This window comes from Xyrauchen texanus, chromosome 15 (genome assembly GCF_025860055.1).
Source record: "Xyrauchen texanus isolate HMW12.3.18 chromosome 15, RBS_HiC_50CHRs, whole genome shotgun sequence".
Taxonomy (NCBI): domain Eukaryota; kingdom Metazoa; phylum Chordata; class Actinopteri; order Cypriniformes; family Catostomidae; genus Xyrauchen; species Xyrauchen texanus.
The window spans coordinates 8615359-8687447 of NC_068290.1; the positions used below are offsets into that span (position 1 = coordinate 8615359).

A 72089-nucleotide genomic window follows, 5' to 3' on the forward strand; every position below is an offset into this window, starting at 1 on the left:
TTCAAATGGAAAATACATACACAAGAGCTGAATGTCAACTAGTAAAATAACATGATAAAATAGAACTGAAAACTTTGCACTTGGAGAGCTGTTACATTAATCATTCGGCAGATGCTTCAATCTAAAGCGATTTACAGTTCATTCAAGATATACATTTATCAGTATTTGTTTGACCTATGACCTTGGCATTTCTAGCACCATGCTGACCAGCTGAGCTACAAGAAATAATACCTAGGAACTGTTCTGCACTCTAATAGTAATTCAATGCTTGGAGGTACACTATAGTGTGTGTGAAAATGTGCTGCTGGCAAATATTATTCTTGCAATGGATAAAACATTTTAGAGAACAAGTACAAGTACCGATACTTCCTTTTCGGTACTCACCGATTCCAATACCTGTTTTGTTTTTACCAAATTAAGAGCTTTTATACAGAACCTCACAGCAAAAACTACAAAATACAACACTGGAGTTATATTTTGTCAAATAAAGTGCTGCACAAACAGAGCATAGCAGATGGGAGATATTGCTTATATATAACATCATCATTATTGATTTATTATTAGTAGTATAACAGTATTACATTTACATTTATGCATTTGGCAGATACTTTTATTCAAAGCGACTTACAGTGCACTTATTACAGGGACAATTGCCCCCAAGCAACCTTGAGTTAAGTGCTTTGCTCAAGGACACAATGGTGGTGGCTGTGGGGATTGAACCGGCAACCTTCTGCTTACCAGTTTACTGCTTTAGACCACTACGCCACCACTGCCTACATAATTATATGCAATAGTGATATATTTCTGTTATCCTTTTTTCCATTTAAATGGAGCTTTTATTTTGGTGGAAGCTTTTATTTTGGAGTGTTTCTGTGTGTTTTTGATGGTAGCTTCTCAGTCTGGAAAAGCAGATTGCTACCTGACCCAGAGTGATTATTAAACCGATTATTAAATAGCGATGTGCTAGCTGTCATCTGCTACAAACAGAGTGCACAATGGTGATGGTGTTTTAGAGCTCCTTGGTATGAGCAGCCGGCTTCACATTTACATTCACACATTCTTAAAAAATATCTATTCACTATGAAGTGCACAGCACTTGCAAACTATATATTTATCTCATTAAATCACAGCCTTTGCAGGTCATTAAGACACTCCCTCTGCAACTCTATTTGACACCCCATTTCAGCAGTGGTAATATGACACAAAGTATACTGATTTTAATTTACATTGTTTAAATATTTAAAAACAATTGCTTGATTTACCCTGTTAAATTAAGGTTGAAATGTGTCACAACAGTACCTATTACCACAGACGTCTGCTCTGTGACACCACTGCCAACTCAACAGAGGTAGTTCATACAGTTGAAAAGCTGCTGAGATCAAAAACAGGTAATCAGAGGTCATTATAGCTTGTCACTCTGGTGACCTCTCTATAGCATCATGCTGACCCATGTGCACGTCCCTTGCTGATCATCCCTGTCCCATCAAAGTGTGGCCTTCTCTGGACTCCTGCAGAGTTCGGCCCAGTGGTGTCCAATTATGGTGTCTCCTGTCTTTTCTCAACCTTAATATGTGGACCATGGAACAGAAAAAACAAACAGGTTTATAGTGACAGTGGCCAGTTTTATTTGCAGATTAAATGAATGAAACATAGCTGTTTTATGATATATTTCCTCAAACAGTGTGTGTTCTAAAGGCATATAACAATATAACAATAGCTACCAAATTATGATGTGTTCATGTTGTTTATACAGACACATAGAAACACAGAAATTACCATGGTACTACATACACACACACTCACTCACTCACTCACTTAGCACTTTATTAGGAACACTATGGTCCAAAGAAGAGAATACATAATATTTAAAGTACCTTGGAGTACCATACTAATTCCATGGTATATGACCATGTTACCATGTACAAAAAACTATAGTGGAGTGGCACAGTGGCTAAAAGCAGGGCTGGTAACCTGCAGGTTGCTGACATGACCCTGAGCAAAGCATTTTACTGCAGGTTGTTCCCTGTGTGCTGGAAGTCACCCAGATAAAAGCATTTGCTTAATGACTACTTATGAATATGGTAATAATTTATTTAAATGGAATTAGCTGATACAATAATGGTACTGCCACTGTCCTATTTTCTAAAGGAAAGTAGAACAAAGGAACATCTTTCTGTTAAGGTTACACAAATACCTAATGAAATGTTAATGATATCTCAAGTATAAGCACACACATTTATTTAAATATCACAATGAGAGGTTGAACATGTATAAAGGAGTGAATTTTAAATGGTTTTCTAGTGTTAGTTGGCGAGATAGTGGTTGCCTTGCAATTAAACATTCAACCTGCTAATGCAATGGCTGCGAGTTCTATTCCAAGGATGGATGATACATCAACTGAAGGGTTTCTGAGGTCAAAATCCAGTTCTGTCACCATTGTGCCCTTTAGCAAGTTTCCTGCATGGGCAGAGCTTACCTTTTATTGCAAGTGAGATGGTTAGGATAGGTGCAAGCTCCAGATATAGTACAACCTGACTGGTTGAAAATGGCACAATTGTTTATTTAGCTAAAGCTGTGTTTTACCAAATAATATATATTAAAAAATCTTGAACAATAATGGCACCTATTGAAACTTCTGCAGTAGTTCCAACCCCCTTTGCAATGATGAGTCTTTACATTTTGCTATTAAACTGTAAAAGTTCAGCTCAATCTACAGCATTTGTGGCATTTCATCTGCTCCCTCTTTATCTTTATAAAAAGCTAAAATCAAGGTTACAGTGAGCCACTTACAATGGAAGTGAATGGGGCCAATATTTAAAGGGGTTATAAGATAAAAATGTGAATCTTATCATTTCAAAAAGCAATGACATTAATTCTTCAGTTAAAACTAACTGAACAAACTAACTGAACAATTAGTCTACTAATGTAAAACACTTATGCTGGGTATCCTACTGTACAGTTGCATCACAAAAGTCATTCGTATAATTATTCTGAATTGATTCACAACTGCATTGTAACAACAATTGCATGAGATTTTAAGCAGCATTCCATGTTAAACGCTTTGATGAAATGCGCGTTATAATGCATTTGTTCGCTGCACACATTTGGAAAGAGAAAGGGGGACGGGGCATGTGTGAATCACGCGTTCGCTCAGGCTTCTGTGTTTCGTCTACCAATGCATCTGTCATCAGGCGCTTTGTTTCAGCATCCCCATCAGCACACCTTCATCTGATGCAGGCTGCTGCTGCTCGCGTTTAAAAGTCTTCCCGTCGCTTGGAGAGGGTGAACGGGCTGGACTGGATGGAATAACCAACACGGGTTGCACGACGTCATAGGACGTGATTATACACTGAAACGTGTTAAAGACCTTCAAGTCGTCGTCATATTGTCCGTTTATATGCTCAGAGACGCTAAATATCGGCGCGCGACAAGCAAACATCGGCGCGCGCTTCTCTTCAAATGAGCTCAGATTGGACAACCACTGGAGCCCGTTTAAAACCAGGCAAGGAACTAACTTTAAATAAGTGAGTTGCAACCTAAATATTTTATTTTTGCTATATTTTGTGTGTATATTTCAAGATTACCACAACTTACTGACGCGCTTTGGCACACTACGGTTCTCAATCTAATTAGGCTGATTATTGATGTAATGTTGAAGAAAGTTTAAATGGGAAAACATTGTGCACAACATAAAACAAACGTAAAAATAAAAAAACTTTCATGGCTTTAAAAAAAATAAAAATCATTGCTCTATTCTAGAATTAGAGTTACACTCTGGTAGTTATCCTACATATTTAATAAATATTATATTATTATATATTTATATAATTTTACCAGTTCTAGGCTATATTACGCATTCTATATATTACACTATATCTCGCGCTGTGCCTTTCCTTACTAGGATGCAGGGCAGATGTTTATCAATTTCTCTGCATGTTGTTTATTGTTGTTTTGAAAAATACTAATGCTTTTGCTATCCGAATGACATGCATGCCTTAATAATTGACATGCATGAATGATTAATTCAAACACAAACCTGAGCATGGATTTCATGGGAGTACAAGCTGGTCGTTTTTGTCGCTCGCGCTTCATGAAAGCTATTGAATAAATCATCATTCTAGAAATGACATTGAGCGGTGAGTGAGCTGCGGGCACTGTGTGCTCAACATGCCCTGTTATTCACATACATGTTTTTAAAAAGGTGAAGTCTCGACAGACCTACAAATAAATGCAGTATTGTTCCAGCAAGTGTTTGAATGGAGAATAAGTATGAGCTTTATTGCAAGGAATATTTCTTGGTGATAGAAGCTTCCAGTGCACAAAAAATACAACAACAAGACAGAGACAATAACCAAGAAATCAATACAAATAAATAGAGAATAGAAAAGATAAGTATAGGCCTATATATATATATATATATATATACACAATAACACAAAATTATTATATATATATACGTACTGTATGTACAAGTGCATGTTTGAAGACAATGTCTGAATGGTGAACAACTTGTAGACAATATCAACACCTAAATCTCTGTCTAGGCTACTGGGTGTATTGGGATGCTTAGGTGTGCATTCTGTTATTATAATTTGATAATTTATTTAAGACATAATTCTACTTTAAAATGTCTTGATACTAGGCCTAACTTTTAAAAAATGTGGTTGCTGTAAATAGGCATATTAGCAATAACTTGACAAAAATATTATGTTTGTTGATAAGACAAGTGCGGTTGTGCTCCTAAAAAGACAATTTTGAACCGATTTCTCAGAACTAATTAATTATTCCATCAAAAAGAGCTTTATTTAAAGGAATAGTTCGCCCAAAATGAAAATGTCATTAAGTAGTCATCATTTACTTCACCCTCGTGTCATTCCAAACCTGTATGGCGTTGTTTCTTCTGTGGAATGCCAAAGGACAACCCGAAGCCATCCGCATTTGCAAATAAAAATCAGAATAAGAATTCAAATAAAGCATAGTTAAGTTATGACATCTTGTGTCGGTAAGGACACAATGTTAATGGTACATGTTAATAATGTAACCTTAACAATAGGCTACTGTAGAGAACAACAGTAACAGACAAAAACAGAAGGTATTACATGTGTCAAAGAGAGTGTAGGTATTGCAGTAAAGGCTGGGTCAAACTGAATTTCATGTTTCAAAAATATTATGGCCTAAAGTTGATGTGGCATGAACATTAATACTACAACACTAACACAAACCCATAACACTAACAGCATCTCACCACAACATTACATTTGTGTACCAAGCCCAACTATTTCTCATTTCAGACTGAGGATGTAATCTCATTGCGACTTTGAGGCTTTTGGTACATGTTCAGTAACTAATTAAAACGAGAACAGAGTTCCTTCCAAACTGAGTCAGTAAGCATCATGTGCCTTGATGTCACTGGTTTTGGTTCTGGCACAAGCCCAACCACACTCTCACGTGTGTACCAGATCGCATCATCCTTCATTGGCCAATAAAACCTATTGGCCCCAACCCTGTGCATTGTTTTGACCAAAGCACAACCCTTAGTATCAACATCTTGGATGATGCCTGGATAAGGGTCATTGTCATACAGAACGACACACCATTTACCAATCAGCACCTCGTTGACATCAGAAATTGTTTCCTGGAAAATCAGTGACTTGCTGCTCTCTTTTTAGCTCTGACATAATGACATTATGGAACAGTAAACCCCTTTTAATTTGGCGTTGGTACGTGAGACTCTTGTGGCGAGCATTGGTTTGGGGTGAGTCTGTTGGGCTCAGTTACTTTGAAAGCCTGAAACAATACTTCCTGTATATTTCGACTGAGGCTAGTGCCTTCTTCAGCTTGTACTTTGCATCTGTGAGTTCTTTGTACATCTTTGATTGCCTCTTTTTTACGCCCCCTCTCATGAGCAGCTGTCACATTAGGTGAGACAGCAGCAGGTCCTCGAGGAGCAACAAGTAAGTCATAACAAGCTTCATTCACAGGTAAGGCTTCTGGGTATGTGTGTGTGTTGTGTGGCAACAAACTGATTTGAGGCCTGCAGTATTTTGTGTTTTGCCCTCTGGTTTCTTGTATTTATCCTCTACTGTCTTCTTTTCTCTCTTTTCGTCAGTTAAGAGACACTCTTTATCTGCACATTTTCCTTTCTTTTTTGTAACACTCTTCATATCTGTCTGGGTCTTTTCTCATTTCCTCAATGTGTCAATGTGTGTAATGACACTGTTTATATTTATCAAGCATCATATGACAAATTTGAACATAAATCTAAAATTTCACTGATGGGACTTAAAAATTCCCGTAGTTGCAGAAACACCCATTCAGTGCCACTTTTGCTTCACTTTCACTCCGAGTGTTCTTGGCTAAGCTCGAGGCTTGTCTCTGAGTCTAAAGTCCAACACTTTATCAGGTGAGCTACCGCAGAAGTTAATCACATTGGAATAAGTGTTTAATTGTAAGTGGGTCTGTAATGCAAGCAATAAAATATATTGTTTTTTCAAATGATTTGATAGAGTAAAAGTGTTTTGATATCATAACATAGCAATGTGTGATTAATAGAGCAGAAAATAGGTGTTTATAAAGTTATAAACAGCCATAGTTATCGTTATTTGTATGACAGTCAATAAAACGCTTTGTTGTTTTAAAGCCTGTAGTGTCTATTTCAACGGGAAACTGCGGCAAGCCATAGAAAGCGGCACGTAAATCTTGGTTTGCAAAAATATTGCACTCCGAAAACCCTTCATGTTTTACCAGCACCTCACCTTCTCCTGTTAACAGAAATATATTTCCTTTTTGCACTCTCATTCTTTTATGTTATCTTAGTAGAGATTCGCTCCTGCGCCCTTTTGATTTTGTTCAGCCAATATATTTCAACCGGTACCAAACTAAAAGGAAGATGAATTTGGGGTACATGACATGCAAACACCAAACAATTAAAAAAAATATATATTTTGGATGTTGTCCTCTTTAAGTGTTGTGATGCACGGCACTACAAAAAGTATGCTACTTAGGAGACAATCACAAGTCAAGTACTGAGGCTTTATTAGGTGAATATGTCTTTAAATGCATATTTACATTAAGATAGGTTACATAACTTAACCCAAATTCCAGTATAGTTTTCTCTCAGGAAACAGTATAAGATATTATCCGTGAAAGCTATGATACTTTGGCCCTTCCCCACATTGCCATTATGAACTTTTACATTCACAGAGGAGATTGGCTTTAGCAATGCAGCTTGGGTTCCCTATCGAGAGGTCTCTCCTATTGCGTAAGTAGCTTACGCTATGGGAAAACTCAGTTTCTCGAGAAATATTAAAGTCTTTATGTAAAACGCATTGCAGCTGCACAGCAGACAGCAATGAGCGAGGCAGCTCGGTCATTGGCTGTGCTGCAGCAACTTGCTCGAACCAATGACGGGGCGACTCTGAATGCGCGACCAATGGGCTTAGGGCTATATATTAGGCGTCCCGTCATGAGAGTTCTTTAGATTTAATCTCCTTCAGCAAAGACCTTCTCTTCGCTGGATCCTCCGGATTGTTGGAGTCTTTCGCCCGCCGTCGAAAAGCCTACAGCAGGACCGCTAAGAGGACGCCTGCGCCTTCAGCCGCCTTCGAAGCCTTCTGCTATGCCATCCGGCGCGCATCGCTATATCCTTTTACTTCAAGCGCTCGCCTCTGCGACGCTTTTTGATTGAGTAAAAGAGTAATTTTTCAAGGCGTTGTTGCAAATGCCTTCAGCCTGCGCCTCGTGCAGAGGCCCTCTTCCTGACGGGGATCGTCACATCATTTGCACTCGCTGCCTGGGACCTGACCACGCAGAAGCTGCTCTCACTCGAGGCGGATGCCCCGAATGTGACTCCCTGGGCCTCACCGAGCTGTGCGCTCGCTTTGCCGCCTTCGCCGCGAACGAGCCTGCTACCACCGTGCTGCCGTCCCCTCTGTTCGAGCCGCGCAAGAAAAAGCGCCGCTCACGGAGGCCGCCAGAGCAGAGCTTCACCACTACCCGAGAACTCCCCGCCGCCAGTCCATTTCAACGCAGGCGGACCAGCACCCCTCCAACAGAGCGGTGGGTCTCGTCTTGTTCGGCGCGTCAGGGGACGATGGTGAAAAGGATGACAGCCTTTCCATTGACGCTGCATCCGACGACTGGCCGGGTTCGGCCTTCGCCAGAACACGCGGACTTCAGTGACGTCACGCCGGGCCAGTCCCCGCGTGCTTCACCACTACCCGAGAACTCCCCGCCGCCAGTCCATTTCAACGCAGGCGGACCAGCACCCCTCCTACAGAGCGGTGGGTCTCGTCTCGTTCGGCGCGTCAGGGGACGACGGTGAAAAGGATGACAGCCTTTCCATTGACGCTGCATCCGACAACTGGCCGGGCTCGACCTTCGACCCCGCGCCGTCGACATTAGCGGACACGAGCACGGGCACCAGCATGGACTCAGAGATCGTCCGCATCCTGTCTAAAACGGTAAGAGAGTTCACTGAATGCTTCACTGAAGCTCGGAAGGATTCGCAGGCTATGCGTCACTTCCTGCCCAAGCGCTCCAGCTCGTCACAGAGCCGCCAGAGACCGCCTCAGCAGCAGCAGCGAGCCAGGGCGGCGCCTCCCGTCTCCAAAAAGTGTAAAACATTACCCAGTCCCCTTATAGGCAGCTGGAAATGTCTGTACAGCAGTCAATGGGTCAGTCACAGAACTCGCTCACCTGCAATCAAACGCCGTTTTAACGGCAACACACAGAAATCACATTTTCTGCCTGTGTCACTAAGGGGTCACGTGTCCACACTAAAGTGCGCATTCCCACATATCAATACTGTCCAAACAGTGCCAAATACTTCCCCAGCTCGAGCTGGACGCCCCATAAATGTAGATCGTGTGCCTATTGTCATATATGCACCACTACACACAAGCACTGTTCCCACAGTTATACACACTTCCCCTGCTGTGATGCATGCACCCCTACACACAAACACTGTATGCATGGCCAAAAACCCCGCCGCGAGTGGGAGGCTTTATGAAAGTGGCGCGCGTGCCTACTACAGTATATGCACCCCCACCCATAAGCACTGCCCATACAGTTCCAGACAGTTCTCTAGCTCATGCCACGAGCATCACAGATGTGACACGCGAGCCAAGAAACTCCCCGCTAAGAGCGGGAAGCTTTATGAAAGTGGCGCGCGTGCCTATTACAATGTATGCACCCCCACCCGTAAACACTGTCTATATAGTTTTCAAACATTTCTCCAGCTCATGCTGCGAGCATTACGGAGATAGCGCGCGTGCCTGTGATTTCACACGCACCCCTGCACTCGGCACTCAACACAGCTGCTCAGCGCGCGCCCACGCCTCTGAGAGCTGTAAGCTCAGTGTTAGCACATTTTCTGCCTGTGTCACTAAGGGGGTCACGTGTCCACACTAAAGTGCGCATTCCCACATATCAATACTGTCCAAACAGTGCCGAATACTTCCCCAGCTCAGCTGGACGCTCCATAAATGTAGATCGTGTTCCTATTGTCATGTATGCACCACTACACACAAGCACTGTTCCCACAGTTATAAACACTTCCCCAGTAAAAGCGGGAAATACTATAAAAGTAGCGCGCGTGCCTGCTGCCATGTATGCACCCCTACACACAAACACTGTATGCATAGCCAAAATACCCCCGCCGCGAGCGGAAGACTTTATGAAAGTGGCGCGTGCCTACTACAGTATATGCACCCCCACCCTTAAGCTGCCCATACAGTTTCAAACAGTTCTCTGTCTCATGCTGCAAACATCACAGAGGTGATGCGCGAGCCAAGAGACTCCCGCTAAGAGCGGGAAGCTTTATGAATGTGGCGGCGTGCCTATTACGATGTATGCACCCCCACCTGAAAACTCTGTCCATACAGTTTCAAGCATTTCTCCGACTCATGCTGCAAGCATTTCGGAGATAGCGCGCGTGCCTGTACTCTCACACGCACCCCTGCACTCGGCACTCAACACGGCTGCTCAGCGCGCACCTGCGCCTCTGAGAGCTGTAAACTCAGTGTTAGCACAAGGCAATTTGCCGGTGGGGCCCATACGTCACTGCGACACGCCCCCAGCCAGCATTCAGCCCATATCTGTGCCAGCAAAAGCCTGGGAAAAAATCCCCGACATGCCGAAATGGGTTTTGAACATAATAAAACACGGTTACTCACTTCAATTCGCTAGCAGACCACCCCGTTTTTTAGTGAAAGATTTGTCACATGTTCTACGCACAGAGGTGCTCAAACTGATAGAGAAGGGCGCTATAGAAACTGTTCCTCCCTCTATGAGTGAGGCGGGTTTTTACAGCCGCTTTTTTCTCGTCCCGAAAAAGGACGGTGGCCTCCGCCTCATCCTAGATCTCAGACATCTGAACAAAGCTTTAATGATTCGCTCGTTCAGAATGTTAACAACCAAACATATCCTCGCGCAAGTTCGCCCCGGGGATTGGTTTCTATCAGTGGATTTGAAAGACACTTACTTTCACATTCCGATAGCGCCTCATCACAGGCCTTTTCTGAGATTCACTTTGGAGGGACAGTCATACCAGTACACAGTACTACCATTCGGCCTATCATTGGCCCCCTGTACATTCACGAAATGTATGGACGCGGCACTTTCCCCCCTGAGACAGCGGGGAGTGCGAATACTGAATTACCTCGATGATTGGCTAATCATAGCACAATCAGAGGGTCAGTTAACGACGCACAGATCTTGGATTATCAGCCATCTAGAATGCCTGGGTCTGAGAATCAATTTTGCAAAGAGCGTGCTATCCCCCAGCCAGAATATCTCTTTTCTGGGAATAGTGCTAGACTCAGTGCAGATGACAGCGCACCTCTCATCAGAGCGCTCGCTCTATTCGACGCCTTGCAACATCATTCAGAACGGGCGCACGCGCTCCCGTCAAACGATTTCAAAGAATGCTCAGTCTCATGGCCTCGGCATCAGCTGTACTCCAGCTAGGATTGTTGCACATGCGTCCTCTCCAGCGCTGGCTCAAGAGCCGTGTCCCCACTCACGCGTGGCGCTCGGGCCACTTTTTGATCAGAGCGAATCACGGCTGTATAAAAGCCCTGACGCCCTGGAAAGCCGTCAACTGGTATCAAACCGGCGTGAGTCTGGGCGTGAATACGCGGAGAAAAATTATCACGACAGATGCCTCCAAAATAGGATGGGGGGCCCTTTACGAGGGCAGGCCTGTCTCCGGCTTTTGGTCAAACCCGGAAAAGCGCCTACATATAAACTGTCTGGAAATGAAAGCGGTCGCCTTGGCTCTCAGAGCCCTGCTTCCGTACCTGAAAAACGAACACGTCCTGGTCCGAACAGATAACATGACGGTAGTTTCGTATATAAATCGCCAGGGTGGACTCAGGTCGAGCTCCCTGCACTCTGTGGCCAGAGAGCTCATCTTATGGTCACAGCACCACCTGCGCTCACTGAGAGCAGCGCATGTGCCAGGCACCCTGAACCAGGGAGCGGAGATGCTGTCCAGAGACAAGGTTCTCCCAGGAGAATGGTCTCTCCACCCCCTGACGGTTCAGTGGTTATGGCAAACCTTTGGCGAGGCAGAGGTCGACCTCTTCGCCTCCAGGGAAAATGCGCACTGCCCCCTTTTCTTCTCAAAGAGCACGGACGCGCTCGCCCAAGTCTGGCCGAGCCGCCCCTTGTATGTTTTTCCCCCGATCGCGATGCTACCTCAGCTCATCAGTCGGATCAGGGAAGTGAAATGTGCAGTGCTCCTGGTAGCCCCACTCTGGAAAAACCAAACGTGGTTTCCAGAACTGGTGCAGATGATGCAATCTGCCCCATGGCCGATTCCGTTGAGGCTAGACCTCCTCAGGCAGGCCAACGGGATGATTCTTCATCCCCGCCCCGATCTGTGGGCCGTCCATGCATGGTCCCCAGCAGACGAAAGCGACGTTAATTTACTCTGCCCGGTCAGGGCGCTCAGAGTATATTTGGAACGTTCTGCCCTGTTCAGACAGATGGAACAATTATTCGTATGCTTTGGCGGCCGCACTAAAGGTCTCGCAGTTTCAAAGCAAAGAATATCGCGCTGGATAGTGGATGCTATAGCGCTGGCTTATGAAGCCAAGGGCCTTCAATGCCCCTTAGGCGTCAGAGCTCACTCTACGAGGAGCATGGCCTCCTCGTGGGCGTGGTCGAGTGGGATACCCATTGAAGATATTTGTCGCGGCGGCAGGCTGGGCCTCACCTTCGACATTTATCAGGTTTTATAACCTACAGGTCCCCTCATTGCATTCCAACATTCTATCAGCCTGACTATAGAATGGACTGGAGTATGTATATGCTGAGCATTATCTCCTCCCTTATAGGTCCGTCTCTGACTGACTTAAAGGATTTTTTATGCATATCAGTACATAAAAAACTCAGTACATAAGATATGTGCTTGTGTTTGTACTATGAGCACCCCACCATGGACCACCTTGGAAGGCGCTCTATACTATCCCATAATGTAGCTCGCCGTTGGCCGGCTCGTGGAATAATCACTTTGCTTTAAGGCTCAGGCATCTGCCTCTGGCTTTATAGAGCGAAGTCAGCACGCACGGCGTTTTGCATGGTGTTCTCATAGCGTAAGCTACTTACGCAATAGGAGAGACCTCTCAATAGGGAACGACTCGGTTACTAACGTAACCTCGGTTCCCTGAGAGGAGGGAACGAGTATTGCGTAAGCTGCCGTGCTAGTGCTTGGTCAGTTCGCCTTCTGTCGATTGAACCTAAAGAACTCTCATGACGGGCGCCTAATATATAGCCCTAAGCCACGCCCATCTTGGCGGGCTCTGAGCGCTGTGGCCGAGCACGCGCCCATTGGTCGCGCGTTCAGAGTCGCCCCGTCATTGGTTCGAGCAAGTTGCTGCAGCACAGCTAATGACCGAGCTGCCTCGCTCATTGCTGTCTGCTGTGCAGCTGCAATGCGTTTTACATAAAGACTTCAATATTTCTAGAGAAACTGAGTTTTCCCATAGCGTAAGCTACTTATGCAATACTCGTTCGCTCCACTCAGGGAACCGAGGTTACGTTAGTAACCGAGTCGTTTTGCTTTGCAATTCATGAAGTTTTAGTTCTTGTTGGTGTTGCACTCTGCCTGTGCGTGTCAGGGTCGACTCCAGGTTATACTCAATGTCCATTACTTCTGGCGCACACAGAGTTGCTTATTTATCACAGATTACAGTCCATTACTATGTGGCCAAAACCCCTTGGCAGCTGTAAACTTAAGTGAGACATGGTTTCACTTTTAGTGTGAAATGCAGTCAGGCTACTGCTGGTGGCCAGGTTTTTTTTTATTATTTATTTTTGTACTGTTTTTAATCAACAAAAGTGATCTTTATTTTTTTTCTAATAGAAAGGTTACCATGCATCTTGGAAAGGCTTTTTGTTATGTAGTTTACTTTCTCAAATATCCTGGAAAATAGTTTGTTGATCTTTAAAAAAAAAAGTATAAGGTTATAATAAAACTGTGCAAGGTTTTTGTAGAGATCAAGATTTTGTAATGACAAAGAGATCACAGGACTAATAGGGGCTTAGCAAAGTTGAGTTAGTCAGTGTATTTTTTCACTGTACTAGCAAATAAGAGCTGTTACATTAGTTAACATCTAGTTAACAAGAGTGAATGATCCGAATCTCTCAGTAAATCTTTTAACAATTTAGCTAACTGCTAGTGTGTTTTGTGTGTGCCTAAAATTAAATGTTCTTTAAGTTATCAAGCAATGATTAAACTAATTATTTATTGCCGTTAGCTAGCTAACTGCTAGTGTAGTGAATACCTAACTTAAGATGTTATTTTACTTATGATCAAAGAAGAAATTAATTATTTATTGCAACTAGCATTAGCTAGCTAACTGCTAGTGTAGTGAATACCTAACTTAAGATGTTATTTTACTTATGATCAAAGAAGAAATTCATTATTTATTGCAACTAGCATTAGCTAGCTAACTGCTAGTGTGTTTTGTGTGTGCCTAAAATTAAATGTTCTTTAAGTTATCAAGCAATGAATAAACTAATTATTTATTACAACTAGCATTAGCTAGCTAACTGGTTTATATTTCGACATACAGTCTCTGTAAATTAGAATATGTATAGAGACAAGCGATATCCCTTATTTTAACTTCAGCTTCATTCCTTAACGTAATGATAGTTCTTCAGGCTACAAGAGATCCATAGTGCTTCAGTAATTGATTACCTTCCGGCACTGCAGATTAATGAGTAAACTATAAAGCTCAATTCAGAATTCCCTCAAGTATTCTTCTGTTCGAGACGAAATAGAGACATAACACATAACCTTAGGCTGCAATTAAAGCCAAAACGAAACAGGACAAGCAATTCTCTTTGGGGATGGTCCTTGACTTTGGAAAAGGCTCAAACTTTTACAAATGGGTCTCAGAAGAGTGATCCGTGAAGTGAAAAATACCATTCTTAAAGGGATAGTACACCCCAAAATTAATATTCTGACTTCATTTATCAGCCCTCATGTTTTTTCAAACCCATATGACTTACTTAGTGCTGTGTAACACAAAAGAAGATGTTATGCAGAATTTAAGCCTCAGTCACCTTGCACTTATACTGCATTTTTTACATACAGTCAAAGTGAATGGTGACTGAGGCTAACATTTGGCTTAACATCTCCTTTTTTAACAATTAAGAAAGAAAGACATATGGGACTGGAGCAAATAATTTCAGCGTTTGAATCTTTGAGTGAAATATCCCTTTAACGAGTCTTTTCATCTTTGAAAGGAGTAGTAATAAGAGCTTGAGTATGATGTGAAAACAGTATTGTCCAAAGCAAACTCTCATCACAAGCACCCTAATGGAATAGCATCAGAAAATAAAAAGCCTTGGAAATACAGATCTATTTCTGGTCCATGTCGGACAGCTTACTCTTCTCCATCATCTTTGTATCTGTTGTTTAGCAGAGAGGTGTTATACACAAGCAAATTATTTTATCACTTGAGATGAAGATGCCTTGCATGGCTGATAAAAGGGTTTTGTAAATACACAAGTGGATATTGTGAGCTCACCTCAATTCTAACATCTGACACGGTGGAAATTCTTTCATCCTGCTTTCTTAAATCATTTTTCCAAATCGTATTGTTATACTGAGTGCATATTTATTGCTTAGATTGGTACTTCGCATTTTCGCAGTAATGTATTATGGACTGTTAGATAGATTTTATAATCTCAAAGTGTTTATTTCTCCTACTTTCATAAGCAATCTTTCCATGGACCATAGTCAGGGTAGACATCATATTTAATTTGTGGCAAAGATCTGATCTTGTAGAATCACGTTTCTATACACCGATCAGCCACAACATTAAAATCACCTGCCTAATATTGTGTAGCTCCCCCTCGTGTCACCAAAACAGCAGCAACCCGCATCTCAGAATAGCATTCAGAGATGATATTCTTCTCACCACAATTGCACAGAGTAATTATCTGAGTTACTGTAGACTTTGTCAGTTCGAACCAGTCTGGCCATTCTTTGTTGACCTCTCTCATCAACAAAGCATTTCTGTCCACAAAACTGCCACTTGCTGGATGTTTTTTGATTTTGGCACCATTCTGAGTAAATTCTAGAGACTGTTGTGTGTGAAAATCCCAGGAGATCAACAGTTACAGAAATAGTCAAAACAGCCCATCTGGGAGCAACAATCATCCATGTGATTATCTAATCAGCCAATCATGTGGCAGCAGTGCATAAAATCATGCAGATACAGGCCAGGAGCTTCAGTTAATGTTCACATCAACCATCAGAATGAGGAAAAAATGTGATCTCAGTGATTTCGACTGTGGCATGATTGTTTGTGCCAGATGGGCTGGTTTAAGTATTTCTGTAACTGCTGATCTCCTGGGATTTTCATGGACAACAGTCTCTAGAGTTTACTCAGAATGGTGCCAAAAACAAAAAAACATACTACATTTCTACAATGGCATCTGAAACGGAAAACTATTGATTTGAACTTATGCTGCACCCAAGCCGATAGGTGTCAGTGTAAGTCAAAGATGACACAAAGACAAAAGGTACTGAGTGCACCTTAAAAAACTTCATCTGTTTGGGTGAACATTTAACTCACTTTTAGCCCCAATCAGTGGATAATTTAGCTCAGAACTGCTGCGATATGTGCAATGAACCACATAATTTAATTTAGCTAAAGTCATGTAATTTTCATGAGATCAGGCTGAAACTATGTTGTACAATTTAGGTCCTATGGGACATTATAATTATTTATTTTGTTTACTTATAACGTTTTATTGAGTTATTCAGAAAGACATATTTTCAGTGTTTTGTTGCTGAACCATCACCAACAATGTACTCAAAAGCAAAATGTTATTTTGCGACAAATTAAATATGGTGTATACTCTGAGTGAGGGGGGTTATAACGTACATTTCCATCATTACTGCTGCCAAGATCACCAGAAAATGCATACAAACATATCTTTTCAATAATATTCTGTTAACAGCCAGCTTTCTGCGAGCAGAAATAGCTTTGTGAATAAGGCACAAACAAGCCTAATTTACATAGAAAAGAGGCTTATTTTTCACTGCACAGAATAGCAATTACCTAATTAATACATACACATAGTGCAATATAACATAGCATTATATATAGGTTTTTACGCTGAAATATTGCATTCAAATGTGCCACAGCTGTTTAGTGAATTCGCCCCGGAGCTCCATTATGTGCTACCTTGGAATTCTGTGAAAATTTTTATCAGCTTTTAAAGATACATCACAGGTAAGTTAAACCATTTGATGCTGCCTGCTGTGAGTTGCAAGGTATAGTGGTATGACATATCAAAGGTTACTAAATCCAATTTACTGGCAAGACAACCTTCAGACCTTTGCTTATGTCAGCATTAGTAAAGGTTGAAGAATCACATTGATGGATGTACTGTATGTAGCATGTAGTGCAGTTCATTAGAAACAAACTTGATGCAATTACCGCACACAGTAACCCAAAGTGAACTCTCCAGGCATCGTTGGTAATGACGATCCAGTGTATCTCTGAAACAGAGGGATTATGTTAAAATTGTTGAAAATGTGATTATGCAAATCAAGGGAGCGGTGAGTTAGTGCTCAATGCCACTGCACTCAAATTCTCAATTGCTGGATGAGTTTGCAATACAGGCAGGGTTGCGAAGTCTGCATTATTCCCCACAGCATCGTGATACTTTCAAACTGATGCAGCGGGTTGATGTTTTATTCTGTGGTTTCAGAGTTTGGCATATTGCACAAACTAGATGTGAATGAAGGGGTTTTGAAGGGTTTTCGAAACAACATGGCAACAGCCAATATTCTGCACCTTCATAATGGGTATAACAGACCTAAATATGAAGTGAAAGCAACACAATACTGTATGCATTTTTACTATACAAGCAACCACCTGAAGCATGCACTTCTTCTGTTGCAATGTATTGCATTTTGTTACTTTGTAAATATTAAAAATTATAGAACTTACCGTTTTAAGGAATGTTCCAGGTTCAATACAAGTTAAGCTTAATTGAAAGCATTTGTGGCATAAATGTTGATTACCATAAAAACGTGTTGACTTGTCCCTTAAATAAAATCATGGTTATAGTAAAGTAATTACAATGGAAGTAAATCGTGCTAGACTATAAGCATTAAAATACACATAGTTTCAAAAGTATAGCCGCAAGACGTGAAAAATATAAGTGGTCACTTGATTTTAGTCTCATAAAATCTTTTACTAACCATATCTGTATAAATTATATACGATATACAGTAAGCTATTTACAATATTACAACTTTATTGTCTTGACGAAATAACAGTAACTCACTGTAGCCCAGATTTGTGCTTTTTTTGAAGACAAGCAGTGGGCAAGTCAAAAAAAAATATTTTTGGTGGTCAATATTATGCCACAAATGCTGTCGATTGATCTTAACTTGTATTGTGTCCAGAATTTTCCTTTAACACATATAATGTTATGCCTTCTGGCTATACTATTGAAACAGTGTGTAATTTAATATTTATGGACGGGCCCCATTCACTTCCAATGCAAGTGCCTTTACGGAACTGCGATGTAAGCTTTTTTTTAACAAACAAGAGAGAGAGACGTCAAAATGATTGTTTTGTGGTAATTAGCATTATGCCACAAATGCTGTTTAATTGTATTGAACCTGAAGCATTCCTTTAATGCTGATATTTACATTCTAAAGGATGACTGTAAATTAAAGGAAATCTGAAAATACTTAATATGGATTCTAAAATCTGTGGTCTATTTTGAATTTTGGTACTGGGCTTGTTTTTTGGTCATTGGGCTGGTTTTGTCGCATAGAACTGGCAACCCTGAATATAAGAGTATTTTTGCCCTTGAGGCAGTAAAAGGCTTTTCTCAACTCTTATGGTAGATGGTAGAAAGTAAGCAAAGTAAGAATAATTTAACATCCATGCAGCGGTGGATAAAGGTTGTGTGAAGGTCAGAGCCTTTGATATAGATCAGTCAAAGCCATCTGGCGAGGTTGTCTCAATGGATCTTTTCTTGAGCACTATCTAAACTATTATGGCAATGGTGCCATTTATCTATAGTCTATATCTTCTTCATCTCTGCTACAGTGCTGTCTGGAGTATATCATTCAGCTAATAGAATGTGGATTTAAATAAATGAAATCCTGACTCTCTGCTAATCTTCCTTTAAAGTTCATAAATGTTCTTCTATACAGTGGGAGTGCTAAGGCAAGCATCACTATTATTATTGCTCAAACTTAAAGGGATAGTTCCCAAAAATTCTCTCATCATTTACTGACCCTCATGCCATCCCAGATTTGTATGACTTTATTTGAAGCTCCAGAAATCACATAAAAGTAATCCATAAGACTCTAATGGTTAAATCCATATCGTCAGAAGTGAAATAATAGGTGTGGGTGAGAAAAAGATCAATATTTAAGTCATTTTTGATATAAATCTCCACTTTCAATTTCCCATTCTGAAAGTGGAGATTTATAGGAAATATTTATTTAAATATTGATCTTTTCTCACCCAAAGTGATTGCATCACTTCATAAGACATATATTGAAACACTGGAGTCATATGGATTACTTTTATTCTGCCTTAATGTGATTTCTGGAGCTTCAAAGGTCTGGTCACCATTCACTTGCATTGTATGAATCAACTAAAATTGTTGTTTGTGTTCAAGAAAGAATGTCATGCACATCTGGGACGGCATGAGGTGAGTAAATGTTGAGAGAATCTTCATTTTTGGTGAACTATCCCTTTAAATTTGGGTGCTTTTCATATCCCCTAACCCCAAATATTAAACTTGGTGCTTAACTTATCTCGTTTGTGCTACTAACACAAGTAATACCTTAAACCAGGCTCCTTTTTGAGGAGAGGTGCAGAATTAAGTGGTTGCACTTGCATGGTGGACAATAAAATGCCAATAATATTCCATAGACTTACACTGAAGGAGAGATCCAAGCTGTATCTAGAACCCAGAATTTCATATAGATTTGGGGGTGGGCTCTTTTGTCCAGTAAGCTACCACATAGCAACCACCCAGAACACCCTAGTAACTGCATAGCAATTCTTTTGCAAACACCCTCATATCTTTCTTCAGAACATGTCAAAAATCAATTTATTCTTGGTATCAACCTGAAATGGAATGTGTTTGATTTTTAAGACTGCTTAGAGCAAGAAGAGATAGTGAAACCACAACCAAAAAGAGCCAAAGTGCTTCAATCACACACAGCTTGACAAGGTCACTCTGATGCATCCCACCAAGAGACACAGAGGAGCAAGAGTGTCTCCAGTTGGTGACATTTTACACTGACCCCTGCTGCAACTGAGTGTTCCAGATTGTGATGAAGCAAAAGATTAGGCAGTTTGACAGTAGCACAGTTGTGGCTGAGCTGATGGGGTCTTTAATGTTGCACAGGGGCAGTCTGGCCATCGGGAGAGCCCGGCATTTTCTCAGTGGGACGCTGAGTAATGTGGGCCGGCATGCTGCTGTGTCCCACATGCCCGTGGACCTCATAACAAGCAAAAATGTAATAAACTCTGCAAGACAAGTCAAAACAATGGCTTTTATTTTGAAATAATGTAATGGCTATTGTTTTGAAATTGCTTACACATTGGATCACATTTTTATAGGGGCTCATTGATCCAGTACCTCATGTGGACCTCATTATTTGCCATACAAATCTCAGTAATGGTGACAACCAAAAACAACATATAAGTATAAGATGAGCTCTAAATTACAAATAACTGTAAGTTACAACAAATACAATAACAGCATTGTAAATAAAATCTACAAACAGTAAAGCAGTACATTGTCATTTGCATAATTTATTCATACCCATAGCAAAGCATTTCTGGGAGCTGAAGCATGGCTTGCTGAATAATACTCACGCCTGATAAACATGCAGAAAATAAGTAATGAAAATATTACTTTGTACCTATTTGTTTAAAGGATAGCAGAAACAGCACTTGACAAAGCATAGGGCTTTTCACTTTTTCTTTGTAATTGAATGACGATCAATTACATTAGAACATTCTTGATGTTTTTATACACAGGTTTGTGAAGTGTGATTTTGGACCAATCAAGACAAGTCATTTTTATTTGTACAGCGCTTTTCATAATACACATTGTTAAAAAAAGTCTTGAGAGGATCCAGACTCAGCTAGGGAGCCAGTCCTCCTCTGGCTTAAGAAATGTATATTGTATATGCCTATATTACTGCTATAATTTTTGAGTGCAAACTGTATACAATAATTTTTTTTTATTATTATAAAACAAATGACTGAAAAAGTGTCAACCTCAAATTGTGACTTTAAAGGAATATTCTAGGTTCAATACAAGTTAAACTCAGTCGACAGCATTTTATTTATTATTGCCACAAACATTAATTTTGACTTGTTCCTTATTTGCTTTAAAGAAGGCACAAAACCATGACATACAGATTCAATACATTAATTTGTATTGAATCTGGGATTTTCCTTTGAGGGGCTATACTAACTCTTAAAATTAGTTTTGTTGGTGTAACCTAATGTATTCTGGTAGATTCTGTGATGTTAAATAATATTTCTGACTTGAATAAAACAATTTTTAGTTTATAAAAACCCTGGGATGGGCCTGTGTAGCTCAGCGAGTATTGACGCTGACTATCACCCCTGGAGTCGGGATGAGTGTGCTGAATCCAGGCAGGTCTCCTAAGCAACCATATTGGCCAGGTTGCTAGGGACGGTAGGGACACATGGTGTAATCTCCTCGTGGTCACAACTAGTGGTTCTCGCTTTCAGTGGGATGTGTGGTAAGTTGTTTTTGGATCTCGGAGAGTAACATGAGCCTCCACATGCTGTGAGTCTCCACGGTGTCATGCACAATGAGCCATGTGATAAAATGCGTGGAGTGATGGTCTCAGAAGCAGAGACAAATGAGACTTGTCCTCTGCCACCCGGATTGAGGTGAGTAACCGCGCCTTCACGAGGACCTACTAAGTAGTGGAAATTGGGCATTCCAAATTGGGGAGAAAAGGCAATAAAAAAATAATAATAATAAAAAAAAAAAACCTGGGAACCCTGAACCAAGCGGCCAGTGTAACCGGTCCTGCTTCACTTGTCCCATGCAGGATTTGAACCGGTGTCTCCGGCATGTTAGGCAGGTGCGTTAACAAGAGGCTAAAGGCTACATCCCCTAGCGTCAGTCGCTAGTGCTCTTGAGGCCAGGGGAGTGAGGTTTACATGCTGCACAGCTACCAACCAGCTGGCTACCTTTACACCAGCTATATATCCTGTTGTCATGGTCATAGATATTTAGGGGAAAAGCTAGATACATGATCGATTGTTTTTTTTTATTGCATATTGCCTGGTTACGGCACGGAATTCATAAGCAACAACCAATGTGAAGTTTTTTATTAAGCTCGTTCATGGTTCTGCTAAAAAGTGTCGAGGGACAGTTTGTTTTCTAGGTCCTTGACACCTTTCTAATCTCCTGGAATAGGAAATCTGTCAAGCCAAAATAATGTCAATATAAATAGATATCATCAGGATATAATACTTTAATGGGGTAAAAGGGAAAGGAGGAGGTGAGAACCAGCTTGACAATATAAATAATCCTTTAATGGTTAACTTAAAGCAAAAGACATAAAACACAAACGCATACAAGGCAGCTGCCTATAGCTCTCTCTCTCTTCCTAACTGCTGCCTCCGGCCGCCTTTATCCCTCCCATGGGCTTGATTTGCCTGATTAGGGGACCGGGCATGCGTCATCATGGCCCGGCCCCACCGTCCTCCTTGCCACACTCCTCCCTCCATTGCTTCATGTTGCTTCAGCCCCCAGCATGACGTACACCCCCCTCCCCCTCATTTCCGAGGGGCATGCTCTTCCGGCCCCACCTGGCAGCAGGTTTTCCCCACCTCCTCAGACCTGGGAGGGAGTCAAAGGGAGGGAAAAACATAAAAAAAGAGAGGGAAATGCCAACACGGAGCAACAGCGGGAGAGAGAGAGAGAGGAGAGAGAGTTAAAAAAAAAACTTACGCGCCAGTTCTCTGATATGCCATAGCCTGGTCCTCGGTAACTCCTCCACCCTGTGGATGACAGCCACTCCTCCTCAGCTGGGTCAGAGGCAGTCCTCCGGCCTCTGGCGGACGGAAAGCCCCGCCGCGTTTTGGTGGATGGTAGGGGTCTCCTCCATCCCTGGCAGCGGCAACACTTTTTTTTAGTGCTCATGCTCACTTGCATTTTAGTTTATTTATATGACATAATCAATGCAATAACTGTATTGATTTGTAAAACAGAATCAAGGACTAACTGTGTAAATCCAATGTTTGGTTAGCAAAAGATGTAGAGCGACACAATTTAACTCTGGGCTTAATTAAGGCTGGTCCCATGTATAGACAGACACATTTATCTCACTGTTTGTGGTAAATTGCTCCAATCTTTGCTCTATATTGTGGGGTTTCACCTTATGATATTTATGTGTTTGCTTTTGATAGTTTGAGAGCTCCAGAGCGTTGGATCAGAGACGACATCTACGGCTTCAGCCCTCCAGGCCATGAGTAGTTTCAAAGGGAAGGATGTGGAAAAACAGGGCATCAAGCTGCCAAAAAAATGGGTTGATCACAATGACAAAGTACGTTCAGTTGTGTGTGTTTTATACATGTGATTATATTCATTAGATTGTAAATATTTGCTCTGGCATTGATTTGTTTTAACTACAGTTCATAATTGAATTAATTGAATCCATCATGATGTATGAAATTTGGTCACTATTTAGTTTAATTCAGACGTCATTTATGTGCACGCATGAGTGAACTAATGTCAAACATAAAATCGCAACAACACAGCCTGAGTTGACAAAGTTAATAAGCAGCTTCATTGTACTAATAATCATTCATCAAAAATGAAAATCCTCTCATCATTTATTCACCCTCATGCCATCCCAGATGTGTGACTTTCTTTCTTCTGCAGAACACAAAGATTTTAGAAGAATATCTCAGCTCTGTAGGTCCATACAATGCAAGTGAATGGTGACCAGACCTTTGAAGCACATAAAGGCAGCATAAAAATAATGCATAAGACTCCAGTGGTTTAATCCATGTCTTCAGAAGCAAGACTATTTTCGAAAACTAAAACTGAAACAAGAACGAAAATTATTGATTAAAAAACATTTTCGTAAACAGAAATAAAATATTTCAAAATAAATGTAAAACTAAATGAAACTAACAGCAGTTATTAAAAAAACGAACTGAAATTTAAAAAGAATCTCAAACCTTAGGGTCTGGGTTTGAGTTAGAGGGTAGATTTCCTAAAATATGCATTTCTGTTCACAGTATTAAATAATTTACAACTAAAAGCAACACCCTTTACAACTCACTAATGGCAATCCTCTGTTGACATTTCACCTGGAAACTGGAGCTTGCACAGACAGATACATTCAAAAACACCTCCCACTTTTGCCACTTTGGTCAGTGGTTTGAATTTTGCTAAGCACAGACCGAGTTTTGGTCAAGAACTGTCGACCTACTGTTGTAGAATTCAGAGTTAGATCAGTCTGAATCAGGTTCTGATGGATTTTTTGGAACTGGAAATAGGTGAATTGTAATTTTTATACCAATACATCGTAATATTCATCAGTTATTACAGTGCTTGCAAGACAGAACTATATTGAACTACATTGCTTTGAGGTCATCTACAGGTGAAACTCAAAAAATTAGAATATCGTGCAAAAGTTCATTAATTTCCAGGTGAAACTAATATATTATATAGACTCATTACAAGCAAAGTAAGATATTTCAAGCCTTTATTTGATATAATTTTGATGATTATGGCTTATAGCTTATGAAAACCCCAAATTCAGAATCTCAGAAAATTAGAATATTGTGAAAAGGTTCAGTATTGTAGGCTCAAAGTGTCACACTCTAATCAGCTAAACACCTGCAAAGGGTTCCTGAGCCTTTAAATGGTCTCTCAGTCTGGTTCAGTTGAATTCACAATCATGGGGAAGACTGCTGACCTGACAGTTGTGCAGAAAACCATCATTGACACCCTCCACAAGGAGGGAAAGCCTCAAAAGGTAATTGCAAAAGAAGTTGGATGTTCTCAAAGTGCTGTATCAAAGCACATTAATAGAAAGTTAAGTGGAAGGGAAAAGTGTGGAAGAAAAAGGTGCACAAGCAGCAGGGATGACCGTAGCCTGGAGAGGATTGTCAGGAAAAGGCCATTCAAATGTGTGGGGAGCTTCACAAGGAGTGGACTGAGGCTGGAGTTACTGCATCAAGAGCCACCACACACAGACGGGTCCTGGACATGGGCTTCAAATGTCAAACGTCTTACCTGGGCTAAAGAAAAAAAGAACTGGTCTGTTGCTCAGTGGTCCAAAGTTCTCTTTTCTGATGAGAGCAAATTTTGCATCTCATTTGGAAACCAAGGTCCCAGAGTCTGGAGGAAGAATGGAGAGGCACACAATCCAAGATGCTTGAAGTCCAGTGTGAAGTTTCCTCAGTCTGTGTTGGTTTGGGGAGCCATGTCATCGGCTGGTGTTGGTCCTGTAAGGCGGGTGCCAGTGAGTCTGGGCTACTCCTCGAGAAAACAAAAGGCTCTCATGAGAATTAACATCTGAACTCTCTCTCGCAGATGTAACAGCAACATCCGAGATGCAACATACTGTGCAGCTAACACCTCCCTTCTAAAGTATCTTCATCTTACTCCTCCTCCTCACTTAAAGCTCACTAAAAACCTATGCAATGTGAAGTGTGTACAAAAAGTAACTATAACATGTTTGGTATCATTTAAAGTCTCTCAGTGCGCCTGGTAAACTGGTCTCATCCTCCCAGCCATAATGAAAAGCTAAAAGAAGTTATAAAATATGTGAAATGTGGTGTGCCCCTTAAAGGTGTGCCCTCCCCAGATCCTCCATACCTCCTGTATGTTAATCTACAGGAACCCCCTCAACAGGGGACCAAAATCTAATTATAATGACAGACACCACCATTTGGTAAGCATGTTGAATTATCGGGGTATTTAAGGAGAGGCCACACATTGCTCAGGGCTCTCTGTAATCAGACGATCCCAAACAGTTTACTGTTTGTAGTTTATTTCAGGTGATTGCAATTCGTATTTCTTATGTTTTGATAAAATGTCTAACTTTGACTTATCAATGTCTAATTGGAATTGATGAATTGATTATGTTACCTGGTCAATAAATTGTCAACATTTGATTTTATTCTGACTGACTCTGACATTGTGTTTCCCAAACAGATTAAGCGATTCAGTATGTTACGCAAGTCTGCGTCAGATTAGTGACGACTAATATTTGGCATCGATTCAAGTGTACTTGGTTTGCAAAGACAAAAAGGGAATTTCCGTTTAGAACAGCAAACGCTGGTTGACCAATCTAAATTCGGGTGTCTAACCTCTGTTTTAATTTGATGTTTCTCCAGATAAGTGTACGTGGGAAACCACGCATGGCCAATCCAAAGCTATTATAAGAGAAGTTATGTTGGTCAACTTACATCTGTAATAGTGGCCGTGACCTCTACTGAAGAAAACGTTAAGTTACATTCAAGTGTATGCAATTCCATGGGGCTATACTGAAGTATCTTTGATTGTGTATACGTGAACGTAACCGATCTCAGGTATATAGCAATTACCTCTGTTTGATGATCCAATACTGGCCGCTTGTGATCGTGAGACCCGCGGTGTAGAGAAAACACGCGAGGACCTCAAAGCGACATAGTTTCTTAATCTAAACGGGTAAAATATAATTAAAGAGTTAAAGGAATAATCAAACATTCGCTCACTTTTAATGATACTCAGATATCTTTAAAAACCTTTTTCATTTATGGAGTCAGATGAAATAACGAGATAATACATAAGAGAAAATGTATTTCATTTAATATTGTTGTGTTGCGTACAAGAAAGACTGTAACGCGCAGAGACCTTCACCCGTATTATTGGAGACCGTCATTGGACCGATAAACGGGCTTACAGTCCACTGTGCTTTATTAAGTCCAGAGTCAATGCAGCCGTCTACCGGGACATTTTAGAGCACTTCATGCTTCCTTCAGCAGACAAGCTTTATGGAGATGCTGACTTCATTTTCCAGCAGGACTTGGCACCTGCCCACACTGCCAAAAGTACCAAAACCTGGTTCAATGACCATGGTATTACTGTGCTTGATTGGCCAGCAAACTCGCCTGACCTGAACCCCATAGAGAATCTATGGGGCATTGCCAAGAGAAAGATGAGAGACATGAGACCAAACAATGCAGAGGAGCTGAAGGCCGCTATTGAAGCATCTTGGTCTTCCATAACACCTCAGCAGTGCCACAGGCTGATAGCATCCATGCCACGCCGCATTGAGGCAGTAATTAATGCAAAAGGGGCCCAAACCAAGTACTGAGTACATATGCATGATTATACTTTTCAGAGGGCCGACATTTCTGTATTTAAAATCCTTTTTTTTATTGATTTCATGTAATATTCTAATTTTCTGAGATTCTGAATTTGGGGTTTTCATAAGCTGTAAGCCATAATCATCAAAATTATATCAAATAAAGGCTTGAAATATCTTACTTTGCTTGTAATGAGTCTATATAATATATTAGTTTCACCTTTTAAGTTGAATTACTGAAATTAATGAACTTTTGCACGATATTCTAATTTTTTGAGTTTCACCTGTATATGTTAGTGTTCTCTTAAAAGTTGACAAATAGTAGTATTTCCTTCAGGAAATGCACATCTTTAAGTTACAGTTTTATCTACAAGATTTTTAAACATTCTGAAGCTATTGTTTGCTTTTGTTACATTGTTTCATTGTGTTCCATTTTTTTTACCTAACATTGTGTCTCTTTTATCTTTTTCCATTATTCTGTTCTGAAATGCATGCGATGTTAGATCCCCACAGACCGCACGATGGTTGTTGGTGGAGTCATGGGAGGAGGAGACTCCTACAATCCTGCAGGAGGACCATTGAAGAAACGGCGCCAGCGCTATGTGGAGAAGGATGGGAAGTGCAACGTCCACCATGGAAACGTGCGTGAAACCTACCGTTACCTAACGGACATCTTTACCACACTTGTGGATTTAAAGTGGCGTTTCAATCTTTTGGTGTTTACACTCGTCTACACCACCACATGGGTGTTCTTTGGTCTCATTTGGTGGCTCATCGCCTATGTGCGTGGAGACCTGGACCATGCTGACGACAATGACTGGATACCTTGCGTAAATAACCTCAACGGGTTTGTCTCAGCTTTCCTTTTCTCAATTGAGACGGAAACCACTATTGGTTATGGGTACCGTGTCATTACAGACAAATGTCCTGAGGGTATCATCCTTCTTCTGGTGCAAGCCATCTTGGGCTCTATTGTCAATGCCTTCATGGTGGGCTGTATGTTTGTTAAGATCTCACAGCCAAAGAAACGTGCTGAAACGCTCATGTTCTCCAACACAGCTGTGATTTCAATGCGGGACAACAAACTGTGTTTAATGTTCCGTGTCGGTGACTTGCGTAACTCGCACATTGTGGAGGCCTCCATTAGGACAAAGTTGATCCGCTCTAAGCAGACCAAGGAAGGAGAGTTCATCCCTCTAAACCAGACGGACATCAATGTAGGGTTTGACACAGGGGACGATCGGCTTTTCCTGGTGTCACCTCTGATCATTTGTCATGAGATTAATGAAAACAGCCCCTTCTGGGAGATCTCTCAAGATCAACTGGCACGAGACGAGTTTGAAATAGTCGTCATCTTGGAAGGAATGGTGGAGGCCACAGGTGAGGGTAGATCATGGAGAATGAGAGAGAAAGAGAGAGAGTGGTCAGGGTTTGGCTGGTTAGCATGGGCCAGTTCGCCTCTGCTGTTAGATGCCGTAACTAAACCATTATGTGTGCATGTGGAGCGGAGGGGGGCGGGGCCGGGTCGGAATATTGCGCGCCCGGTCCCCAATCGACCTGATGAGGCGCGCGAGGGATAAAGGCGGCCGGTGACGATGGTTCGAGAGAGAGAGAATTACGGGCATGTCCGTCGTGTGTGTGTGTGTTTGTTTATGCTTTTGGTTTAAGTTTTCTTTAAAATTATGATTTATGTTGACTGGTTCTCGCCTCCTCCTTGCCCATCCTTAACAGTGTTACAAAACACACAAACATAAACACACACAAGACGGACATGCCCGTAATTCTCTCTCTCTCGAACCATCGTCATCAGCCGCCTTTATCCCTCACGCGCCTCATCAGGCCGATTGGGGACCGGGCGCGTGATATTCCGACCCGGCCCCGCCCCTCTCTGCTCCACACTGCACTAAGCATCTTTTTCCATTCATGGCCATTCAAAAGTAGCCATGTGTTCTGACAAAATAGAAGATGAACATATGAATAATTCATTTTCTTAATCCGTATTTTTGTCATGTTTTACAGTAAAAAGAAGCTAAATTGCATCTTGTTTTAAGGAGGTTGATATACTCTTACTGGAAAACAAGAATAAAATACTGATTAAGAAAATTATTTTTGCAGTGCATGGTGCCATCAGGCAATCAGCATCGTCAGGAGGAAATAGAGCGCAACAGTTTGGTTCTGGAAGTAAAAATGCCATTAATTTTTCCATAGGGGAATTTTATTATTAATGATAACTTATAAACCTTTAAAGACAGACGTGAGCTCTGAGTTTGTTAATCTGCTTCAAATATGCTTCTACTAAAGCCGTCAGTCCTTGTTATATCAACTTAATTGCGGAATTCCTGGTTAATGACTACTCTACCCATGATCCTGAGAGGGAAAATCCACTAATCAGAGAATTGCGAACCATGCATCATTAGCCCATCTCCATTCACATTGCAAATACTGCAATCGAGTTGGTCTCGCTACACTCTTAAACTACTTATATATTTGTCTTAGAGCTGTCAAAATGAACGCGTTAAGGCATGCGATTAATTTAAGTTTAACACGTTCATTTTTCTTAATCGTGATTAAAGCATTTACCGTTAATAAAGCATAAACGTATCGGTTACCTAACGTAACCTCGGTTCTCTCTAGATGAGGGAACGAGTATTGCGTAAGCTAGCTTACGCTACGGGAAAGATTCATCTTTTCTGAGATATTGAAGCCAAAAAATTATCCTTAATTTTTGTATCCATTATCAACGCAGTCGCGGCAGCTGCAGACCTTGAGCGGGCTAGCTAGCGAGCTCATAGGTTGCTCTGCGACAACTGCTGCAGCCTATAGACGAGCTTGGGCGAACTCGCATCCAATGAGAAGCGTCGCGGCTCACTGCATCAAAGCCCGCCAAAAGGGCGTGACTAGAGTGCATATAAGCGTGGTTAAGTAGGCTGGAACCCTGGTTTTCATTGACTGAAGCGAAAAGTAGCTGCGTAGGCGCTGAGCACGGCCGGCTACGCAATACTCGTTCCCTCATCTAGAGAGACCGAGGTTACGTTAGGTAACCGATACGTTCTCTTCACGAGAGGTTCTCTCGTATTGCGTAAGCTAACTACGCTTCACGGGAACCCATTGTCAGCGCCGTCGTGCTCAAGCATCCACTGTATAAGCCCCAGGGAATTAAGGGGGACCGGGGAGCCCTTATGAGTGGGGAAATAATATTTGGCCGGCAAGAATCGCGGGTCATTGATTGTGTAATACATAAGCACATAGTAGGGCCGGGAGCGACAGGCGGCGGTGCGGTCTGTGTGGAATGTGTCCCATCAGTGCAGCTCACCAGGGGAGCTGTAGCGTGATAAACCGCTAGTAGTTTTGCCTGCAGAGCGGGCACTTCCATATTGTAAAATCTGACAAAGGTGGAGGGAAGTCCATCCCGCTGCCACACATATGTCGTGAATGGAAATTCCGCTGGACCATGCCCACGAGGATGCCATGCCTCTAGTGGAGTGAGCCCTAATGCCCAGCGGGCATGGCAGGTCTTTGTGGCGTATGCAGCAGCAATAGCGTCCACTATCCATCTAGATAGTGTCTGTTTCGGCGGCGAGACCTTTGGTGCGCCCTCGAGCAAGCGAAAAGCTGCTCGGGCGTCTGAAAGCAGCGGGCGTGCAGTACTACAATCTCAGTGCTCTGACCGGGCAAAGGAGATTGGCGTCGCGTTCGCTATCCGGTGCTGGCAGCGCCGATAGGAAATGACCTGTGCTCTGAAAGGAGTACCGATCACCTTGGGAACATAGCCGTGTCTAGGCTTTAAAATGACCTTGGAGTCACTTGGTCCAAACTCAAGACGCATGGCGCTGACAGACAGCGCGTGAAGGTCTCCCACGCGTTTGACTGATGACAGGGCAGTCAGAAAAGCGGTTTTGAGTGAAAGGTATTTCAAATCCACGGATTGAAGTGGTTCGAAAGGGGGCTTTCATAGTTTGAGAACTATAGAAAGATCCCAGATAGGAACTCGATGGAGGCGTGGGGGTTCATCCTTCTAGCTCCCCTGAGGAAGCGGATGACCAGCTCGTTTTTACCCCATGACTGGCCGTGCAGGGGTTCAGCGAGCGCCGCAGCGGCCGCCACTCACTTTGGCGTGGATGGGGATCTGCCCTCATCCAGCAGCTCTTGTAGAAATCTGAGCAGCGACGACACCCCACATGTCCGTGGGTCCAGGTCTCTGTCGGTGCACCATTTTGAGAACACAGACCATTTTGGCGCATAGAGTCTTCTCGTGGAAGGGGCTCTAGCGTGTATGATGGTGTTTATTACTCCTTCTGGCAGAGCGGCGGGTGGTCGTTGATCACCCGCATGCAGCCCAGCGCTCTGGGTGGGGATGCCAGATTGTGCCGCTGAGCTTGAGAGGAGATCTGCTCTCACTGGGATGGGCCACGGCTGTCAGTGACAGCTGCGTAAGCTCCGGGAACCATGTCTGATTCTCCCAGCGGGGCTATGAGGAGCACCGAGTGGCGCGTTCCCTGATCCTCTGCATTACCTGTGGCAATAGCGAGGCGGGAGGGAAGGCGTAAAGCGGGCGTCTGGGCCAGTCCTGGGCCAGCGGCGTCCTCGCTTTCGAGAAAAATACTGGGCAGTGAGAGTTCTCTTTGGGCGCTAAAGAGGTCTATCTCTGCTCTGCCGAATAGGTGCCATAGCGTCTGGACTGTTTGGCGTGCAGGGACCATTCCCTGGGGAATATTGTCTCTGGACAGTCTGTCGGGCCGTCGTTCAGGTGGCCTGGCACGTCGCGTCGCCCTCAGCGGCGCAGGTGGCACTGGGACCAACTCAGTATGCGTTTTGTCAGATGGAAGAGGTTCCTGGATCTGACACCGCCCTGGCGGTTTAGGTAGGATACCACAGATCTGTTGTCGAGCGGACCAGGGCGTGGTGACCCTGAATGACGGGAGAAAGCGCCGCGGCGTACTCGACCGCTATCATTTCCAGACAATTTATGTGAAGGAGCTTTTCCTGAACTGACCATAGGCGAAACCGGAGAGCCCTCGCGAGACCGCGCCCCAACCCGTGTTGGGCGCGTCTGTCGAGATGACTTTCGGCGAGATACAGCTCCCATTGTCACTCCCGCTGATACCATTCGGCCACTGTCCAGGGCTGCAGAGCTGATATGCAGGTCTGAGTCACCTTGATGGGCTGGCGGCCTGTGGCCCAAGCCCGGCGAGGCAGCGGTGTTTAGCCAATGCTGAAGCGAGCATGTGCAGTAAACCCAGCTGAAGTACTGCTGCGGCTGAGGCCATGTAACCTAGCACTCTCTGGAATTTCTTCAGAGCGTGAGGCTGTTCATCTGAAAAGATGCGGCTAGTCAGCTGAACACGGCGTCTTGCGCTGTGTAGATAAGCGAGCCGTCATTGCCACGGAGTCTAGTTCTATTCCCAGGAAGGAAATGGTCTGACTGGGCTGTAGTGAGCTCTTGGTCCAATTGACTGCAAGACCCAAACTGTTCAGATGGCTGAGGAGAACTGCTCTGTGAGACAGAAGCTCCATATGTGACTGAGCCATAATCAGCCAGTCGTCCAAATAGTTCAGAATTCGCAAACCCTGACTCCGCAGGGAGTGCGGCGCCGCATCCATGCGCCTGTGAAAGTCACGAGGTGCTAAGGACAGGCGAGCGGAAGGACGGTGTATTGATAAACCTGGCCGTCGAGGCGAATCTCAAGAATGGCCTGTGACGGGGATTTATCTGAATCTGAAAGTATGCATCTTTCAGATCGAGAGAAATAAACCAGTCCCCTGGCGCACATGCGCGAGGAGTTTCCTGATTGTAAGCATTTTGAACGGTCTTTTTGCAAGCACCTTGTTCAAAACCCTGAGATCTAATATGGGTCTGAGGCCGCCGTCTTTCTTGGGAACAAGAAAATAGCGGCTGTAAAGCCCGACTTCGCTCAGAGAGGGTGGCACTTTTTCTATGGCCCTTTTGCACAGAAGGCTTGCTATTTCTGAACGAAGCATGCACGCTGCTTCCGTGTTCACAGTGGTTTCGAGCCGCGCTCTGAAGCGAGGGGCGGCGATCGAACTGTAGCAAATAGCCCTGTTGTATTGTGCTTAACACCCACTTGGATATCCCTGGAATAGCTTCCCACGCTTTGAAGCGTAACGCTAGAGGGTGAATGGCCAATTCGCTCTGATTGCCGCACACAGAGCGCTGAACAAAATGTGTGAGCGCGTTTAGTGTGTTCATGCATGATTGCTCGCAGACAGCATGAACAGGCTGTTTTGTGAGTGACTTCCGATTGGAATGAATGGGGAAAGAGTCACATCTGTTACGTGATGCGCAAGCATAGTCATGGGCACGGGACTTACACACAGAGGAATGGTTGCTGGCCGTGTAACAGAGCGGGCAGAGAATGGGCGCGCGCACGCATTTGCGGGCGCATTTATTGACTCTAGCGCTTCGAGCGGTTCAGTAACCGCTTTATGTGAGCGTGCTCTGGTGGGGACACGAGACATGCAGTGCTTGTGTGCAGAAGTGAACACTGGATTGTGGGCACATTTTCTACACATAGGGCTGGTCGTGTGACAGAGCGGGCAGAGAATGGGCGCGCGCGCATTTGTGGGCGCCTTCATTGACTCTGGCGCTCGGCGGTTCAGTAACCGCTTTATGAGGCGATGCTCTGATAGGGGCACGGGATGTGTTATGCTTGTGTGTAGGGGCGAACACTGGGTTGTGGGCACTTTTTCTACACATAAGACATGTTTGCTCTTTACAAGATTTATTTGGGTCGCCGTGAAAGCGGCGTTTGAGTCTGAGCAAGCGGGCAGTGTCACCGGCTTGTTGGCTGCTAAATTCACCACTGTAGTAGCCTGAGAGAAGGGGACTGACAGGGGGTAAAGCTTTGACAGTGGTCGGCCGGCGGGACTGAGCCGTCGTTTGTTCAACACAGTTAGGAAGACTCGGCTGCTTTCGGGTTTCAGCGTTACCTTAGATCGAGGCCAGCGGGGAGGCGGTCTCGCGGCGGCTGTCTGGCGCTGATCGAGGCGGCACGCCCTGTCGACGCTAGAAGTCTGAGATTGTTGAACTGGAGCTGTGAAGAGGCTCGTGCAGGAGGCTGATCACGTGAGCGGCCTGCAGAGGAGCTAGCGTGACGCGGCAGGAAGAGGTTCATGGCTTGGGTGGCTTTCTGGACTTCTGAGAAGCGGTCAACAATGCCACTCACAGCGAGCCGAAGAGACCGGTTGGAGAGGCGGTGCGTTGAGGAGCGTGGAGCGCTCTGCTTCTCCCATGTCGGCTAGTGTTAGCCATAAGTGTCTCTCGGTCACAGTCAGCGAGGCCATGCACTTCCCTAGAGCTTGGGCTGCAGCTTTGGTAGCCTTGAAGGGCGAGGTCTGTCGGCCGTAGATCAGTAACAGCCTCTGGGTGCCTGCCTTTCTCATCCCACTCCGAAGAAGGTCTGCTTGTAGGATCTGTAAAGCGGCCATTGAGTGCAGAGCAGATGCGGCAGCGGCGGCGGAATAGGCGCGGCCAACATAGGCGGAAGTCGCTCTGCAGGCCTTAGGCGGGAGCACAGGCTTGGAGCGCCATCTCGCGGAGGCGGACAAAGGTGTGCTGCTACCGAGTCCTCGACCGGGGGATGGAGGAGTAGCCTCTCTCAGTGGCGCCGTCCACCGGCCGAGAGAGGTGGAGGCGTGTGAGCGGGTCCTGGCTGAAAGCGGGCGTTCCACGACTTTGCAAGCTCCGTATGTAATTCCGGCAGGAAGGGGCGGCCGGGCGCGGGTGTAAGCGGCGATGGCTTTGAAGAAAGCAGCCGTCGAGTCTGTTGGGTGCCTGCTCAGGGGCGGTGACCACTTCGAGCCCGAGGCGGTCGGCGGCCTGTGTGAGGCGTGTTAACTCCCGCCGACTCCGGCGGGTCCTGCTGGATTCCTGGGCTGAGGAGGAGGCTTGGGAGCCTGTCCACTCCTCGCTGTCGAAGCCATGATGGAACAGCAGCCCTTATCCTCCGGCCGTCATCCGAGATGGCAGCAGTCGCGGCCGCTTCGGCAACTGCTGGCGTCCGAGGCGGGGAGGGTGGCGATGCTCGAGGAGAGGCTCCGGCGAGGCAGTCGCTTCAACCACAGTTTCCGGCAGCCTTTGTGGCGGCTTCTTCCTCTCGTGGCTGAGGGTAAAGCGTGGCGGTTTCTGCTTTGACGGCTCGAGTCGAGCCCGCGGGGTCGACATCGGTAGCTCCTCGCAGAAATCGCATCCGCCCTCAGTGAGGGCGAGCTCTGCGTGCCCCAGTCCCAGGCAGAGGCGCCAGATGATGTGGCGGTCTCCTGTGCTGAGAAGAGCGCGACATGAGGCGCAAGTGGGCGAGGCATCTTGAAAAAGGCGCTTCGTACTCTTTTGTGAATAGTTCTTGAGAACTAGCTTGCTTAATAAAAGGATACGTCGTCGGATGGCGTAGCTTCGCAGGATGGCTGAAGGTGGCTGAGGCGGCCGGCTTCTTCTAGCGCTATCCACGCTTGCTAGATGCCCCTCAAGCGGCGACGCGGCTTCCAGGTCAGCGATCGCGGAGAGCTTCGCTGAAGAGATGAAAATCAGGGTTCCAGCCTACGAACTACGCTTATATGCACTCTAGTCACGCCCTTTTGGCGGGCTTTGATGCAGTGGTGCGGGCGCCTCTCATTGGATCGCGAGTTCAGCCCAAGCTCGATCTATAGGCTGCAGCAGTTGCCGCAGAGCAACCTATGAGCTCGCTAGCTAGCCCGCTCAAGGTCTGCAGCTGCCGCACTGCGTTGACAATGGATACAAAAATTAAGGATAATTTTTTGGCTTCAATATCTCAGAAAAGATGAATCTTTCCCGTAGCGTAAGCTAGCTTACGCAATACGAGAGAACCTCTCGTAAGAGAACCAGCATATATACTGATTGGAAAAGGACTGAACCTTTGCAATTTGTCTGCCCAGAGACATTACACTGACAGACACAACAAAGCACAAACACAACAGCCGTGTCAGTGATTAAATGAAAGGACCTCTTAACTCTATTTGATGTACAAAACAAGCCCAGATGGGCCTTGTGACAGAAATCAAGTACTTTGCAGCCTAATTAAGAAACATTTTAATTACCACAGAAGCACATCAAGTCTTAACTATCACGAAAATGCAAAACAACACATATTTTGTCAGCGCTGTTCATGTGGAGTTCAAAGCAGCGTTTGACGCTGACATTGACGCTCTGATGCGAATCACGAATAAGGCTTCATGATTGCTGTAGCAACGCAGATAGCCACAGTCTGTGGGGGATGAGAGTTTAAGAGACTTAATGCACATTGAAATGAAAATGCAACCTATGTGGGGACTAGTTCTTTCAATTGGTCGAACTCCCACTTAGACTTTGTGAAATGTTTAATGTTACTTAAATAGTTTTATACTGCAAAACAACAAAAGCATTATATTGTTACGTATTGTTTTGTTTTCTTTCCTGAGAAGTAAATAAATTCATTTTGACTGGAAAATATTTATATATAGAGTAAAATGTCAGTACTTTCCAAATTTTTGATTAATCGTGATTAACTATGAAAAGTTATGCAATTAATCGTGATTACAAATGTTAATTGACTGACAGCACTAAATTGTATATATCTGAATATTTTGCAATTTGATCATAAAATATCACATAGCATTACTCAGAGGCTATTATCTTAAAAAGAGCCCAAACACAAGGTAATCGGATGCATATATAATCAGATAATCCACACAAAGCACAATGCTGCCACCACAAAATAGCACCAAGTAAATGATATAGACTCTATGAGTAAAAAAGCACTCATTCTGTGAAATCTTATTACTTAAATCATTTCTGCATGCTATGCAAACCTTTAGTCATTGTTGTGTTTGCATGTGTAATTAGTTGTTATGTACAATTACTATGTTTTATTTGGTTGGAGAGACGTTTGGACAGGATGATAAATTATTTTTGTAATGCTATAAATTTTGATTGCTTTGTCGTATCAACACAAACTTTTGTGATACACAAAATTTTCAGATACAATTGACATGATTTGGAACAAAACAAAAGCAGTTTTTAGGAGCCAGCTTATTTACACCCAGAGATATATAATATTGTAAAGTTTTCTTTACAATGATACCAAACACTTGACCATCCTTTTTTTTATATATATATAAGCCTTTTATTTTGGGTGTGCCATTGAAAAAGTAAATCTTTAAAAACACCCTCAGAGTTTAAAGAGTTAAATAGATTAATTCTAAGAATCAACAAATATAAATCAACATATGCATATTTTTCCACTTTTAATTCAATTATGTCATTCACAATGCTTCATGGGATTGTAGTTCATGCCGTCATGAATGACGTTAAGTATTCAGTCTTTTATCTTTGCCTTTTTCTCAGACATTCAAATACTTTTTTGATTCACCTCTGAGCTGGTTGTTTTGGTTCAAGGCTTAGAATTCTTTCATGATGTACTTTTTGAAATTCCTATGCAAAAAATGTAAATGAATGGAAAAATACTTCCGGAACTAAGACGGCTGAAAAAATAGACTGTGAGTAGACTGCGGTGCTCTATTGTCCTCCATAGTAAGTAGCCAGATGGCATTTCTGGCTAAGGTGTTTGGCTGGCTGTATAACTGAGCACCCATGTGCAAATATTTAAAAATCACTTACTTCTAGGAGTTTATGTGCCAGCCAAGCAACTGTCATTTGAATAGTAATGCTAACAGATGCTCTCTCCAGGTATTATACACTCACCAGCCACTTTATTAGGGACACCTGTACATCTACTTATTCATGTGATTATCTAATCAGCCAATTGTGTGGTAACAGTGCAATGCACATCAATTCACATCAACCATCAGAATGGGGAAAAATGTGATCTCAGTGAATTAGACCATTGCATGATTGTTGTGCCAGATGGGCTGGTTTGAGTATTTCGGTAACTGCTGATCATCTGGTAATTTTCACATGCAACAGTCTCTAGAGTGTTTCGAGAATGGTGCGAAAAACAAAAAACAACCAGTGAGCTGCAGTTCTGTGGACGAATATGCATTGTTGATGAGAGAGGTCAACGGAGAATGGCCAGACTGTTTGGAGCTGACAGGAAGGTAACAGTAACCTAAATAAACACGCATGTCAACAGTCATGCCACGGTCTAAATCACTGAGATCACATTTTCCCTCATTCTCATGTTTGATGTGAACATTAACTGAAGCTCCTGACCCGTATCTGCATGATTTTATAAATTCCACTGCTGCCACACAATTGGCTGATTAGATAATCGCATTAAAAACTAGATGTACAAGTGTACCTAATAAAGAGGCATGTGAGCGTATAGCTCCTTTGGTCAGGTCAGGGCATTATTTAGATGAATGTAGCCTGCAAGTCAAACATGAAAAGTGACCAGATTTGCCCTGCAGTTCCCCTGGCAACAGAATGTTGACAGTGGGATTTGATGTGGAATATTCATGAGAATCTCTAATTATATTGACAGTGATTTTATGTGACAGCAGTTGCAATTACACCATGCTAATTGCTTTTGCATTGTGCTAAGTGTCAGTATTGACAGATATGGCTGCCGGCATTAAACAAAAAGATGGAGGACTCCAGCGATGTCAGTTAGTAAGACTATGGCCTTTCAATAGAACTGCCTTAGGGAAATTAGTGAGCAGAAGACAATTGAGGGAACTCTAATGCAATTCATGATAAGATTTACTCTCACACATACACACTCAAAAACACACTGCGTTCTACCTCGAAAATAATGAATCATTGCTTGGGAGTGGGTAGCAAGCTAGAAGCTTGATTCAGCCCACAATGATCGCTTTTTTAATGCTGTTTGCAGAATTTAACTTTGTTTTGTCTCACATTTAAAGCTCAAGGACATCCCACTTTCAGTCGGATATAGGTTTAACCTGGCTATAATTAGAGGTCTGATATTAGCAAATGGATCAGTATCAGAAAATGATGCTATTCAGGTCAGTAGTGTGCCTTAAGGCCCGATGAAATTAGAAAGCTATATTATAGAGATAATTATTGATTTCCTTAGAAAAGTTATTTTCACAGCTTAAAGGGACCCAAAATATATAACAATCTTTCATTATTTACTCACCTTCCCGTTGTTGTACACCAATATGTCTTTCTTTATTTTTCTGTATATAAATGGTGAAATTTTTAAACGAGTTTGTGCTCAGTGATGTCATAAAATGGCAGCGGATGGTGACCACCTCTTCATGCTTTAAAAGGACGTAAAAGTATAATGTAGAGGTCTAATAAATTATTCAATGTGACTCATGCCTTGTTCCAAAGGCATACTATAAAGTTTGGTGAGAAATAAGCCGAAATCGAATTGATTATTTAGTGAAAATCTTGACCGACCATTGCTCTCATGTGCGCATTCGTGAGAGTGCACGAGAGCAGCAGTTATGGTGCCCCGCTTGTGGGATGTTTGGTACAAGGGGACCCCCAAAAGATATTAACAACAGAAAATGCAACACAGCTGCATACAAACCAGAGGACCAAACTTATAAAACAAGTCTGAAGTGTTTAAAGTCACAGAGGAGATGTATTTCTATGCCTAGCCTTATAAGTACTCAGAAGAGATAGAGGAGGCTGAGGCAACACACAAATTATCCTAACCAGACGTGATACACATGGTAAAAGGTATCTTTTCTAGCTTTTCTAGAGTTTATGTCCTCTGTCTGATTGTGGCATCTTTGTGTATGTGCGGGGGGCAGCGTAACTGCTGCTCTCGTGCACTCTCATGAACGCACACAGGAGATCAACGGTCGGTGAAGATTTGTACTAAATAATAATTTCGATTTAGGTTTATTTCTCATCAAACCTTATCATATACCTTCAACGCAAAGCATGAGTCACATTGAATAATTTATTAGACTTCTGAATTATACTTTTGTGTTCTTTTGAAGCTTGAAAATGCCATTGTATGACATCACTGAGCACAACTTTTTTTCAAAATGTTTCCCTTTGTGTAGAAAAAAAGAGAGAAAGTTATATTGGTTAATTACACTGCACCACCTAGTTTGCTGAAACCTGAATACCGCTTGTGCGTTCGTTCAGTACAATGTTAATGAAAGGGTTGGCAGAGGTTTCTGTTCCAAGCAAAAAGGAAGTTTATAAATATATTGATTATCTTTCCAAATACAATAAAAATGGGGTGGGTTGGGGGATTTTGTGGAGGGGGTTACATCCCCCCATTTTAGACATTTGCCCAAGTTATAATGGTTGCTGTGTTCCTGGAATTACGCAATTGTAAAGTGTTATGGAAGTTTAAAATTGGTAGCTCATGACCAATCATGGTATTGACATTAGGGTATAGGTGAATTACGGACCGGGCCAAAGGGGCCAGTGCCCAGGCGCCCTTGACTATCCTTGGATAAATGGGCTGTCGAACAAAATATTTTTTATACTTTCATTGCTATAACTGCATGTTTGCCCTACATCACAAAAACTAACTTGGCTTAGGTGGTTGGGAAATAGAAAATATTTATATTTTATTTTTGTGGGACAAAAGTACTGAGTACAAAATAAAGAAGAGTGTACGAGAGTGTGCTTGTGTGTACGTTTTTACAGCTGAAGTTTGAAATAACGAACATTAAAAAACAAACTCTCATTTAAACATTCTGTCAATGTATTGTAGTCTAGGGGATTTTGGCTTAAATTATGCCTTCACAGGGCTTTTTTGATTGTAGAATAATAATGGTAGCCAAGCTGTAGGGTCGTTTCAACCCGAATTTCCAATAAAATGACCAAAAGACCACAACTTTTGAGCCCTACATCTTTCAGCCCTTCAAAGCTCTCACAATGGAGGGTAAAGCCTTTGAAGGAAATAGGGTATAGGGATGATCACTTCTGAATGGAGTGCACCCCATCATTCAGATGAGTTAGAAAAGATATAGCTGCGCAAACCAGAACTACCGAAACTCTTTGCCAAGCTTCACCAAACCCAGGCGTAGATGCTGTAGAAGTCTACTCTATTTGTTAAATTCTTCAATATTTAAAGTGTTAAAATATTTCATAATGTATTATTGCCCTTTTTAATATATGCACGTTTACACATTTATCATACATTTTGTTACATGCTTGTTTTTTGTATGCATAATTTGTAGTATTTACATTATGTTTAACAACATTAAAATGGTACTGTCTCTTTAAGAAGACATCTGGCAGTTCAGCATATGTGTTTCAGTTAAGCGGTTTCTTCACCACATCCATGCTGTGTATGAATTAATCTGACTGTAAATAACAGAACAGGTATTAAAAGAGACTTAAATAAATGAAAATCAATTGCATACATCTCAACTTTAAAAGAAAACTGGCTCTAGGGCCTTTGCTAGTCATAATCCGCCCCTGCATAAGGGAGGCACTGAACAGAGAGTGAACTCATATACAGAATCCAAGACTAATCAATATAATATTTGCTCTCCTTACAATTCATTTTCAACTGAGCAACACATTAAATGCAGATCTGTCCACGGGGTGTTGCTCTTAGCTGAACTTGCTCGATGTGGCCCTCAGAGGCTTACAGATGTTTGAAAATCACTTTCCTTTAATAAATGAAAACTTTAATGCCAGTGAGGCTTTTTTTGGTTATAATATTTTCTCATTTTTTGGAATTAGTCCGAGGGAGACTACGGCCTCATCAGATCATATAATATGTTTTCTTTTGAGAATACATTCATTTTGCAGCGTTTACACCTCTTATCCATACTATAACAGTGTTCTAGTGTTTTCCACCACCGAAAACGGAGCATTTTGAAAACACTCTCCTGAACCGCTCACATTGGATAACGATGATGATGTAAGGAAATGGAAAACAGAGGTTTCAAAAGTAAACAGATTAGTGTGGGTGTGGCCTAACAAACATTTTGTTTAAATGACTCGATCACAAACTAAAAACATCCGAACAGAGTTTTTAAAGTCAATTACAAAGCATTAGCACAAAAAGGGAATCTTCCGTTGCTGTTTCATGATAGCACACATCGATTATTCCGCTATATTATTAAACGCAATCCCCATCTAGTTGGATTGAACTACTGTGCACTATGAATCTCATGAATGTTAATTACAATGATGAATGATGGCCACAGAGTTTCTCCTATGTTTCATATACTATATTCATTATAGCAGCTTAATGATATATTCCACTCTGTATGTGTCAGTTGTTTTTAAGATGCTTGTTGGAGGTGTGTTTTGTTGCTCTGTCTGTCATTGCAGTTGGTTCACTTAATCAGATGATGAAAATGCTTGAATTTTATTTTTAGGTAAAGTGTGCATATATATTCAGTAGTGCGTGTGCATGCATGTCTGGGCATTTCTTTGAAATTGTTCTCATCACTTAAATAACATTATGGTATGTTCCTGTAAAAATAATGATAAAATTATGACTTTAAAAAAGTCATAAGCACAATGATCTTTAGCGAGTTTTAGGAGATAAAATGGAACGGGTAATTCCTCAGTTCATGTTAAAGTGGATTTTGTTGATGTCCTAATATTGTAAAAACTGAATTGATCATATTACAGTATCTTAAAGGGATAGTTCCCCCACAAATGAAAGTTCTGTTGAAACACAAATTGGTTACGCCTCTCTTCTCCACATAAAAGGGTTCCCTTTACCTTTGATTGTTGGAAAAGAACAGCAGAATATTCTTCAAACCATTCCTGTGCATATAGGAAGGCAGAAAGTCAAAGGACCGTGAAACGACTTGAGTAAATTATTACAGAATTAAAATTTTTGGGGAACTATTCCTGGAACTGGAACATTTCAAGCATTACTGTTTTATGTCCACACTACATTATCATTTAGACACATTTTCTGCTCATGTGTTGAAGCAGCTCTCTAATGCAAGTTGCTTAATAATTAATTAATTAATTTAATTTAATTTTCCAAAAGTCTAATCTCTCAATGTAAATTTGCATATTATGCATGAACTATTTATGGCTGTCCACCAATGTTAGAAGTTTAATGTTTTTATTATGGAGCAAATTTGCCCCCTGGAATTTCTTTTAAGGGGCATTTTTACCTCTTAGAGGGCAAATCATTTCTAATATATAAGGGATATTTCACCCAAAATCGTAATTTCCTAAGACATCATCTACTCACATTTATGTTGTTCCAAACCCAAATGGCAGTGAAACACAAAAGGAGATGTTGGGCAGAATGACAGTCACCATTTACTTTCATCGTATGGAGAAAAAAAAACTGCAATAACATTGAAAGGTGACTGAAGCTTAAATTCTCTTTACCGTCTCTTTTTGTAATTCTTGAAGGAAAGAAAGTCATGTGGGTTTAGAATGACATTAGGGTGATTAAATGGTAACAGATTTAATACAGAATAAAAAAATGCCTTTTTAAAATCTGGGGCATTTTTGTTGCTTTTTGCCCCAAACGCTGTTTAAAGGATTTGTTCACCCAAAAATGATGATTCCCTCATGATTTATTCACCTTCTCCTGCAGAACTGAAATTAAGATGTTTATAAGCACATTTCAGCTCATGTTTGTCCATACAATGAAAGTGAATGGGTGCCGTGACGATGCTGGCTTGACGGTCCAAAAGTCATATTTAGGCAGCTTAAAAGTAATCCACGCGACTCCAGTCGATAAATAAATGTCATGCAAATGAAGCAAATTGATAGGTTTGTGTAAGAAACAAATTGCTAATTAAAACATTTTTAACTTTACATCGTTACTTCCGGCCAGCGCTGGGATACTGTTTGAAATACTCTCGCGTGACATTTGTTCCTCTGTTGTATACAAAGTGTGCTTAGGTCACGTGACAGCTCTGTGATGGGTCGACTGATAGTAGGAAGTATTTTTTTTTAAAGTTAATAAAACTATTTTTTTACACAAATCTATCGAATTGCTTCAGAAGACATTCATTGATCGACTGGAGTCATGTGGATTACTTATATGCTGCCTAAATATGACTTTTGGACCATCAAACAGAGGGCAGTGTCATGGAACCCATTCATTTTCATTGTATGGACAAACAGAACTGAAATGTGCTTATAAAAATCTTCATTTCGGTTCTGCTGAAGAAGGAAAGACGGAGACATCTGGTATGGCTTAAAGGTGAGTAAACCATGAGAGAACTATCGTTTTTGGGATGAACTAATCCTGTAATTACTGAGGCTGGTCCATACATACTATGGTCATTCATGAATCAACCTCCCTTTTTTATGTTTTTACATTGTTTTTATATTCTATACTCTTCAGTCTCATAAACACACTTTCCTCTGCATTTTTCCACAGGAATGACATGTCAAGCCCGCAGCTCTTACCTCAACTCAGAGGTGCTTTGGGGAGAGCGCTTCACCCCTGTTCTTTCATTGGAAGAGGGATTTTACGAGGTGGATTATGATACTTTCCACCACACCTACCACACCCCAACCCCGTACTGCTCCGCACGGGAACTAGCAGAAATGGCAAAGAATGGGGAAGCTAACCCTCTGCCTCCTATTTCACCCCCAGCAACCCTGGGAGAGCCCGTACACCCAGAGGAGATGCCTGATGATGGTAAACTGGAAGCAGCAGCTGCAGAAGAGACTGTTAGCAATGGTGATGTGAACAGAATGGAATGTGGACAAGAATGACCGAGTCCGACTGTTTTGTGATAAGTCTTATGCTGCCCCCGTGTGGACAGATGGCACATTGCAGCATCATTGACGAAGAAAACAAGAACTTGCACCTGCATTTCTGTTTGCTTCAGCCATATAAACTGAAGTACTGTAAAAATCTATAGGCCTATAGGTCTACATTTACACTGGTACTGTTATTAATAACTGTTTTCAAGTATAGTACAAAATCAGATATTATTAAATAACATTTTTTGATGAAAAAAATACTTACATTTCAATTCTGTCAACATTTACCCACCCTTATGATTTTTCCCTATGGAACACAAAAGGAGATATAAAGGGGCGTACACACCGAAAATGTTTTGCGTTCATCTGCTCTGTTTTCCAATTCAACATAAACATGTGTTTGACAGAAGTCTGCATTTCGCTGTTTTTTCAGCATCTTTTTTTTTTTAGACAAAGTGTCAAGTTAAGAACTTCAATTTTTAAAAACTCGTCTCGAGACCTGCATTCTGTTCTATTAGTTGTGCTGCATGTGCCTAGTTTGTGTGTGTGTGTGTGTGTGTGTGTGTGTACGTGCGTGCGTGCGTGCGTGCGTGCGATAACGCATTCAGTCTGAATGTTAGGGACTGACAATCTCAAGTCACTATTCGCTTCCATTGTATGAAAAAAAGAGAGCAGCGCAAACATTATTAAATATGTCTTGTGTTCTACTGGGGAAAAAAATTATATAAGTTTGGATCAACATAAGGGTGAGTAATGACAACAGATTTTTTATTTTTGGGTGAACCATCTCTTTAAACCCTCATTCAGCTCGAATTTAAATGCAATGTATTTGATTTAAGGGAAAGTTCACCCAAAAATAAAAAATCTGTTGTCATTTACTCACACTCATGCCATCCCAGATGTGACTGACTTTCTTTGCTGAACACAAACAAAGATTTTTAGAATGATATTTCAGCTCTGTAGGTCCATACAATGCAAGTAAATGGTGGCCAGAACATTAAAGTTCCAAAAAGAAAATAAAGGCAGCATTAAAGTAATCCATATGGCTCAAGTGGTAAAATCCATGTCTTCAGAAGTGATATGATAGGAATGGACCAACAGGGCTGACATATTCTTCTAAAAATCTGTTCATGTTCAGTAGAAGAAAGAAAGTCACACACATCTGGGATGGCATGAGGGTGAGTAAATGATGAGAGAATTTTCATTTTTGGGTGAACCATCCCTTTAACTCACAACAAGTGAGATTACATGCACGTACATAACACTTTTTCACTTATTTGAGAGATAGATACTTTGAGGACTCTGTGACATATCATGGTGTACACAAGCAACAAAAAGTTGGCTATAAACACCCAACAAATAAGAACGCACAATGCAATTGCTCATTATATTTTATTTAAACCAAGATGTTTGTGTCAGAGAAATTATGAAACATTGTACTAATTGGTTAATTGTGTCATTTTCCATATCTTCTTTTTTTTACTTCATTTATGATTCTGCTTGAATAAGTGCCCTCAAAATTATTTCAAGCCCTCTTTTTGCTCTTTCTATAATACACCAGACTTAATAAAGTTCATTCAATTTCTGTTTTATTTTTCAAGAAGTTACTAATACACACATATATATATATATATATATATGACAGTAAAATGACAGTCATTTAAAGACTCATTTAAGTAATTTCAAGGAATATTCTGGGTTCAATAAAGGTTTAGCTCAATTGACAGCATTTGTGGCAGAATATTGATTACCAATAAAAATTATTTTGGCTTGCAAAATTTACTTTAAAAAAACACAAATCTGGGTCACAGTGAGGCTCTTATAATGGAAGTGAATGGGGCCTGCACGTAAATGTTCAAATAACTATTGTTACAAAAGTAAAGCCACAAGACATAAACAATATACATGTTTACATTTTAGTGTGATAAAATCACTTACTAACCTTTTCTGTTATATCCAATTTTACAACTTTGTTGCCATGACAATGTAATGTCAAAACATATGATATATACAACTTTACAGCTCAAATAATACAGAAGAGTTTTAAAAGAAGAATTAATGTAAGTGCTTTTATACAATTATAAGATTCACATTTCTGCCTTTAAACCCTCCAAAAATTGGCCCCATTCACTTCCATTGTAAATGCCTCATTGTAATTTAGATTTTTGCTTTTTATGAAAGAAAAGGACGGATGAGTCAAAATAATTTCTTATGGTGATCAATATTATGCCACAAATGCTGTCGACTGAGTTTAACTTGTAGTGAACCCAGAATATTCCTTTAATGCAAATAGATAAATTCGAGCTTTGTTTAAACTAAAACATCACAGTAATCCAAGATTTAATGTTCAAGGTCTAAAATGGACCAATGGCAATTGCTTGATCCTCTTGTTGATTTATGCGAAAATTAACATGGATAAAAAAATCTGTGAGTGTATTCATTAATTTAAAGGTGCACTCAGTCATTTTTTCCTCAATGAAAGTTTTATTCCTAAAGAAATAAATAGTATATTTGAAACATGTTTAAATTCATGACCACTCACATTAAAATAAAGACTCCAGTCAAATCAGTAACCTTATAAAACCTGTTGTATTCTACATAAAGTGGGTTTCCTCATGGGGCTGCCATTTTTGGATCACATGACCAGCTGAAGACTACTTGCTTAATCTCTGTAACTTTCACTCGTGGATTAAATTAATAATAGGTGACTGTGAAAAGTGAATTTCTACAATGGCATCTGTAAACGAAAACTATTGAGTTTGATTTATGCTTCATCCATGCTCCTAGCTGTCAGTGTAAGTACAAGACGACATAAATGAAGAAATACTGAGTTCACATTTAAAGCTGATGTAACTTTTTCAGTGTTAAAATACTTTAACATACTATCCCAGTTTAATATGTAGAGACAACTAGAAGTAAGCCATTCTTAGGTACACTTTCTTATAAACTGTAAACACTGTGTCTCTTTAGCGCCATAAAAAATACTGTTTGTTTAGAGATACCCACTTAGACCCGCCCCAACAACATTACTCAACCAATAGCTTGAGTTGGGCATGGGACTATCTCTTTGTTTGACCAATGGGAGGCAGAGGGCATATCCAAAAAGCTATTTTGAAAACAATAGTCTCTTTTAAACCATCGGGCCGAATGGTTCTGAGCACGGTGAAGAAAGGTTACAGTAGCTTTTCTACCTGGGCACAATTCGGCAAGGCAAGATTAGAAACCATTCCCGGCCTGGAATCCTCAGCACGGTTAGACAACTGTGCTGATGGAATGCCTGTAGTGATGTCGCGACTCACGATTGGTCACTTGTCAGTTGCCAATGTTACTCTTTTTTTTCTCTGTAGCTGGCCAAGCGCACTATTTGGGCATCGTAAACACACTTCTCACGTGGTCCTTAAACTCTTGTGTTACCAAGTTAATGATTGACGTATTTCTTGTGTACATTAGAAGTGTGTTTTCAGCACCACAGTGGACAAAATAATCCGTAACTGTGCCGGCTAGCCTGGTTCGGCTCAGAACAGAACGGTTTCGCAACAAGAACAGTTTGACCCGATGGTGGAAAAGAGGCTAATGTTTAATTTTCTAAGAGCATTCAGTGCCGCTAGTGTCACAGAAATGACATACTTAAGCTTTAAGTCATAAAAACGACAACATTATTTAAAAGGTTAGTTCACCCAAAAATGTTTAATTCTCTCATCATTTACTCACCCTCATGCTTTCCCAGATGTGCATGACTTTCTTTCTTCTGCTGAAGACAAACAAAGATTTTTAGAAGAATATTTCAGCTCTTAGGTCCTCACAACGCAAGTGAATGGGTAACAGAATTTTGCATCATAAAAGTAATCCATAAGACTCCAGTGGTTAAATCCATGTCTTCAGAAGTGTGGGTGTGGGTAAGAAACATCAATAGACCTATTTAAGTACTTTTTTACTATCAATCTCCACTTTCACTTTCACATTCTTCTTTTGTTTCTGACAAAAAGCTTTCTTCGTGCATCTCACCAACTACTAGGCAGGAAGGAGAATTTCTATTAAAAAAAGGACCATAATATTGATCTGTTTCTCACCCACACCTATCATATCGCTATTGAAGATTTAGCCACGAGCCATGTGGAATACTTATATGCTACCTTTTTGTGCTTTTTTGAACATCAAAATTTTGAAACCTATTTACTTGCATTGTGAGGAGCTGAAATATTCTTCTAAAAATCTTTGTTTGTCTTCAGCAGAAGAAAGAAAGTCATACACATCTGGGATGGCATGAGGGTGAGTAAATGATGAGAAATTTTCATTTTGGGGTGAATAAATCCTTTAATTGGCAGAATATCTCAGATATTGCAAATAAATCATTTTGTACCTAATTCTCCCAAAAAATAATACAAAACATTAACTGGTAACATGTCAAATCATAAGTAAGGACTCAGAAATCACAACAACCACAAAAAAAACTCCTTCAGATCTCAAACAACACTCCTGTGTTCCAGATTCAGCAAACACTGTACGTTGTGACTCACCATCACCAAACTATGTCACGCAGCCTTAAAGCCCAGTCAAGAGCCCCTGGGCACTGGCCCCATTGGCCCTGTCGGTAATCCACCCCTGACAAGAGGTTTCGTTTAACTGGGAAATAAACAATTTACAGTATGCCCACCTCTTCTATGTACACAGAAGCTATTCTAATCTATTCTTAAATATTGAAACGTGCATTTTGTGGCCAATTTATATTGTAGAATTCAGTCTTGTTTTTTTTTTGTTTCCACATTTTATTTAGGCTAATTGTTACCCTGCCTTCATCGTGTCTCTCTTTATGAAGCATTTCATCTTAATTCCTTATTAATTAAAAAAAAAGAATAATAATTAATTTGATCTTGTAGTCTATCATCACCTGTTGTCTTGTTCCATAATTATGACAATCTTTTTAATAAATTGACCATTTATTACTGTACTGGTATTTACATGGCAAATATAGAGCAACTATGCCCAAAAAACATGGTTAAACTATGATTCCATGTGAAAAAACAAACAATCATTGTAGTGTAGTGCATTGGAACTTGGTTGTAGTTACATATCTTCCCCACTAGATGACGGGGGTAAGCAAGAGCCACGTTTTTTGCAAGTGCATTGTGGGAAAAGACGTTTGACGCACATGTGGCCATCTGATCACATTGTTGAACGAGTTCAGAAGGAAAGTGGTGGAACTGTATAAGCTGCAACAGTTTGTATAATTTTAAGAGGATTAGCCATATATACTAAGATACAATGACACCAGGTAAGCTATTTATATTTCGGATGCATTTTTATGTTTTTAGTCTAACGTCGTATGATTTAACACTATCATTTATAAATGTCGATGTGCCCGCGTGAGAACATGCCGGCCATGTTAGCCACGCGCATGAAGTTTTAGATACGAATCTCGATTTTTTTTCTTTTTTTTTTAATGTCCTGATATTGTTTCTTATCTTTTTGTATGTAAACATTTTTAACGTGGTTTTTCTTACAAAGTGTTATTACAAATATGACCTAGTTCAGCTTGTGTATATATTGAGCTCGTGCGAGCGACCATGCTGTGCACGCGGGACTTCAGCTCCCACATGGCACATGTATGATCTAAAACTACACAATTAATTGCGCAGTTTATTAGATTATTACATTAATTAATGCTAATATTATATAGTCGGTGCTGCCTAGTCGTTTTGAACAAATATTTTCTCGAGTGAGCTTTCACCCATTTTTGTGACCACATGGGTTTAGGAAAATGCCTGTCCGTCCATGTTAAGTGCATTTCAACAACCTGGTACAAATTAATTGGTTTTAGTTCTGTGACCGAGACATTATTATTGCGCACAAACCCGAAGTTATCAATGAATCGAACTCGACATGGTCCACGCTGACTCGAATGTTAGGCAGGGTATTTAAAGTCCAGCCTTGTTTGACTAATAGTGTGTTCTGTTTTAGTGTGATGAATTATGTTTTCCTTTTAAATAACCATGATATTTAATCTTTCTTGTCAGGATTCAGTCCGAGAGGTGGTGGCGGTGGTTTTAGAGGGGGCTTCGGGGGCAGAGGCCGTGGAGGAGACCGGGGTGGAAGAGGAGTAGACCGGGGTGGAAGAGGAGGATTCCGTGGAGGTCGAGGTGGTAGTGGTATGGAACATTCTATTTGTTCACTGCAAAACAATTTCTAATGTATTGATATGTATTACATTATTGCCTAATGTGCATTTTTATGTGTTCGTTTCTCAAATCTGGTTTGTTGAGACACTTTTTTTCAATATCAATATAGAAAATGTACATTTTAAGATTTAGTGATTATGGTGACTAAATGACTCTTTCAGGACTTCCACTAATAATTTTCATGTTTCTTAAGGGGCATATGTTTTAATGAAGTCATTTTTACATATTTAAAGAAATATTCCGGGTTCAATACAAGTTAAGCTAAATCAACAGCATTTGTGGCATAATGTTGATTTTCCACCAAAAAAATCAAACTCATTCCTCAAAAAAAAATCTGGGTTACAGTCAGACATTTACAATGGGGCCCATTTATGGAGGGTTTAAAAAGAAATGTGATACTTTTAAGTTTATAAAACACTTAATAATGTTACCTTGTGTAAGATGAGTTGTTTAAATGGTAATTTTACCCGTTTTAGGGTTTGTGGACATTACATGGTCATGGTCGCAAATTTGTAACATTGGCTATAACTTTGCATGGTTTGTAAGTGATTTTCATCACTAAATGCATATCCTTAGTCTTGTGGCTATACTTTTGAAAAAGTGAGTCTTTTAATGCTAAATAATTGGCATCAGTTCATTGCAAGTTACCTCACTGGAGCCTTTTTGTTATTTTTTTAAAGTAGGAACAAGTTTAAACATTTTGCAACATGCTGTCGATTGAGCTTAACTGGTGTTGAACCCGGAACATTCTTTTAACTTCAAATATATAAAAAAGGGTATTATGATTTGCTTTTAAGGCTTTAATAATTTGTGACATGAACAATATAAAAATATTTCTAATTACTTCAAATGTGTCTTTTTGGTCCGCTTCAGTTTTGGTAATTTTATATTTACACTGTTGTTTTTGGAGCTCGTATTTTATATTATATATATATTAAAGTATTTCATCCAAATTTCTTCACTTTCGTGCGTTATTTTAATGCTCTAATTAAACATCCGATCCCTTATTTCTCATGAGGGCAAAACATTTGAGATTTCACTGCGTGTCATTAACACTGTGTATGGATTTGTCATTACACAAGCGTTTAAAGTGAAGCTGGAGCTCTTTGCATTCACTGCCAAAGTTTACATTTGTTTGTTTTTGTGATATTAATTGTATGTCACAGCTTGCAAAAGTCACACAGAATTCACCCTAAAACAAAATATGCTTTAAAAGAAAAAAAATTTAAATAATAATTGGCTTCCTATAAACACATTCATGTAGGAAAAAGAAAATGCATAAATCTTTGCGCTTGTGTCTCTGAGTGTTAGATACTCCAAATACATTTAAAATGTATTTCTATTCATTTTGACACATGTGTGTGACTGTCACACTGCTGGACAATTTCCATAGTTTACTTTAAATTGCTTAAAACACAATTTGAGTAGATCATTTGACATTCTGTGTGTTTTTTGTTTTTTGCTATCCAGCCAAATTATGAAAATATAAGAGAAAAATTAATTGCCCTTTTCTTTGAGGACACCAAATTACATGTCATGTCAACTACCTATTTACATTTAAATAATTATTTACTTTTATCCAAAGTGGTTTGCAAATTGGTAGTTTTTAGAAGGTTTTGAGAGTTAGGGCTTTCAAAATATAGAGATTCTTTGTGGTGAAATATCGGACAACTTTTGCACTTGTGATTCTGTCAAGTTTTCCAGTGTGCTATAAAAGTCTTAAACTTACCCATCTCCACTTTTTTGATAAAGGTGGAGGGTTCAGATCCCCTGGTGGTGGCTTTGGTGATGGGGGCTTCCGTGGGCGAGGGTTCAGCCGTGGCACTCCCAGAGGCCGTGGAGGAAGAGGAGGTGGAGGAGGATTCAGGGGAGGCAAAAGGGTGACTGTAGAGCCTCACAGACATGAAGGTGAGTTATTAGCATTGTTTACTGAAGTCTGAAGGGAGATTACGTTTTGGAGTTTCATTATTTTTCAAATCCCCTTTAATTTGAAAATCCCAGGAGTTTTTATCTGCCGCGGTAAGGAAGACGCCCTGGTCACAAAGAACATGGTGATTGGAGAGTCTGTATATGGAGAGAAAAGAGTAAGCGTTGAGGTGAGTTCAATGTGATGGTAACATCTCTAGTTTTCATTCAGGTTATTCTAGAAAGCTTCAGATGCATGTATTATGAATATTTACATGCATTTCTGTTTTTGAAGGATGGAGAAACTAAGATTGAGTACAGAGCATGGAACCCTTTCCGCTCAAAGCTGGCTGCAGCAATTTTAGGCGGTATAGACCAGATACACATCAAGCCAGGATCAAAAGTCATGTACTTGGGAGCCGCATCGGGGACTACTGTATCCCATGTCTCTGATATTGTTGGGCCGGTAAGTGGACTTTGCTTTTATTGTTAATTTCCACATTTTGTACACATCACCAGTAAATAGAATGCATTGAATCAGATATTTAACATTATTAAAACAAATTGTAAATAGATTTTTGTAAATGCATTGTTGATAGAGATAGTTCACCCAAAAATTAAAACTCATTTACTCACCCTCATGCCATCCTAGATGTGTATGACTTTTTATTTTTTTTTACTGAAAACAATTTTAGAGTTTTAGAAGAATATCTCAGCTCTGTAGGTCCATACAATTCAAGTGAATGGTGGCCAGAACTTTGAAGCTCAAAAAAGCCAAAAGTAATCCACAAAGACTCCAGTGGTTTAATCTGTCTTCAGAAGCATGTTTTGTGGTGCATCATATGATAGGTGCGGGTGAGAAACAGCTCAATATTTAAGTCCTTTTTTACTATAAATATCCACTTTCACATTTTGTTTTTACTAATTTGCATTCTTCATGCACATCTCTACCTACTTGCCAGGGAGGAGAGTTTAGAGTAAAAACTGATTTAAATATTTATCTGTTTTTCACACATACCTATCATCACTTCTGAAGATATACATTTAACCACAGGGGTCATATGGATAAATGAATTTACTTTTTTGGGTGAACTATCCCTTTATTATTGATTCAGATGTCTCCATATTTGTAGCTCTGTAGTAGTTTGTAATTAGAATCATCTTATCGATGCATAAACTCAAATTTGCACTATGTATGGTTAAACGGTATATTATATTACTAGATTTCTGCTACTGGTAGGCCACGTTTTCTGGAAGTAAATGTGATTTCGTTATTTAGGTAAGGGGTATTACATTTTTCTAATTTTCGTTTGCTTACAGGAGGGGCTGGTGTACGCTGTCGAGTTCTCCCACAGATCAGGCAGAGACTTGCTGAATGTGGCAAAGAAAAGAACCAACATTATTCCCATAATTGAAGATGCACGACACCCTCACAAGTATCGCATGCTTGTTGGTAAGTTCCTGTGATACAGATATGTATTTTTAACCTTTGAAAAAGTAATTCCAGGTTGTTTATTAAACCACTGCTGCTCTTTTCTTGAAGGTATGGTGGATGTCATCTTTGCTGATGTTGCTCAGCCTGACCAAACCAGAATTGTTGCCCTGAATGCACACAACTTCCTGAAGAATGGAGGCCATTTTGTAATTTCCATTAAGGTAAAATAAGGATGTTTTGACATTGAAGAATTCTTAGTCTTACAACAGTAAGAAACCCAGGCAAAATACGATTTTTAATTGAATGCATCATTAACCTTACGGCAAAACCTATTCATTATTTTGATACCTTTTAGAAATATTAATCAACGTTTACATGTTAACAAATCTATTTTGAATCCATGAAAATCATGCTTGGGCGAAAGTTAAATCTTAAAAAGAAACTTCAGTTTTTCCCCTTTCACCATTGCTTTCTTCAGGCAAACTGCATTGATTCAACAGCAGCACCAGAGGCAGTGTTTGCATCAGAGGTTAAGAAGATGAGTTCAGAGAACATGAAACCCCAGGAGCAGCTGACACTTGAGCCATATGAGAGAGACCATGCAGTTGTTGTGGGAATCTACAGGTAAGTCTTGATGGTTTTATGATCAGGGAGCCTCATGCAGAAACCCAAGTGGTTTCCATACTAGAAGTCTGCGTGCACACAAAAGACAATATCTCTATGCATTATTACTCTTGTATATCATGCTTGTATTCATGAGCTTTTGGAAGCATTTTTTTTTTTTAATGTATATATTCTGATATATGATATTTGTAAATGGTGCACTTCTTAAATTAGTTTTCTTTTTTGCAATGGCTATACATAGTCTGTGGTTTCCATTTTATTCTATTGAAATTAGTCAACTAAATTTACTTATTTATTTTTCGTTTCTTTCAGACCGGCACCCAAGCAAAAGAAATGAGGGGCTCTTGTGAGATGTTGCATCACTATTCTCGTCCTCCTTTGCTCCTGAATTTATTGCTTCTGCCACTAGATGGACCCACAGTTTGCAGATAACAAAAAAGACTGATATAACTTAACCATTGTCCTGTTTCCACTGGGAAAGGAAGACTTCCCACTTTATCTCATGAGCAAGGATGACATGCTTAATGGAGAGCTACTGTTTTCTTTTCTTTTTTCATCATCCTCAGCTATGTAATATACTGTAATGCGAGGTGAAGTTTATTTTTTGCTTGTAAGATTTATTGATTACTGGTGTCAACTAAATCAAGTGTTTTTCAAAGCATACTTTTTTCAATGAGACAAATAAGGCTCCTATGGATTTGTAAGAGTTCTATTTGTCTTAGATTAAATTTGTGCATATTTTCATTTGTTTTTCTGTCTCTGAATATTTTTAGTAAAAAAAAAAAAGACTTCTTGACTGGCATGTCAGTTATTGTGGAGTGTTTATAAAAAAATATATATATATATATATATATATATATATATGACTTGTATCGTACACACCATGGAAAGCTGTCAAATGTTGGTGTTTACCATTGTAATTAATAGGCAAATTAAAAGTTTAGTTGGCTTAACTTTATAGGTTTTGCCCACATTAAGATTTGTAAATCTAAAGTGTGTTATGCTTGTAATATTGCAATGATAAAAGTTTTAATGAACAAGTAGAAGTCATTGGTAAATACAAAGTTTTAACATTTGCAGAGATTAAATGATAAAATGATTAATTAGCATTCAGCAAGTTCATGTACATCTGATGATAGAGATGACTGGTTTCCGTCTTAAAACTACAGGAGGGAGTTGCAGAAGTTGTTTATGGTGTATGACAACTGGTGATCTGGGAGTGCAAACTTATGAAAGGAATTTTATTTTTGAGGGGGGTCTGAAAATCAAAAGATCAGTTCATTAATCGGAGTCAGAAAACGGGTGAAATGGGCAGTTAATTTAGTTTTTTTTTTTTTTGCAGAAAATATTAAATATTCACTTAACCAAGTTACCATTTATCTTTTAGCTCAAATTTACACAGGGTTGATTTTGAAGATCTAAGTAAGGTATGAATATAATTACCATTTGCACTAGTATTCATGATGAAGCTCATATTGAAATCCACAATCACGGTACTTCTGCACCCCTGATAAATTTGATTGTGTTCCAAAGGTTGAATGCACAATGCCTGAAAGCCATTCACTCCAAACGGAGTAAGCAGCACGAGTGACTATTTACAATATGCCATTCTGGCTAGATTGCCTTTAAAGAGTATGCAGTGGCGATACAGAGATTGTGTCAGATGATTATACAATGGCATTGAATGATTACCATAGTATTAACGCAGGACTCCATGGTACTGCAGAGAAGTATGTGTCTGTCCAAAAACACCTTATTAACAATGTGCATGCCCAAAACATTGTAGTACCATGGTACATTTTTTATAAGTGTTAAAGGGGTCATGACATGCCTTTTTATTATGATTTTAATATTTTCCTTGAGGTTCATATTGCACCAAAAAAATAAGTCATATATTTGTAAAACCTGATAATTTTCCACCCTCATTCCAACACTATTTCAGAAACACTGTTTTGGTGCTGTAACGGTTAACTAGCGTTTGCAGTTACCATACAATCAAATGGGGATCATAATCTGTCCCCTGCCTTCTCTAATAAAACAGCAATTTTACCATAGCTCCACAGTTTATTCCAAAAAGGATTGTTTAATGTAAACATGTTGAATATTGTAGGACAGATGATCACTTAATTTAGTGATGAGCTGTTTCCTGACTAAACTGTTTACTCAGCACACAGACACCTCTCCTTCATAGACAAATACTCATTTTGCAGTGAGGAAGTTTCTGGTTCTGAAACAAACAATATGTTTATATAGTATTACTATTATGTATAATATAGTATACAGTGACCTCTTCCATGTCAAAAGATCAAGGAAAATTTGACGCTTAATGTCAAGACGCTTTAAACCAAGGCAAATCACTATTCATTCAGACATTAAAATGCCACGGTTATTATTGTATGCGAAAAATTTACCAATTTTGTTGTTATCTTTAGTTCGAAGTTCTGCCAAAGAAACTCTAAAATACCGGTTATGTCAGGGTTTTTTTAAAGAACTTGGGAACATATTCTTGTAGGAACCAATGTTGCAGTTCTTACGCACGAAGGGGCCAAATAAGCGGTTGCACAACGGAAAACCGCGTGGATAGACATCATATAGTCTCTATATAATATCTATGGCGTGGACAGCACTGATCTATATATATATCTATATATATATATATATAGATCAGTGATGGACAGTCATTTTAGAATGTGTGATTGCACCGTGTAACACATGTGTATTATTATTATTTTGGTCCCTTGGTAGTAGGCCTACGTGTTATTTCCTAATTACGTATGCCTCAAAAGTATAGAAAATGGCTATTATCAAATACATGATCATTTGGATTCATATGTTGTTTTTCGGAGTTTATGTGAACGAAAATACATTAATTTGCCCGTTATCTCATTGGAAATATATATATACATGTACATATATATATATATATATATATATATATATATATATATGGGAAAAAAAATTCACTAACTAATTTCACACTTTCCATGTAATGATCTAATAAAGTATAATTTAATGTTGTAATATTAATGTTCTCAAAATAATAGTGTTACCAAGATATTCTAGCCTTGTTTTGTACTGGGTATCCATGAATTGGTTGAGTTTTGTGTCAATTGGGCCAATGCAGACAATATTTTGCTGAAGGCAGATATTTGCAAACTATTACCAGATTTAAATGTAATATTCTATTTTTATTTAAGTTATTTTTGTTTTCAGTTCAGGAAGCTTTAAAACACAGAAGAGTGAAGCATTACGGATATTAATTTTGGTATGATAAAGACAAGTCATTACCAGGTGGTAAGTTTAAAGGGTAACTAAACACCTGCTCAGAGTCTGACTCCGGGGGGGCACCTGAGACTCGTAGTGACGGATTAATTGACAGCTGCTGTCAGACTCTATGTTATTATTATTCCTCACACGGTCGCAAGACGACATGTACATGAATCTGGCGTGGTGAGCTGGAACCTGCTTACGTCAGCTGTCACCGCTTACGTCACGAAGTACCGCAACAGCCAATAGGAAAATTCAACTGCAGTAGCCACCGTTCAACCTGAAGAGGGCAGCACTCAGACGTTTTTACACCATTGTAGAATTAAAACACTTTATACACAAATGTCAAAAAAATTACTTGAATCAATGACCAATACTAATAAAGCCCCATGCTTACAGATCATTAACTAAAAAAAAGTTGGTTTAGGGTTTAGTTACCCTTTAAAGATCAAAATATTTACCCACATTATGAATTATTCGCAAGCATTATATGTATTAACGGAATAGTTCATAATTTACTCACCCTCATGCCATCCCAGATGTGTACGACTTTCTTCTGCAGAACACAAAGATTTCCAGAAGGAATATCTCAGCTCTGTGGGACCATATAGTGCAAGCGAATGGTGACCAAAATTATGAAGCTCCAAAAAGTGCATAAGGCAGCATAAACGTAATCCATAAAACTCCATGGATTTAATTAATTAATTTTGGGTGAGAACAGACCAAAATGTAACTCCTTTTTCACTGTTCATCTTGTCTGCAGTCTCCTTGGCTATCATGATTTCAAGCTCGATTACACTTTCTAGCACCATCTAGTGCTCTGAGCATTTGTCAAGCACTAGGAAGTCTATCGCTCAAAATTATGATTGTTCATAGAGACTTCAATGGCAAGATTTACAGTGAAAAGGGAGTTACATTTTGGCCTGTTCTCACCAAAAACCGATAAGATCACTTAAGAATAATAGATTATTTTATGCTCATTTTATGTGCTATTTGAAGCTTCAAAGTTTTGGACCGCATTCACTTTCACTGTATTGACTTGCAGAGCTGAGATATTCTTATAAAAATCTTTGTTTGTGTTCTGCAAAAGAGAGAAAGTCATGAGAGAATTTTCATTTTTTGGGGAACTATTTCCTTTAAGTTCAGTGTGATTATGTTTAACACTTTAAAGAAATACTGTTGAGTGGTTTATATAAAACAATTGAATAAATGTCTATCATTTCAGGCTTGCCAGTGGAATGTGATGCTTTACTGCAGAGATGTTTGGCTGATGACCACATAAATGCTGTCCCAAACCAGCTTACAGTAAACCAGTACCAAAGAGGACAAGGTCGGCATTCAGTTGATATATCATGTATTTATGCAGCTGGAAGTAGATTTATGTGCATTTTTACAGCGATTTAATCCAGTGGATTTGTGTGCTTTAAAGTGATCAGGTGACATTTTCTGTGAGATACGCTGTTTTCATCACTCTCTGAGCAGTTCAATTGCATTGTGAAAGCAAAGTGCTGCAGATTCACACAGTAGCAAATAGGTCTGGGATTGATACAGATTTCCCAATTCAATTTTGATAAGCTCTCGATTCAAATCCGATTTCGATTTGATATTGATTCATAAAGGTATATTTCAGTTATATTGTCCCTTTTGCTTAAATATGAAAGAAATTCTCTCCCAGCTAATGCTTTTAATAAAACAGGGAACCTTCTAACAAGGTACATTATGAAAATATCACTTTTACAAATTATATTTATTTCATCATTTTGGTCAAATTTAGATTTTTTAAAAATGAACAAATCCATATAAGCAATCAATACATAAGATATTATATTTAATATAATATTTTTGTTACATGTTTGTTTAATTGCATTGTTTGTACTATTTACAAGTATTTACATTGATTTGTTGAACACGTGCTAAAACCGGTACTGTCTCTTTAACAACCGGAATTTCTGTAGAGAGCGTCTTTAAATGAGCGCATGCGCATAAGAGAGACTCAAATGGCTTTATCTCATGATCTGTACCATGCATGATTAGAATAAATAAAAATTGTGGTTCAACCGAATGTAGAGACCAGAAAGGGACATTTTTCAATTGACAAACGGGTTGCACGGACCTAGTCTTTGGACACGCATTAACTAGTTTTACTCTCAACATGCACTGAAAGGATCTCGCTGCTGAACTCCACCACTAAACTACATAATGGACCCTTTTCACAATGATGCGTTTCTTTAACAACATAAATGTAGCAAACCTTTTTATATTTCCAAGTTTAAAAATATTTAGTGTTAATGTACAACATTTTACTTTGTATTTTATTACCCTTGAATTATTTATAAAATAATTTCATGTGACGAGTCTTCTGAGGGAGTGACAGAAAATGTGGTCTGTTTCTCTCTTCTTACTGCTGTTATCCAGCGCCATATATTTTTATCTTCTTTTGCAAAGCTGTGAAAGTGTTATCGTTGATTTTTTTTTCTTTCCTTTTGCTGTTGGAGCAAATGGGTAAGCAAAAATTTAATTCACCGTCATTCAAGTTTATCCAACTGACAACTTCCGCTTCGCGGCACACGGACGTGTGAAAAGGGTTCACTGGTGAGTGAAATGTAAACATTTACCAAATAATTTGCCAAATATATACATTTTAGTGGCATAGCACAACATTTCTTTGCAAATGCGAGCAATTTCCTCTCATTGTAGTGGAGGGTTGCGCATAGCTTACAAGATCGATCTTGGAATTAAATAATCGATATCAAGACCATTAAAATTAAGATCGCGATGCATCGGGAAATCGATATATTTACCCACCCCTAGCAAACATTTGTAACCGCTACAAGTTATTATACAAATCTAAAACAGGACACGGTATCACAGAAAGATGGCAACATTTCAACAGATTTGTAATGAGCAACATTGCAAACTGACAAATTCACACGACACTTTTTCCCAAATAAAAGCTCCACGTGAAGGTGAAGTAGGACTAAATAATAATAATAAAAAAATAATAATAAAAAAAATATATATATGTGTATATATATATATATATATATATATATATATATATATATATATATATATATATATATATATATATATATATATATATATATATATATATATATATATTATTGTGCAAATCAAATGTTATCCTCATAATAATTAATATAATACTAATAGTTCAGCATTATATTGTATTAAATGTATCTGGGCTCCAGGGCTGCCAGATTACCAGTCCAGCCCTGCTGGGCTCCAATAGTAAAGGAGTGAACTTGTACCCAAAAAGTTTTAGTAAAAAAAATATGTAGGTAAATATATATTTTTAATACTGTATTGTTGTTTTGGTGCATCTAAATGAAAATTATTAAATATTGTTCTTGTGTTAATTTACTGCAACAATGAAGAAAATATGCCTTCATTATTTAAATTTTTTTATTTCATGCATTAAACATTTTAAATCTACTTAAATTGCTGTTTGGTTGAAATTATGGTTCTATTCCTCTGATAAAAATAAATAAATAAATAAAATAATAAAAAAAATATATATAGCCTATATTATATATCATTTAATGCCATTTCTGAGCAAATACATAATTGTATAGCTATACTTTGAATGATGTAACAAATGTAACCAATAAGCTGAAAAATATCAAGATATGGTTTTTTGGCCATATCGCCCAGCCCTAGTGAAAAACCATATTTATTTTCACAATGTAAAAATTCTTATTCTTAATCAGAATCTTTGCCAAGTCTTAATATCTGATGCAGTTTTGCTTCTTGGGCAAATTTACCTTGATGTAAGGATGTTTAATGCATATTTTTGTTTCTCATAGTTCTCTTGTTTGTTCTATATATAAATCCCTCTTTTATTTGTATTTTACTCACATCAGTATTATGAGTGGGTCAGTTTGATAAAGTGTGGTGCAGTGATCTGTTACACAAGACCTGTATGTAGCTTTATTGATTGTGTTACTGTACAGCAATTTTATTGATTATCTGATTGTCCTTTGTCAAAACAAAGATGGAGACAGTAAGTAAACCTCAGGGTTTTCCTATGCGGATGAATATCCTTTTTCAACATCTCGTACTTTCTTACCTCCCCACCTTTCTCTAGACAGTGATAGACTTCAGACATCCTGATGGACGATCTGTGGTTGTGGTGCTGCCCGAGTGGAGTTTACTAGTGATGAAAGGAGAATGCTGCTATCTGTGGACCCACAGGTGAGAAAAAGGAAGATCTTTCTTTTAAAGTAAGCATCTATGTAATTGGCATATCTAATGAAGCAGACGTTTACGTATCATGGGTTCGATCATGTATAGCATGTATTTTTCTGAGCTCTTGATCATTTTTAGGTGAGCGTATCGACTCATGACTGTGTACCTGCTTGGCCGAATTAACAGAGGTGTTATATGCCCGTTGTATCTACTAACGTTTCGGGTTTCTGTTGATAATGCGTAGTTTCTTTTTTTCAAATATTTTTTAATATTTACATATTTACATCTCATTTGTTCTAATTCAATTGATCAATATCATATTTATATTCAATACTATTGTTAAAATTTACTTTTTATGTCAGTATAACGCCTCAGAAATTTGATGTTGTACCAGTATCAGAGGCTGGAGGGTCAGGCGTTATGACCTCTGACTTTAGTAATCTGACCCTGAGTCACTGAGAAACGAGGACACTGCTAACATTTAGCAAAATCCGTCATATACCTTGCAACTGTGGTGAGTGCATAAACTGTTTGACAAATTTCCATTTTTAAATGTCTTACTTCTAAAGAGCACTAGAAACAATATATCTATATAAATGCATAAACTACAATTGACATTATAGACACAATCACATAATGTCATGATGCATTGGTGTAAATAGGCTTTTGACAAAATAAGGTTGTCTGATGTATTAAAACATAGAAATCTTTTAAAAATCTAATTAAAAACACGTCAAGTTTGTAGAAATTCACAGTGAGTCACAATTTTTTTTTACTTCACACGCTGTTGTGTGTTTTCTGTTTGTTTGTTTTTGCTCACATGACAACAGAATGGCTACCTGCATTATGTTTACACCTAACTTTGATAGTGAACAAACCTTTTTCAAGTATTAATGTTTTAAAACGTTTTTCAAATATGAATGTTTTAAAACAAAAACCTTTTTTTTTTTTTTAAAGAAATAATATTGAGTTTATACGAAACTATTTTTTTTTTAGCCTTTTGTTTTTTTGAGAATTTTTGACTGTAAGCCTCAGAAAAAAATATCAGAATGATTAGCATGTTCATCATAGTAGAGGTGTATTCAAATAACTGTTTTGTGTGACTTGCATTTTCTATGTAATTTTGAATAACTTACTAGATCCGGACAAAATAAATTTGTCACATTTTTACCCATTTGTATAGATTTAGGAATGACATGCATCCATTATAAAACTCTGTTTATTTCCCTTTGTAGCTGATCCATCTGTATGTGATAGCCAGTGGCCACCCTCTCCACCCACAGTTCCTGTTGCTGAAGGTAATGCATGCCGTTTGGAGGTACAGTATGTTTATCAGGTCTATGAAGAAATGTCTTCACACTTCAGCAGCATGCAACACTTGTCGTGGCCCCAGGTTCGAGACTTCCTGCTGTTCCTGGCACCTGGTGCTTTTCTGGTGGATGTTGGATGTGGCAATGGCCCAGATGTGATTTCAATAGTAGCAGACTTTACCAGGAAGTGACCCACAGATTTGCTTTTAAAGCTGAACATTTCATGATTATCAATAACTATGAGGATTACCCACAACTTCACCTCTGAAGAATAGAAAACCACTTTGAATCGTTTTAATCTCTCTGTCTGTAGGTGGGCTGTGACCACAGTGCTAATCTGGTTCAGATCTGTGTTGAGCGAGGTTGTGAGCCATTTGTGTCGGATGCAATGTCTGTCCCAACAGTGCAGTGGCAGCTATGATGCCTGCATCTCCATTGATGTCATTCACCATTTCTCTACACAGGTGAACATACTCAGTGATTCAGAGGGATATGTTAAAAGTTTACAACACACAAAGTTTCCCCCTTATTACTTTTTCTGGGAAATTCAGAGGAACATCTTAGGTGGATTGTTAACCTCAGTCACCATAAACTTTGTTTTGAAAAAATTATGCAATGAAAGTGAATGTTGACTGAGGACAACAATCTGCCTAACATCGCAAAGGGGTGAATAAATGATGTCCAAATTTAAATTGTTTGTGAACTATCCCTTTAATTACGTTAGCTCGACAAAGCCAACATATTGTTATTCTACAGACATGTTTAGGGTTTTCCCAAAATCCCTAAACCAAGAACAAAGTGATAAATTGGAACTCCTCATACAGCTTTCTAGCTACATCTACCAAACATGGTACAGACCTTCACATTGTTCCAAATTAGAGTGCTATGTCTTGATCTGGCACCACCACAACGTTGAAGCTCCAAAAAGCATTTAAAGGCAGCTTAAATGTAATCTATTTGACTCCAGTGGTTACATTCATGTCTTCAAAAGCGATATGGTAGGTGTAGGTGTAAATCAAATCAATATTTAAGTCATTTTTTTACTCTAAGTCTACATTTCACCAGCCCTAATATGCACATTCACAAGAGGAACGAGTTCTTCAGTTTTTTTGGTGATTCACTTTCTTTGAGCATATCACCACCTACTGGGCAGAGAGGAGAAAAGGGAAAAAGGGAGGGATATTGGAAAGGAAAAGAATAAATAAAAAATATTTGCACAACCGCCCAACAGCAGGTGGCTATATGCACAAGGAATGCAAATTGCCAAAAATAAAAGAAGACCTCTTGTGAATGTGCATAGGAAGGGCTGGTTAAAGTGTAAATTATATAGTAAAAAAGGACTGAAATATTGACCTGTTTCTCACCCTCACCTGTCATATCGCTTCTGAAGATATGGATTTGACCACTGGAGTCATTTGAGTTACTTTTATGCTGCCTTTATGTGCTTTTTGGAGCCTCATGGTTCTGGTCCTAGATCTTGAGGACCTACAGAGCTGAAATATACTTCTAAAAATCAGAATTTTTGTTCTGATGGCATGAGGTTGAGTAAATGATGAGAGAGTTTTCATTTTTGTGTGAACTATCCCTTTAACCTTAAGACAAGTCTTTGTCAAGCCAACATCAAAGTTTGTATCTAGTGAAGTCATGATGCATGTTTAAATCTGTACATGATATGTATTGTTCTTAGGAAAGAAGACAGTCTGCTATGAAAAGCTGGTCAGGTTATTACTGAAAGTGGGAAGAAGCGCTCTTATCTACGTTTGGGCCATGGAACAGGAATACAATCAGAAATTGAAATATCTAAAAGAAAACAAGCAGCAAACTAGCCTGAACAAAGATCAGGAACATAGAACTGATGAAAATAACCTCAACCAACAGGAGGAGAATGTTGGAAAAATGAGTTCAGACGTGACACGTTTAGCGGACAGTTCTGACAATGCGACACAACCCAGAATACACATACATGCTAACCACACAGCTTACCTTTCCCAAGATCTTCTAGTGCCATGGCACTTAAAAGGTAATAAGAACAAGAACATGGGAGATGCATGTGAAAGTACAGAAGGCCCAGTGGAAATTGTTTCCTAGATTTGTATTTATTTTGATTTTTTTTAAGTAAACCCCACTCCAAAAAATTTTCAGTGTGTATTAACAAATGGTCCAATAAAACTCTTTAGAAAATATATGTATATAAGCTCATATACGTGTTTTGGCCTAAAGGGTTTGCAAAAACGACAACAAAAACAATGTTTTTGTAAGACGTGGGGAACAAAGACATAATTTGCTCAGTTTATCTGTTTGTGAATGTTTTAAAAGTAGCTTTCAACTGTAATTCACTGTGTTTTGAAAAGCCACTAGAGGGCATCAGATCTAAATTTTTAAAAGAGTTAAAGGTACCGCTATGAACTTTCACCTTCTGTGAGTGTGATGACGAACTTCCTGCATGTGTTAAAACATTTTGATAACCTAGGTTGACCTGTTGGCCCATTTGATTAATATATGATTTACATTTCTATTTGGCCCTGCGTGTATTTTGCGAATGCGATTTGTACAATTCAACTGTGAAACTGGATGAAGAAAGAGGTGAAAGTGTCAAAGCTTAAAAATTGTTGAATGTTAAAGCCTGTGTTTAAAGGTTATTAACGAACTATGACTATGTTTGTTATGATTGTCTCAAATGGAGGGCCTTGTCATTTTTAACATTGGCTCATGACCCATTTTGACCATTTTAAAATGTAATAAGTGTTGTGTTGAGGAAACAGAGAGTGTAAGATCTGCAAAACGTTATCAGACAGTTTCACATTCACTGCACGACCCCACCTTATAAATGTGAACAGAAGGGGCACCTCAGTATTTGATGCCTAAATATGTCTTCTACGTGGTTATCAACCTTTTTGACCCCAAGACCCCACATATTTTATATATATAAAGATATATATATTATAAGATATTTCACTTTATAATAATACTCCATCATTAATAAGTAATTATGCAGGAAAAATTAGTAGTACTACAATAACACTATAGTTACTACTATTAACTAATATGGAAACATGATTAACCAAACATAATCATTCACATTTTAGACACATGTTTTGATTATTAATTAATTAGTAGTTATTTTAAATTAAGCTGTATTTAGTTGATAGTCCTCAATGAGGAAAATCAGATTCAGTAATTACTGATTACTTAACAGTGAACTACTCTGTCATCAGTTCACTATTACTTACTGATTGCTTAATCATGATTCCATATTAGTTAATAGTAAGTCGCTTTGGATAAAAGTGTCTGCCAAATGAATAAATGTAATAGTAGTAACTAAAGTGTTAATGTAGTACTACTCATTAATCCGGCATTCATTCCTGCATAGTTACCTATTAATGACGGACCATTATTAAAAAGTGTTACCGATATTTCCTTAAAACTTGTGATTGCAGAAATGTCTAGAACTGTATATTCTTCGTGATTTAGCATTTTTTAGCATTTTCAGTGAGTTGAATTATAATAATTATATTAACATTATAATAATTATCATATTTTAAATAATTTTAAGAGATCTTGAGGCCCCCCTGGACGTGTGCTGAGGCCCCCTAGTGGGTCCCAACCCCTTGGTTGAGAACTACTGTGCCATGCAACAGACTAAATCCAAAGTGATGCTTTCATCAACTCTGTTTAGTGATGATTTCAATTATTTGATGATCTCTGCGGAATACTCTAAAATATGTGGCTCTTGATTTGTGAGATACATTTTATGAAATTGGCTTGGCGATGTTACTGAAGCAGTGATTTTACACATTTATCCCTTTAGTTCTGGCTTAAGAGGCCCACACTTTGCACCAAGCTATGCTAATATTTTTATATTAACATAACATCTCAAGTATTTGAAATAAGCTAAGTTATTTGGACATGAAAACGCAACTTGATACCGTATTTTACCTAACATTGCCGTATTCTAAATGATATTTTATCCAAAGATAATGCTAATTTATTTTTTTAAGGAAAAAAAAAAGAAAAAGAAAAAAGTTCCATTAACTGTCGCAGATTGGCACAGTAAACAGCTTCACGAGATCACTGCCTCGACATTGTTCATTTGCTTTGACTTCAAGCAATTTATGCCATTCTAACAGCCGAGAATACAAGCCAGAGAGCCACTTAAACGTGAGTCCTTTTATTTGTTGTTTCCGTACGAATATCGTTAATTTTCCTACACAGGCAAATCGCGCTAACAGCCGCTGGGTGCAGCCCGTTGTCAGGTTTGTTTAAGCGGCCATTTTGTGAACACTGCACGCACACTGAAGCGAGCGGTAGCGCGCTCTGCAGCGGGAACGCGCTTCAACCGTACAGACCCTCACTAGCGACAAGCAGCCGCGGAGCCGATCCGAGATTAACTGGCAGTGAGTGGGGTCCCTGGCGAATGGACATCGCTAATTTTAGCGGTGCGACGGAGAAACCCCGGTTTTAAGTTCACCCGTTTTTCTTTCGTTTCTCGTTTTTGTTCATTTAATCACTCAATTATTCTCACCCCTTCACCCCTCGCTGCTGCTGCTGCAACACCACCGCGAGCAAGCCGCTACTACAACTGCCGCTGCTGGGCGATGTGAACGAGGTTAGCCTGAGCGTTAGCCGCCGAAACCCACATACTACCACCACCGCTACTACTTGATTTAAAGCGACTTTTTCTGGAAGGAGGAGAAGGGAGATACCACGTAAAGGCGGTGTATCGGCTGTCACGGTCCTGCTCATCGGACTGAAGGTTAGCCACGCCGGGGGTTTGCAAACGTTCCTGTCGCGCTCTTTTTCTGGGGACTGTAACTGAAAAAGACCAACGTGCTGAATAGGGATTGTAGAGCAACGACAAGACGATCCTGTGTGCTTCGTCTTTTTTCCCTTTTTTTTTTTTTTTTTTGAGGAGGCGATATCAGCAACCCGTCCGTCCGAAGGGGTGGCGGTTCGGGGGAGGGGGGGTCGTTTTGCCGGTTTTTCGGTCCGCCCCGGTACCTGTGTGGCGGAGGTTCGGACGGTAGAAGGGGAATACTGGTAATGGCTGCGTCGGGAAGCTGGACACGAAGCTGAGGTAAGAGGACAGCGGGTTTCTTCAAACATATTAACTAGTATTTTTCACCCGAGTTTATACTGTTATAAGACACCGTGTTCCCTTGCGAAGATGTCCGATGCGCAGGCCGTTCAGTGCCGGGGCTCTGGGCAGGGGAATGGGGAGGGAGTAGGGGCATATTCGGCTTCTTACTTAATGTAAACTGGGTCAGATGCAAAAGACCACTGGCAGGTATTTAAACGTTATCCTGCTCTGCCATCCATCCATACAGCAGCAGCTCAGCTCATCATGGTTTGTCAGTGGATGTGATTCAGAATGATTAAAATCATGCAATAGATTTAGCCTGATCTGGCTTGGACATTTAGGTTCTAGGTAATGGAAAACAGCTTATTCTATCACATCAGGAAAAATGAGCATCAGTCAAAACCAATGCATGACATTTTGAATCGGGTTGCAGGCGTTTGCAACCATGCACCCATGTTCGATTATGGATTATGAGACTTTCAATGCATCCTTTGATTATCGCTTTTCATTATTTAGATTGATGAGTCACCTTCGTTTAAGACGCCCAGTTGTCATTTAATGGTTAAGAAAGAAAAAAATACCACAGCATCACTTCGGCCACAATTACATTAATGCAAAACTGCGGTGTTGCATGGGATGCAAATCTTCTGAGCAGAATGTCGAAATTTGACTGCTATTTTGTCGCTTTTGCACCATATTTGTTCATATATTCACTGTTTGGATGCTAGGATGTGCAACTTGATTTACAAACGGGCATATTTAGCATATTACACAAATGCGACTTTATTCTAAGGGTGTCTATAAAGGGTGACGTTACATTTTTCTTCTTAATGTTCATATGTGCTTGGGGGGGTGGGGGTTAATATGGGCGATTCATATTACTGTCCACCTCTAGAATACATTTGAATGTGGCACATATACCCAGGTGTCTTATTTGGCCCAATATTTGTGCAGTCGAAGCCCTGGTTAACTACATCTGGCCATGCCTACATCCCTCATCTCCATAGCGTTTTCTGCAAGGCTTCTGCTGTGGTGCTGAAGTAGCAATGCCGGTTCAAAATGGACTCACTTCTGCTTCTTCCTTTTTTTTTCTTTTTTTTTTGCATGTCGCTATCTCGACCAGCCTTCTTTCTGCATCAACAGACATTGTCACCTTTAGGAATGGTAAAAGCATACCTATTTCATGGATTCATGCTTTTGCTACAGATGTCGATTTTTCAGAACAGAAGTGGGTGGATTTCAATTTTAGGTGAAAGATTGGATGCAAAACTACTTGGTCATTCTTTCCATCCATTTTCTTTGGAATATTTAGTCAGAAGAGAATGCATTATTACTTATTTGAGAGAAATGGCCTTTTGGTTGCTATGTGGGAGCTCTTAAAATCTTTTCTTCTTCATCTTCGAACCCCCACCCCAACCCCCCAATTTTTGTGTGTTGGTGCATTTAATGCATTTACAAACATCTGCCTCAACCATACATTTGTCTACTAACCCAGGCTTTCATTTAGTTTCGACCCCCTTTTATCAGATTTATTTGTATGTATGAGAAGCTCTGTTTTGGATTTCTTTTGGTGTCTGTGGCCGAGTGGCACACGGCTGTGAAAAGACTAACTAACTTCATTGTAAAAAATCTTGGTATAACTGTAAACATCTAGTGAGGATATATTAAAGGAGGTTTCTTTGCCGGGAATGGTTAGATTAAAGAGTTGTTTCTATATTCCATTCAAAGAGTTTGCCACTGCATTTACATGTTATATTGGGTATTTTGTGCGGTTTTGGAAGGAAATTTCATGCAGTAGTACTCCTATGCAAGTTTCACAATATTTCCTCAATTGGCAGTCATAAGAATTGAAAAGATTGTAGTTTACATATTGTCTAATGCGTTTGACTGAATCAAAATGCGTATTCTGTCTGTATTCGACTATTCTGCGATTTATTGCAACGATTATTCATTAGCTCCTAACCGATTATTCAGCTTGTGCCCAACTTAAACATAATTATCATGTATTAAACATACTTACAAACAATAAAGAGGACAAAATCATCTTTTAAAAATATAATTCACTGAATTAAAGGGGGAAAAAAAAAAGAAGTTTTATTTCAATTTTTAATTCAGTAAAGATATTCACTGCAAAAAATCCTTTTGTTATCAAGAGTTTTTGTCTTGTTTTTCATTTAAAATAGTCTAAAAATCGGACTCTACCCTCCCTAGCAACCTGGACCATTTGGATGCTTAGGAGATGTGGCTGGAGTCCCTCAGTACACCCTGGATTCGAACTTGCATCTCCAGGGGTGGTAGTCAGCGTCAATACTTGCTGAGCTACCCAGGCCCCCGGATATTTGTGTTTTTTATATTATTTTCAACATTCTCCGATAACAATTTTTTCTTCTGCAGTATAGCTGCTAAAGTAAATGTATGTTGTTTTAAAGGAGTTTTAGATATTTATATTGGAAAACAAGCCAAAACATATCAAAAGTGTATTTTGCTAAGTAAGTTACTGTGAGGCACTTACAATGGAAGTGAATGGGACCAATTTTTGGAGGGGTTAAAGGCAGAAATGTGAAGCTAATAATTTAATAAATTTATAACATGAATACTTCTGTTCAAACTTTTTGTATTATTTGAGCTGTAAAGTTGTTTTAATTAAAAAAGGTTTGTTGACATTACATAATCAAGGCAATGAAGTTATCAAATTGGATATAACTTTACACAGAAACGTTTAGTAAGTGATTTTATCACACTAGATAAAATCACTTACTAAATTAGGTGGCATATACACATTGTATATGTCTTGTGACTATACTTTAGAAACAGTGAGTATTTAATGTTTATGGACAGGCCTCATTCACTTCTATAGTAAATGCCTTTTTTAAAGAAAAGTCAACATTTTTTTTGGTGGTGATCAATATTATGCCACAAATGCTGTCGAGTGAGCTTAACTTGTATTGAACCCAGAATATTCCTTTAATATTCTGTCTCTCATGTCCTCATTGCTTGCAGCTGACATAAACTAAACTGGGATGGACACAAGCTTGTTAGTCTTTTTAGAGACCACCTGAGGCAGTATTCCCCATTCATCTCACAACATACTCCTAAATTTGACAGCTCTGGAAGGGGAGGACACGAACACTTACAAGTACATCGTTTTTGTACTGTCACTTTTTTGCATTCTGGCTTACTTGATGTAAAGCATAAGCTACATTTGGAAGGCCTTACTGTGTGCACTCATGATGAAAGCAAGATTGAAAAACTTTTAGAAAGAATATATCTCTATAAATGTGCATGATATACCCTCAAGTTTCACCATAGCCGACCTCCCTATCCCACCCATTCACCCATCACACTATTTCTATCTGTCTATCCTTGTGTGACTCTGCCCTTACTCTGTCAGGACAAATCCTTTCACTCATCAGATGGAGATGGCATGTAGCCTAACACATTGATTTGGATGTGGCTCTTAACAAGCTTTTCCTCCAAAGCATGGTGCGTGTGTGGGGCCAACATGTGGCTCTATGGATGATAACGGAACTGAATTAATCCATAAGGAAGTATGTTCTTCATCAATAGGTTGTCCAGGCTATTAAAGTGTCAAATTTCATTCAAACCAACATGAACAGTAAACATTTTGTGTTCAGCATCGTCCAAACTGAC

At 39.8% G+C, this 72089-nt stretch overlaps 4 protein-coding genes across 5 annotated transcripts in view; all 4 read left to right on the plus strand.

Moving 5' to 3' along the window:
• The first annotated feature begins 3254 nt into the window (after positions 1 to 3254).
• kcnj21 (potassium inwardly rectifying channel subfamily J member 21) lies at positions 3255 to 45977 on the plus strand. Of its 2 annotated transcripts, XM_052144221.1 has the most exons (5): positions 3255 to 3524; positions 5910 to 5981; positions 22974 to 23110; positions 27376 to 28252; positions 44104 to 45977. In XM_052144221.1, the coding sequence occupies exons 3-5, from the start codon at positions 23033 to 23035 to the stop codon at positions 44442 to 44444; spliced, it is 1296 nt and encodes a 431-aa protein (XP_052000181.1). In that variant the 5' UTR covers positions 3255 to 3524; positions 5910 to 5981; positions 22974 to 23032; the 3' UTR covers positions 44445 to 45977. The 2 variants fall into 2 exon arrangements, with proteins under 2 accessions (XP_052000181.1, XP_052000182.1); XM_052144222.1 differs by lacking the exon at positions 5910 to 5981.
• A 3602-nt stretch (positions 45978 to 49579) lies between these two features.
• fbl (fibrillarin) lies at positions 49580 to 55386 on the plus strand. The gene is made up of 9 exons (XM_052144254.1): positions 49580 to 49707; positions 50450 to 50581; positions 52364 to 52519; positions 52613 to 52707; positions 52812 to 52982; positions 53837 to 53969; positions 54060 to 54172; positions 54430 to 54575; positions 54888 to 55386. The coding sequence occupies exons 1-9, from the start codon at positions 49698 to 49700 to the stop codon at positions 54910 to 54912; spliced, it is 981 nt and encodes a 326-aa protein (XP_052000214.1). The 5' UTR covers positions 49580 to 49697; the 3' UTR covers positions 54913 to 55386.
• A 5003-nt stretch (positions 55387 to 60389) lies between these two features.
• Positions 60390 to 65449, plus strand: alkbh8 (alkB homolog 8, tRNA methyltransferase; the record flags this gene model as incomplete). Its single annotated transcript, XM_052144318.1, is given in 8 exon segments — positions 60390 to 60434; positions 61951 to 62057; positions 62414 to 62565; positions 63287 to 63528; positions 63675 to 63770; positions 63772 to 63825; positions 64451 to 64456; positions 65054 to 65449. Coding segments are annotated over 8 exon segments (1098 nt in total), but the record flags the coding sequence as incomplete, so codon positions are not given.
• Positions 65450 to 67713: 2264 nt separating this feature from the next.
• The window catches only part of dyrk1b (dual-specificity tyrosine-(Y)-phosphorylation regulated kinase 1B), a 68746-nt gene continuing 64370 nt past the window's right edge, over positions 67714 to 72089 (plus strand). The window contains exon 1 of the mRNA XM_052144061.1: positions 67714 to 68435. The gene's annotated coding sequence lies outside the window, so the exon portion shown is untranslated. The remainder of the gene's footprint in view (positions 68436 to 72089) is intronic.

Bases quoted from the DNA above. Each gene is read 5' to 3' on its own strand.
- kcnj21 (XM_052144221.1), top strand. From the start codon at position 23,033: ATGAGTAGTTTCAAAGGGAAGGATGTGGAAAAACAGGGCATCAAGCTG. The intron at 23,111-27,375 runs GTACGTTCAGTT...ATGCGATGTTAG, and splicing joins GGGTTGATCACAATGACAAA to ATCCCCACAGACCGCACGAT. The intron at 28,253-44,103 runs GTGAGGGTAGAT...ATTTTTCCACAG, and splicing joins AGGAATGGTGGAGGCCACAG to GAATGACATGTCAAGCCCGC.
- fbl (XM_052144254.1), top strand. The intron at 52,520-52,612 runs GTGAGTTATTAG...TGAAAATCCCAG, and splicing joins AGAGCCTCACAGACATGAAG to GAGTTTTTATCTGCCGCGGT. The intron at 54,173-54,429 runs GTAAAATAAGGA...TGCTTTCTTCAG, and splicing joins ATTTTGTAATTTCCATTAAG to GCAAACTGCATTGATTCAAC.